Source organism: Aulonocara stuartgranti (genome assembly GCF_965226115.1).
Source record: "Aulonocara stuartgranti genome assembly, chromosome: 16".
Lineage (NCBI taxonomy): Eukaryota > Metazoa > Chordata > Actinopteri > Cichliformes > Cichlidae > Aulonocara > Aulonocara stuartgranti.
Genome location: NC_138952.1, coordinates 34,855,104 through 34,926,362, shown reverse-complemented (window position 1 = coordinate 34,926,362; position 71,259 = coordinate 34,855,104). Strand labels below are relative to the sequence as shown.

At 39.2% G+C, this 71,259-nt stretch overlaps 1 protein-coding gene and 5 long non-coding RNA genes across 6 annotated transcripts; all 6 read left to right on the top strand.

Moving 5' to 3' along the window:
- Window positions 1-2,887: 2,887 nt before the first annotated feature.
- LOC309691318 lies at window positions 2,888-3,674 on the top strand. The gene is made up of 2 exons (XR_014271954.1): window positions 2,888-3,023; window positions 3,153-3,674. It is a non-coding gene; the product is annotated as an uncharacterized lncRNA (long non-coding RNA).
- Window positions 3,675-4,273: 599 nt separating this feature from the next.
- LOC309690949 lies at window positions 4,274-6,352 on the top strand. Its single transcript, XR_014271835.1, has 3 exons — window positions 4,274-4,341; window positions 4,838-4,881; window positions 5,951-6,352. It is a non-coding gene; the product is annotated as an uncharacterized lncRNA (long non-coding RNA).
- A 15,025-nt stretch (window positions 6,353-21,377) lies between these two features.
- LOC309691057 lies at window positions 21,378-23,760 on the top strand. Its single transcript, XR_014271874.1, has 3 exons — window positions 21,378-21,445; window positions 21,942-21,985; window positions 23,055-23,760. It is a non-coding gene; the product is annotated as an uncharacterized lncRNA (long non-coding RNA).
- Window positions 23,761-41,809: 18,049 nt separating this feature from the next.
- LOC309691055 lies at window positions 41,810-42,596 on the top strand. Its single transcript, XR_014271873.1, has 2 exons — window positions 41,810-41,945; window positions 42,075-42,596. It is a non-coding gene; the product is annotated as an uncharacterized lncRNA (long non-coding RNA).
- A 599-nt stretch (window positions 42,597-43,195) lies between these two features.
- On the top strand, window positions 43,196-45,476 carry LOC309691316. Its single transcript, XR_014271952.1, has 3 exons — window positions 43,196-43,263; window positions 43,760-43,803; window positions 44,873-45,476. It is a non-coding gene; the product is annotated as an uncharacterized lncRNA (long non-coding RNA).
- A 16,900-nt stretch (window positions 45,477-62,376) lies between these two features.
- LOC309691168 (uncharacterized protein) lies at window positions 62,377-67,157 on the top strand. Its single transcript, XM_082508759.1, has 2 exons — window positions 62,377-62,427; window positions 62,936-67,157. Exon 2 carries the CDS (start codon window positions 63,510-63,512, stop codon window positions 66,381-66,383), a length of 2,874 nt encoding a protein of 957 aa, XP_082364885.1. The 5' UTR covers window positions 62,377-62,427; window positions 62,936-63,509; the 3' UTR covers window positions 66,384-67,157.
- The last annotated feature ends 4,102 nt before the right edge of the window (window positions 67,158-71,259 follow it).

Sequence of the window (71,259 nt, the reverse complement as noted above, 5' to 3'; positions counted from 1 at the left end):
AGTGTTGGAAAGACTCTTTCTTGCACTGAGGTCTGCTTATTGTAAATATCTTGTACTTGTTTTTACACCTTTTCATGTCAAAGTTGGCCTCTGTGCTTTTTCAGTGTTGGAAAGACTCTTTCTTGCACTGAGGTCTGCTTATTGTAAATATCTTGTACTTGTTTGAAGACCTTTTAATGTTAAAGTTGGCCTCTGTGCTTTTTCAGTGTTGGAAAGACTCTTTCTTGCACTGAGGTCTGCTTATTGTAAATATCTTGTACTTGTTTGAACACCTTTTAATGTCAAAGTTGGCCTCTGTGCTTATCAGTGTTGGAAAGACTCTTTCTTGCACTGAGGTCTGCTTGTTAAATAAAAAAGTGTAAAATTAAATTTCAATAAACTAACCATAATGCCAGCTCATATGCTCTTAACGCTGCATCTCTAACTCTTTTACAGGATTTGCAGTCTTCTGATTCCTGATGAGTTCCGTAAGTGACAAGCTTACTGACTGTGTTTACTCTTCTGTGTATTAGGTATTAGGAGTAGGTATGGGTGCAGGGGAAGGCTGTGTCCTGGCTGACTCTATTCATGAAAAATATAATCTGTGTTACAACAAGATTGAAATTGAGACTCAGCATTGTTTCCCAATTTTCCAAACCCATATGAACTGTAGCCTCAGCTTTCTGTGCTTAGCTGACAGGAGGGATAGCAGAACAGATGTGTTATAAAATTTTGAGCAATGTCCTTGTACAATATTTAAGCTGCTTGTAAAGTGAAGAAAGTAGACACTTTAATCAGCCCACTCCTACAACCTGAAATGTGTGAAAGTCTAAATATTTATCAGAGGGGCTCACTAAAGATGATTTCAACAGGACAAAACTGCTTAAACTACTTCAATCTCCCACTGTGACCACTGGTGCAGGGCAGGATGAGGGTTTGAAGGTCAGTTCCTGCTATTGCAGCATCACTGAGTGTCTATCTTAAGATAAACATCATTTATTTTTGAGGTCGGTTTTGATCAAGAACATAAGTATAGCCTGCATGAAACAACCAGAGCAGGAGGTTCAATCAAGAACACATATGACATATGACACATATCTGCTTGACACGAAAGCAGTGCACACTGAACTCAGGTAACATTTGTTATTAGAGGAGGTCAAAAAGTGTGTCAGTGAGAAATATCCATCAAAAGCATGATTTACACTAGCTGCAGCTCACAGTCAGCAACTCATCAGTTTTGTTGTTCAAACCAAACAAGAATTTTTCACATCATGTTGTCCTGCAGGAACTCACCAGATCACCTCTCCAGCACTTTGATCCCAAGACAGGAATACAATATGCAGAGTTAGTTTAATTGATTGGAATTCAGCTGTCATCTTCAGAGTGTTTCATTTGATAAAGTTAAGAACGAGAAATCAAGTGGTCAGAGCTATCATGGTGATATTCAGGGTCAGATTCTGTGCTAGTGCAAAACCTTCTTTTGGCCTGAAAAAGCTACTGTGGGGTTTACAACAGAGGAGCAATTGAAAGCCTGCAGGTCAAATTAGCGTCAGGATGCATTTGCAAAAATGTTTCGTGTGAGTAGAAAGTTCTCTGGGTGATCCAACCGTGCGTTAGTTGATATACAAACATGCAATGAGAACATTTCAGTAATTAGCTGTTAAGTGTCACCCAAACATGAGGAGGCCAGTGAAGGAGCCAGTGACGGTTTAACAAAAAGAATACAGTGTGAGTGCAGGTTTACATGTTTCTCTCTGAGAAAAAGAGACGTCGATGTGTTTCTATTAGTGTGAAATCCTTTTTAGAAATTAGGCACTGTGTGAGGTCATTTAGTAAGAGTCAGTGAATCTTTCACAGTTGTAAAACACATAAAAAGAAACAACATAAGTAACGTATGTTTTTTCCCGAGGGTGGTGGGGTAGGACTTCATGTGTGGGTGACTGAGAATGTCCATTTTATTAGATATGTTGTTGTAACTGTTTCAAAGTCAGTAATGCATGAATCTGCAATGATTTTTCTTCCTTAAAAGAGGACTGTGTACAGTGTCCATTTGTGTCTGTCTCCACGTTGGGTGATTGTGGAGTATGAATATGTGTGCATGAGGGTGGGAATGCCCGTTGGTGGCTGCGTGCGCCTGTTCGACTGTGTCTGTATGTCAGGTCGGTTACACTCCACGTCTCTGGGAACATCTCAGGCCCTCCAAGGTATGGAGGCCTATCTCGATTCACCACACTCCTTGCCGTTAGTTGATGCCCTCAGGCGTCGGTGTGTTGGTGGTTCTGGTGTCCGGGGCTGGGCGCTCAGGTATGTACCGGCTCACTCCCAGTGACTGCTTGGCGAGGTCTGGCACCCGTGGCTCCGTCAGGCCACTTCCGGGGGGTGGGGGGCTCTCAGTCCTCTGGCCTCTGGGCCTGTGGCTCAGGTCACTCTGCCACAGCTGTCTGCCGGCAGAGCCCACAGCCACATCACGGGCCCCCTGTGGCTTCTGCTCCGTGGCTGCTGGGTGACCTCTAATCTGGGGCTCTCCTCAGCGCTTCCCAGGAGGGTGGCATGGCTGCAACTCCGATGGTCCTCCTTGGGCTCTCACATTCTGGGGGCCTCTGGGTGTCTGGGGCCTGGATTTCCTCCATGCCTGCTACATGCACTGGGGGACAGACTATGGCTCCCTGTTAAAAGTAGAATGGGAGGCAGAGTCTTCAGTTTTATCTTTTGTCCTGTCTTCCTCTGCTCATCCCAACAGGTTGTGGCAGATGGCTGTCCCTTCCTCAGCCTGGTGCTACTGGAGGATTCTTTCTTTTAAAATGGAGTTTTTCCTTCCCACTGTTGTCAAAGCGCATGCTCATCAGAAATCATATGATTATTGGGTTTTTTCTGTATTTTTCAAAGATCCACATCAAAAAGAGCAGGTTAAAGTGGTTCTGGCATCTGACAAGGATTCCTCCTGGACGTCTCCCAGGTGAGGTGTACTGGACGAGCTCCCACCAGGAGGAGGCCCTGAATCAGACCCAAGACATGATGGAGTTCCCCTAGATAAGCTGGAGGAGGTGGGTGTGGAAAAGGAGGTCTGGAGTTCTCTGCTTAGGCTGCTGCCCCCACAACCCGGCCACAGATAAGTGAAATAAGTAGATCAAATATAACTTGGTGTTCTAAAGAATATTGTTGTTTCCTTGCAGGACACCAGGAGAGATGAGCCCTCCATCACAGATGGTGTGGTCACCTGCAGGTTCAAGGTCATTGCATCTTCAGCCCACATCTACTGCCACTGTACTTAAGGGAAGTTGGGACAATGTTAAAGACTTTCTTCAGACAATTGCATTTGGATGAGCTAAATTCATGACAGGCACTCAAGCAGTAATGCCTCGACTGACAAACGAACATACCAAGCTTCTGTGTTGTTTGAGCCAGAGACTGCACTTGTGGATGAACAATAAAAACATTTTATATTTATTATATTAGTAATGTAACTTGCAATAAAAAGTTATGGGAAGCTTAAACTTAGTTTCAGAATAATTAAATCTGAGACTTTGTTTCATTGAAAAGTTATTAAAGTTTTAAAGTGTGTGACAAATAAAATAATAAATTATTAAGTAACACCAGCTACAATATTGGAAATATGTGTGTTGTTCAGCAGAACAGTGTCCAGTATGTTGGCTGAAATGCTTTAAATTTGAAAATAAAAGTTGGGCTGATTTTAACGCATTACAAGGAGTGTTTTAATTATTATTTTCTAAATAAGCAGTGTTTATATTACGTGTAATGAAATAAGTTCAAGGATAATAAAAGGTAATGAGATTTAATTGCATTCAACTTATGTGCAGCAAAACTAAAAATAAGTTACGGAAGTGTTCAAATAATATGTGTGCTTTTAAAAATGCTCGTCTATTTAAAGACTACACAATCTGTGTTAATTCTAATTATACCACAATCCCTTGCCTGTTGTGTTAAATATACATAAACAGTATGTGTTATCAGATGAAAGTACAAAACTCTCAAGAACCCCCCTCCTAAATTTCAGGTGGCATTTTAAAAACATGCCATGACATAACACACAGCTGCTATAATCATTCAGTGAGGTCAAATGTCAATTATAGTTATAGGTTCTTGCTATATGTTATAACATAAACACAGCACAGTTGTAAGAATAATAGTTTCTAGGTTCTAAGGCTTTTTGTCAGTTTAATAGTGAGCTTTACGAGACTCATTTTCGTGCCAAAGGCTCGCACAGGCCTAAGTTCCCTTATGACAACTAGAGCTGGAAACAAGACCTCAAGCGATCCTAAGGCTAATTAATTAGCACGGCTAGCATTTAAAAAACATCTGTTAAATGTTGTCATTGCTAGCATATACCTGTATTACAGCATGGTAAGTAGCGAGAACGCAAAGTTTTTGTTACCTTTGAAAAGAAAAATGTGAAGCTATAATATTAGCATGAGCTATGCTAATGTTATTCACTGAAACAAACATCTCAGGTACTGACTTACTGCTTTCTAATATCTGTGTTTATTTCTGGATATACCTACATGGTTATTAGACATCCCACATAAAGGGTGACAAAGGCAGTAACTATAAATGACCATAACTTTACTGTAAATTACACTGATGGGCTCAGTTCATATAGTTATATCACGTGCACACGCATGTTAGCAACCGTAACCATGCAGGCTGTTGGTATATGAATGCTGCGCAAGGTTCCAGCTGTTCCTTTACACTTGCTCTTGGATTTGTCTTGACCTGCTCCAAGCTCAGCTTGTGGAAAGATAACTTTTGGAGAATATTTCTACAGAAAGCGGATTTTACTACAAAGCAACAACAACTACTGCATCTTTGGATCTTTTGTACTTGTGTTTCATCATAACAGCAAAGCTTGAAGATCGTGGACCCCGACTCGTCGACAGCCACCAGGTACATTTCAAAATTTCTTCAATTATTTCAAGAATCACTAGATGACTATAGTAATTTTACAGGTTCCAGTGTGAATATCACGTTTTAATGTGATCAAAATAAGTGTGTTCTAAGACTTTTCCTGGCAAATCGCTTTTATGCTTTAAATTTTCCAGGAGAGGTGTAGAATTTATTACCGACTGGTGTATGAATGTGAAAAAAGGTTTTACTTTGATTTGAAGCCTTCAAATTTGACACTTTTTTCCAATGAAATGGTTAAAATTAGCTTAAAATTCGTAAAATGCCCCCCTCCCCAAATATACATATGTATATGTGTATATCGGTTTCTATGGTAACAGCATCTCCTCACAATGTTAGGACATATAGGAGTAAACACACCAGGTCCCCTGTAGGTCCTGACATCATTTTCTTCTCAAAGGCTTCATTTGAATAAACTATAACTTTTTCCCAGCTACATATGCGATGATAAATAAAATAAAATGAAATAATATAAAAAAGAATATTAAAACATCAATCATAGTCAAAAATAATCATAAAGTCAAACTGTTACAAAAATGTGTTTTATTTTTAAAATTGTGTGTGGAGTTCTACTGCCTTTTTTGCATTAGCAATATTTAGGACATGGAATTGGTACATGGGGAGATTAAATGTTTCGTTATATTTTACATCGTTAATGAAAGAATTAAAAAATATATGAGAATGAGCTGCTAAATTATTTATGGATTTTCTGCAGTATGCTATTCATGTCCAGTTCTTTACAAATCAGTACCTATTATCCATGACCTAGTCCAACGTAGTGTTTGCATAAAGGTTTAAAAAGAACAAATAAACAAAATGAATGTATACAAAATACAATACTGTTACCTTAAAAGTGTAGTGTGCACAGAGTGAGCTGCCTTGGCAGAGATTTGGATGCTTCACTTAATGATTGTGGACATAGTTGAAATCTTGTTTTCTTCTCACATGAACAAGTAAAGTGTCATTCAGTCTGATATGAATGTAGCCTGTAGCTTTAGCACTGGGTGCTTACTACATTCCTACTGTTATTTTAAACTTTGTTTCCTTACAGGCTGTCTTGACTACATTGTTGAACGTCCCAAGAACGAGACCTTTCTGAAGTCATCAGGATCCTTGATGACAGTCTCCTGAGCGCCATCTCTTCTGATGAAGCGTGGGACACTGATACCGTGCGTGTCAGTAAAGGTGAGTACATCGCCCTCTCATCCTCCCCCTCTTCTCATGAAGAACTGGATGCTGATGCGTGTCAGTGAAGTGGAAGGTGAGTACCCCCTCCCCACCTTGCTTTCTTGCACTGAGGTCTGCTTATTGTAAATATCTTGTACTTGTTTTTACACCTTTTAATGTCAAAGTTGGCCTCTGTGCTTTTTCAGTGTTGGAAAGACTCTTTCTTGCACTGAGGTCTGCTTATTGTAAATATCTTGTACTTGTTTTTACACCTTTTAATGTCAAAGTTGGCCTCTGTGCTTTTTCAGTGTTGGAAAGACTCTTTCTTGCACTGAGGTCTGCTTATTGTAAATATCTTGTACTTGTATTTACACCTTTTAATGTCAAAGTTGGCCTCTGTGCTTATCAGTGTTGGAAAGACACTTTCTTGCACTGAGGTCTGCTTATTGTAAATATCTTGTACTTGTTTGAACACCTTTTCATGTCAAAGTTGGCCTTTGTGCTTTTTCAGTGTTGGAAAGACTCTTTCTTGCACTGAGGTCTGCTTATTGTAAATATCTTGTACTTGTTTGAACACCTTTTCATGTCAAAGTTGGCCTTTGTGCTTTTTCAGTGTTGGAAAGACTCTTTCTTGCACTGAGGTCTGCTTATTGTAAATATATTGTACTTGTTTGAAGACCTTTTAATGTCAAAGTTGGCCTCTGTGCTTTTTCAGTGTTGGAAAGACTCTTTCTTGCACTGAGGTCTGCTTATTGTAAATATCTTGTACTTGTTTTTACACCTTTTCATGTCAAAGTTGGCCTCTGTGCTTATCAGTGTTAGAAAGACTCTTTCTTGAACCGAGGTCTGCTTATTGCAAATATCTTGTACTTGTTTTTACACCTTTGAATTTCAAAGTTGGCCTTTGTGCTTTTTCATTGGTGGAAAGACTCTTTCTTGCACTGAGGTCTGCTTATTGTAAATATATTGTGTTAACTTGTTATTTTCTGTTTTATCGCGAGAGTACTGTTGCCCGCGAAGGGTTGTTGTTGTTGTCCGTATGAAAAATGGCGGAATGAATAAAGCGCTGTGAATGAGAGTACGACGTCGTGTCTTTTGAGTTAACATTGGTAGCAGAGGATGGTTTCCAATTACAAAGTACCACCAAAGCTTGATGAAGCCAGGCCATACGAATGCTGGAAGAATGAAGTCAACATCTGGAGACGAGTTACGGAGCTGGATAAAAAGAAACAGGCACTCGCGGTGGTGCTGGGCCTTGAGGGAAGAGCCAGAGAAACGGCCATGGAGATACCCGCAGAAGATTTGGACAAAGATTACGGTATGGAAATACTGCTTGCAAAACTTGACGCGGTGTTTCAGAGAGAAGAGAAAGACCGCGCTTATGAAGCCTACTCGTGTTTTGACTCCATTGCAAAGAACCACAGCGTGTCCATGGCAGACTACATTATAGACTTTGAACAGCGTTATAACCGGATGAAAAAGTGGAGGAGTGTAACATTACTTTGTACACTAAAGCCTCAATGACAGACGCTGAAATTTTCCTGACTGAGGCACTGGGGTCAACCATTATTGATACTGCATGTACACGTACAGTTTGTGGTCAGAAGTGGCTAGATAGTTACATGCGTGACCTCAGCCAAGGCCAAGTAAACAAGCTGTTGCAATCAGAAACCCCCAGCTCCAGACCATTTCGCTTTGGGGATGGTATTGTAGTGTATTCCAGCAGAAAAGTGAAACTTCCAGCCAAAATTGGACAAACAAAATGTGACATTGAAAGTGAAGTAGTTCCTGTTGACATTCCACTACTACTGAGCAAAACGTCTCTCAAGAAAGCAGGGACTGTTCTAGACATGGAGAATGACAGTGTTGTCATGTTCAAGCAGCCTGTTCCTCTAGAGCTCACTAGTTCGGGACACTATTGCGTGGACATTAGAGATGAAAATACTACAGAAAGTTGCAATGAAAATGAAGTTCTCATGGTAACTGCTGAAATGTCTATAAAAGAGAAACAGAAAGTCCTTGTGAAACTTCATAAGCAGTTTGGTCATGCATCTGCAGAGAGGTTATTGAGGCTCATCCAAAGCTCTGACAATACAGATAAACAATGTGCAGTTATTCTACAAGAGATAGTTCATGACTGTGACATTTGTCAGAAATATTGCAAAACCAAGCCGAGACCTGCTGTTGGTCTACCCCTGGCTTCTGAGTATAATGAGACAGTAGCGATGGATCTACATGAGCTGGAGCCCAATGTGTGGTACCTTCACATCATCGACCACTTCACACGCTTCAGTGCCGGCAGCATCGTAAAGACAAAGAAAGCTGCAGAGATCATCAACTCCTTCATTCACACCTGGATAAGCATTCACGGTGCCCCCAGACGGCTCTACACAGACAACGGCGGAGAGTTCAACAACACAGACATTCGGGACATGGCTGAAAACTTCAACATTGAGGTAAAAACAACGGCGGGGTATAGTCCCTGGAGCAACGGACTACTGGAGAGACATAACATGACACTTACAGAAATCCTCCTGAAGGTAAAAAAGGAACGTGGATGTGACTGGCACACTGCGCTAGACTGGGCCCTTATGGCCAAAAACAGTATGCTTAATGTACATGGTTATAGTCCACATCAACTTGTGTTTGGCCAAAACCCCAACCTTCCTTCTGTGTTGATGGATAAGCCACCTGCCTTAGAGGGCACAACTGTAAGTGCAAGAGTAGCTGAACATATCTCAGCATTACATGCTTCCAGGAAAGCATTTACTGAGGCAGAGTGTTCAGAAAGGATCAGGAGAGCACTACGCAAACAACTTAGGCCTACAGATGACAAATATGAGGCAGGAGATAAAGTATACTACAAACGAGTCGACTGTACAGAGTGGAAGGGTCCAGGTGTAGTTATTGGGCAGGATGGAACTGTTGTATTTGTAAGACATGGGGGGACTCTTGTAAGAGTACACCAGTCAAGATTGACTAAAGTGGATTCACAGACTGGAGATAAACAAATACCACACAGTACTACTGATGATGACAACAAAGACGCAGTTGAAAATGATGACACTGACACACCCGATGGTGAACAGAGTATTAGTGAGGAAGAAGACATCACTATTGACAGAGAAACCAACACTACAGAAAACATGTCTGTCACACAAACTGCAAATGAGCCCTCTACACCCACTGATCACGTCTCTGCAAATGTAAAATTAAGATCAGGACAGCTGATTGCTTTTACCAACAGAGACAACGGTGTTCAACACACAGCCAGAGTGCTAGGCAGAGCGGGAAAAGCAAAAGGGCAATACAAAAACTGGTACAATGTGCAATATCTTGAGCATGATGGTAGTGAAGGTGAAAACAGAGATGCAGATGTACTCATAACAAAAGATATTTCCTTTGATTCTGATAAGCAGCAGGAGATTGAGAGCTGGCAAAGTAATGGTGTGTTTGATGAAGTGAAAGACCTGGGTCAAAAATGTCTGTCTACTAGATGGGTCTGTACACTCAAAGAAACTACTAATGGTGTTGTCCCAAAGGCTCGACTTGTGGCACGGGGGTTTGAAGAGGTAAATACTAAAGAACTACAGAAAGACTCTCCAACATGTGCGTCTGAGTCCCTCAGACTGGTGCTAGCTGTGATATGTCAAAACAAGTGGAGAGTAAATTCAATGGACATTAAATCTGCCTTCTTGCAGGGAATGGAACTGTCAAGAGGCATCTATCTTCGTCCCCCACCTGAAGCTGGCAAGGACAATGTTCTATGGAAACTGAAAAAGTGTGTTTATGGACTTGCAGATGGTTCACTTTATTGGTACAATAAGGTCAAAGACATTATGCTCAAAACTGGTGGTAAAATATCACAGGTTGATCCTGCAGTGTTCTATTGGCAGAATGAACAATCTGAGGTTACAGGAGTGCTTGCATGTCACGTTGATGATTTCCTTTGGGCTGGTTCAAGTCACTTTGCAACTCATATCATTCCTGTACTGAAATCTACCTTCCTTGTGGGCCGTGAAGAACATGACAGCTTTTCTTATGTTGGTATGGACATTTGTACAGTTAATGATGTAATAGAGGTGCATCAACAACTTTACATTGACAACCTACAACCGGTTCAGTTACAAGCAGCACGGGCTGTACAGAGGGAGGCTTCCTTAAGTGAAACAGAACGTGAGCAACTCAGGTCAAAAATAGGACAGATTTTGTGGGTTGCCAAACAAACAAGGCCTGATGTTATGTTTGACACATGTAGCCTTGGATCTAATATCAAAGATGCAACTGTACAGTCTATTCATGAAGTGAACAAAGTAATCCGTAAACTTAAGGCAGAGAAAGTGACTCTTAAGTTTCAGCACTTGGGTAACAGTGAGGATCTGGCATATCAGTGATGCTTCATTTGGCAACCTTCCTGATGGCGGTACTCAAGGAGGGGCATTAATCGTCCTTATGGGTAAAGGAGGAAAGTTTTGTCCTCTCTTCTGGCAGTCTAAAAAAATCAGGCGCGTGGTCAGAAGTACACTGGCAGGAGAAACTCTTGCCATGTCAGATGGAATAGACAGTGCAGTCTTCCTGGCAACACTTTTTTCTGAGCTTACAACTGGTAACACTGGTCTAAACGCTCTTCCTTTGATCTGTGTGACTGATAATCATTCCTTGTTTGATGCACTCAAGTCTACTAAGCAGGTTACAGAGAAGAGACTGGGGCTAGAAATGAGCAGCATTAAAGAGCTCATACAAGGCAAGAAAATCAGACAGGTTTGTTGGTCAGATTCAAAATCTCAACTTGCTGATTGTCTGACAAAAAAGGGAGTTTCACCTTTAACCCTTCTAAAGGCGCTAGATGAAGGACTCTGGATACTGTAATCCTTTGTTTACAAAGTTGTCTTTGCATTCAAATGTACCATTGTTTATTGTGTGCAATGATAGTATGCTTTAAGTAAAGCAAAGCACTTTTGAAAATTTTTTTTTGTTTATATAAATATATACATATATGTATACAAATGTTTACAGGGGTGTGTTTATACTTTTATTTTATTTTATTTTAAGAAAGAGGGAGATTGTTAACTTGTTATTTTCTATTTTATCGCGAGAGTACTGTAGCCCGCGAAGGGTTGTTGTTGTTGTCCGTATGAAAAATGGCGGAACAAATAAAGCGCTGTGACTGAGAGTACGACGTCGTGTATTTTGAGTTAACACTTGTACTTGTTTTTACACCTTTTAATGTCAAAGTTGGTCTCTGTGATTTTTCAGTGTTAGAAAGACTCTTTCTTGCACTGAGGTCTGCTTATTGTAAATATCTTGTACTTGTTTGAACACCTTTTAATGTCAAAGTTGGCCTCTGTGCTTATCAGTGTTGGAAAGACTCTTTCTTGCACTGAGGTCTGCTTATTGTAAATATCTTGTACTTGTTTGAACACCTTTTCATGTCAAAGTTGGCCTCTGCGCTTGTCAGTGTTGGAAAGACTCTTTCTTGCACTGAGGTCTGCTTATTGTAAATATCTTGTACTTGTTTGAACACCTTTTAATGTCAAAGTTGGCCTCTGTGCTTTTTCAGTGTTGGAAAGACTCTTTCTTGCACTGAGGTCTGCTTATTGTAAATATCTTGTACTTGTTTGAACACCTTTTAATGTCAAAGTTGGCCTCTGTGCTTTTTCAGTGTTGGAAAGACTCTTTCTTGCACTGAGGTCTGCTTATTGTAAATATCTTGTACTTGTTTTTACACCTTTTAATGTCAAAGTTGGCCTCTGTGCTTTTTCAGTGTTGGAAAGACTCTTTCTTGCACTGAGGTCTGCTTATTGTAAATATCTTGTACTTGTTTGAACACCTTTTAATGTCAAAGTTGGCCTCTGTGCTTTTTCAGTGTTGGAAAGACTCTTTCTTGCACTGAGGTCTGCTTATTGTAAATATCTTGTACTTGTTTGAACACCTTTTCATGTCAAAGTTGGCCTCTGTGCTTATCAGTGTTGGAAAGACTCTTTCTTGCACTGAGGTCTGCTTATTGTAAATATCTTGTACTTGTTTTTACACCTTTTAATGTCAAAGTTGGCCTCTGCGCTTCCTCAGTGTTAGAAAGACTCTTTCTTGCACTGAGGTCTGCTTATTGTAAATATCTTGTACTTGTTTTTACACCTTTTAATGTCAAAGTTGGCCTCTGTGCTTATCAGTGTTGGAAAGGCTCTTTCTTGCACTGAGGTCTGCTTATTGTAAATATCTTGTACTTGTTTTTACACCTTTTAATGTCAAAGTTGGCCTCTGTGCTTATCAGTGTTGGAAAGGCTCTTTCTTGCACTGAGGTCTGCTTATTGTAAATATCTTGTACTTGTTTTTATACCTTTTCATGTCAAAGTTGGCCTCTGTGCTTATCAGTGTTGGAAAGGCTCTTTCTTGCACTGAGGTCTGCTTATTGTAAATATCTTGTACTTGTTTTTACACCTTTTAATGTCAAAGTTGGCCTCTGTGCTTTTTCAGTGTTGGAAAGACTCTTTCTTGCACTGAGGTCTGCTTATTGTAAATATCTTGTACTTGTTTGAACACCTTTTAATGTCAAAGTTGGCCTCTGTGCTTATCAGTGTTGGAAAGACTCTTTCTTGCACCGAGGTCTGCTTATTGTAAATATCTTGTACTTGTTTGAAGACCTTTTAATGTCAAAGTTGGCCTCTTTGCTTTTTCCGTGTTGGAAAGACTCTTTCTTGCACTGAGGTCTGCTTATTGTAAATATCTTGTACTTGATTTTACACCTTTTCATGTCAAAGTTGGCCTCTGTGCTTTTTCAGTGTTGGAAAGACTCTTTCTTGCACTGAGGTCTGCTTATTGTAAATATCTTGTACTTGTTTGAACACCTTTTAATGTCAAAGTTGGCCTCTGTGCTTATCAGTGTTGGAAAGGCTCTTTCTTGCACTGAGGTCTGCTTATTGTAAATATCTTGTACTTGTTTTTACACCTTTTAATGTCAAAGTTGGCCTCTGTGCTTATCAGTGTTGAAAAGACTCTTTCTTGCACTGAGGTCTGCTTATTGTTAATATCTTGTACTTGTTTTTACACCTTTTCATGTCAAAGTTGGCCTCTGTGCTTATCAGTGTTGAAAAGACTCTTTCTTGCACTGAGGTCTGCTTATTGTAAATATCTTGTACTTGTTTTTACACCTTTTCATGTCAAAGTTGGCCTCTGTGCTTATCAGTGTTGAAAAGGCTCTTTCTTGCACTGAGGTCTGCTTATTGTAAATATCTTGTACTTGTTTGAACACCTTTTCATGTCAAAGTTGGCCTCTGTGCTTATCAGTGTTGAAAAGGCTCTTTCTTGCACTGAGGTCTGCTTATTGTAAATATCTTGTACTTGTTTGAACACCTTTTAATGTCAAAGTTGGCCTCTGTGCTTTTTCAGTGTTGGAAAGACTCTTTCTTGCACTGAGGTCTGCTTATTGTAAATATCTTGTACTTGTTTTTACACCTTTTATGTCAAAGTTGGCCTCTGACCTTATCAGTGTTGGAAAGACTCTTTCTTGCACTGAGGTCTGCTTATTGTAAATATCTTGTACTTGATTTTACACCTTTTAATGTCAAAGTTGGCCTCTGTGCTTCTGCAGTGTTAGAAAGACTCTTTCTTGCACTGAGGTCTGCTTATTGTAAATATCTTGTACTTGTTTGAACACCTTTTCATGTCAAAGTTGGCCTCTGTGCTTGTCAGTGTTGGAAAGACACGTTTTTGCACTGAGGTCTGCTTATTGTAAATATCTTGTACTTGTTTGAACACCTTTTCATGTCAAAGTTGGCCTCTGAGCTTATCAGTGATGGAAAGACTCTTTCTTGCACTGAGGTCTGCTTATTGTAAATATCTTGTACTTGTTTTTACACCTTTTCATGTCAAAGTTGGCCTCTGAGCTTATCAGTGATGGAAAGACTCTTTCTTGCACTGAGGTCTGCTTATTGTAAATATCTTGTACTTGTTTGAACACCTTTTAATGTCAAAGTTGGCCTCTGTGCTTCTGCAGTGTTAGAAAGACTCTTTCTTGCACTGAGGTCTGCTTATTGTAAATATCTTGTACTTGTTTGAACACCTTTTCATGTCAAAGTTGGCCTCTGTGCTTGTCAGTGTTGGAAAGACACGTTTTTGCACTGAGGTCTGCTTATTGTAAATATCTTGTACTTGTTTGAACACCTTTTCATGTCAAAGTTGGCCTCTGAGCTTATCAGTGATGGAAAGACTCTTTCTTGCACTGAGGTCTGCTTATTGTAAATATCTTGTACTTGTTTTTACACCTTTTCATGTCAAAGTTGGCCTCTGAGCTTATCAGTGATGGAAAGACTCTTTCTTGCACTGAGGTCTGCTTATTGTTAATATCTTGTACTTGTTTTTACACCTTTTCATGTCAAAGTTGGCCTCTGTGCTTATCAGTGTTGGAAAGGCTCTTTCTTGCACTGAGGTCTGCTTATTGTAAATATCTTGTACTTGATTTTTACACCTTTTCATGTCAAAGTTGGCCTCTGTGCTTATCAGTGTTGGAAAGACTCTTTCTTGCACTGAGGTCTGCTTATTGTGAATATATTGTACTTGTTTTTATACCTTTTAATGTCAAAGTTGGCCTCTGTGCTTATCAGTGTTGGAAAGACTCTTTCTTGCACTGAGGGCTGCTTATTGTAAATATCTTGTACTTGTTTGAAGACCTTTTCATGTCAAAGTTGGCCTCTGTGCTTCTGCAGTGTTAGAAAGACTCTTTCTTGCACTGAGGTCTGCTTATTGTTAATATCTTGTACTTGTTTGAACACCTTTTAATGTCAAAGTTGGCCTCTGTGCTTCTGCAGTGTTAGAAAGACTCTTTCTTGCACTGAGGGCTGCTTATTGTAAATATCTTGTACTTGTTTGAAGACCTTTTAATGTTAAAGTTGGCCTCTTTGCTTTTTCCGTGTTGGAAAGACTCTTTCTTGCACTGAGGTCTGCTTATTGTTAATATCTTGTACTTGTTTTTACACCTTTTCATGTCAATGTTGGCCTCTGAGCTTATCAGTGATGGAAAGACTCTTTCTTGCACTGAGGTCTGCTTATTGTTAATATCTTGTACTTGTTTTTACACCTTTTCATGTCAAAGTTGGCCTCTGTGCTTATCAGTGTTGGAAAGACTCTTTCTTGCACTGAGGTCTGCTTATTGTAAATATCTTGTACTTGTTTGAACACCTTTTAATGTCAAAGTTGGCCTCTGTGCTTATCAGTGTTAGAAAGACTCTTTCTTGCACTGAGGTCTGCTTATTGTAAATATCTTGTACTTGATTTTTACACCTTTTCATGTCAAAGTTGGCCTCTGTGCTTATCAGTGTTGGAAAGACTCTTTCTTGCACTGAGGTCTGCTTATTGTAAATATCTTGTACTTGTTTGAACACCTTTTAATGTCAAAGTTGGCCTCTGTGCTTATCAGTGTTAGAAAGACTCTTTCTTGCACTGAGGTCTGCTTATTGTGAATATATTGTACTTGTTTTTATACCTTTTAATGTCAAAGTTGGCCTCTGTGCTTATCAGTGTTGGAAAGACTCTTTCTTGCACTGAGGTCTGCTTATTGTGAATATATTGTACTTGTTTGAACACCTTTTCATGTCAAAGTTGGCCTCTGTGCTTCTGCAGTGTTAGAAAGACTCTTTCTTGCACTGAGGTCTGCTTATTGTAAATATCTTGTACTTGTTTGAACACCTTTTCATGTCAAAGTTGGCCTCTGTGCTTCTGCAGTGTTAGAAAGACTCTTTCTTGCACTGAGGGCTGCTTATTGTAAATATCTTGTACTTGTTTGAACACCTTTTAATGTTAAAGTTGGCCTCTTTGCTTTTTCCGTGTTGGAAAGACTCTTTCTTGCACTGAGGTCTGCTTATTGTAAATATCTTGTACTTGTTTGAACACCTCTTCATGTCAAAGTTGGCCTCTGTGCTTTTTCAGTGTTAGAAAGACTCTTTCTTGCACTGAGGTCTGCTTATTGTAAATATCTTGTACTTGTTTTTACACCTTTTCATGTCAAAGTTGGCCTCTGTGCTTTTCAGTGTTGGAAAGACTCTTTCTTGCACTGAGGTCTGCTTATTGTAAATATCTTGTACTTGTTTGAACACCTTTTAATGTCAAAGTTGGCCTCTGTGCTTATCAGTGTTAGAAAGACTCTTTTTTGCACTGAGGTCTGCTTATTGTTAATATATTGTACTTGTTTTTATACCTTTTAATGTCAAAGTTGGCCTCTGTGCTTTTTCCGTGTTGGAAAGGCTCTTTCTTGCACTGAGGTCTGCTTATTGTAAATATCTTCTACTTGTTTGAACACCTTTTAATGTCAAAGTTGGCCTCTGTGCTTTTTCAGTGTTGGAAAGACTCTTTCTTGCACTGAGGTCTGCTTATTGTAAATATCTTATACTTGTTTGAACACCTTTTCATGTCAAAGTTGGCCTCTGTGCTTTTTCAGTGTTGGAAAGACTCTTTCTTGCACTGAGGTCTGCTTATTGTAAATATCTTATACTTGTTTGAACACCTTTTCATGTCAAAGTTGGCCTCTGTGCTTTTTCAGTGTTGGAAAGACTCTTTCTTGCACTGAGGTCTGCTTATTGTAAATATCTTATACTTGTTTGAACACCTTTTCATGTCAAAGTTGGCCTCTGTGCTTTTTCAGTGTTGGAAAGACTCTTTCTTGCACTGAGGTCTGCTTATTGTAAATATCTTATACTTGTTTGAACACCTTTTCATGTCAAAGTTGGCCTCTGTGCTTTTTCAGTGTTGGAAAGACTCTTTCTTGCACTGAGGTCTGCTTATTGTAAATATCTTATACTTGTTTGAACACCTTTTCATGTCAAAGTTGGCCTCTGTGCTTTTTCAGTGTTGGAAAGACTCTTTCTTGCACTGAGGTCTGCTTATTGTAAATATCTTGTACTTGTTTTTACACCTTTTCATGTCAAAGTTGGCCTCTGTGCTTGTCAGTGTTGGAAAGACACGTTTTTGCACTGAGGTCTGCTTATTGTAAATATCTTGTACTTGTTTGAACACCTTTTAATGTCAAAGTTGGCCTCTGTGCTTTTTCAGTGTTGGAAAGACTCTTTCTTGCACTGAGGTCTGCTTATTGTAAATATCTTGTACTTGTTTTTACACATTTTCATGTCAAAGTTGGCCTCTGTGCTTTTTCAGTGTTGGAAAGACTCTTTCTTGCACTGAGGGCTGCTTATTGTAAATATCTTGTACTTGTTTGAAGACCTTTTAATGTTAAAGTTGGCCTCTGTGCTTTTTCAGTGTTGGAAAGACTCTTTCTTGCACTGAGGTCTGCTTATTGTAAATATCTTGTACTTGTTTGAACACCTTTTAATGTCAAAGTTGGCCTCTGTGCTTATCAGTGTTGGAAAGACTCTTTCTTGCACTGAGGTCTGCTTGTTAAATAAAAAAGTGTAAAATTAAATTTCAATAAACTAACCATAATGCCAGCTCATATGCTCTTAACGCTGCATCTCTAACTCTTTTACAGGATTTGCAGTCTTCTGATTCCTGATGAGTTCCGTAAGTGACAAGCTTACTGACTGTGTTTACTCTTCTGTGTATTAGGTATTAGGAGTAGGTATGGGTGCAGGGGAAGGCTGTGTCCTGGCTGACTCTATTCATGAAAAATATAATCTGTGTTACAACAAGATTGAAATTGAGACTCAGCATTGTTTCCCAATTTTCCAAACCCATATGAACTGTAGCCTCAGCTTTCTGTGCTTAGCTGACAGGAGGGATAGCAGAACAGATGTGTTATAAAATTTTGAGCAATGTCCTTGTACAATATTTAAGCTGCTTGTAAAGTGAAGAAAGTAGACACTTTAATCAGCCCACTCCTACAACCTGAAATGTGTGAAAGTCTAAATATTTATCAGAGGGGCTCACTAAAGATGATTTCAACAGGACAAAACTGCTTAAACTACTTCAATCTCCCACTGTGACCACTGGTGCAGGGCAGGATGAGGGTTTGTAGGTCAGTTCCTGCTATTGCAGCATCACTGAGTGTCTATCTTAAGATAAACATCATTTATTTTTGAGGTCGGTTTTGATCAAGAACATAAGTATAGCCTGCATGAAACAACCAGAGCAGGAGGTTCAATCAAGAACACATATGACATATGACACATATCTGCTTGACACGAAAGCAGTGCACACTGAACTCAGGTAACATTTGTTATTAGAGGAGGTCAAAAAGTGTGTCAGTGAGAAATATCCATCAAAAGCATGATTTACACTAGCTGCAGCTCACAGTCAGCAACTCATCAGTTTTGTTGTTCAAACCAAACAAGAATTTTTCACATCATGTTGTCCTGCAGGAACTCACCAGATCACCTCTCCAGCACTTTGATCCCAAGACAGGAATACAATATGCAGAGTTAGTTTAATTGATTGGAATTCAGCTGTCATCTTCAGAGTGTTTCATTTGATAAAGTTAAGAACGAGAAATCAAGTGGTCAGAGCTATCATGGTGATATTCAGGGTCAGATTCTGTGCTAGTGCAAAACCTTCTTTTGGCCTGAAAAAGCTACTGTGGGGTTTACAACAGAGGAGCAATTGAAAGCCTGCAGGTCAAATTAGCGTCAGGATGCATTTGCAAAAATGTTTCGTGTGAGTAGAAAGTTCTCTGGGTGATCCAACCGTGCGTTAGTTGATATACAAACATGCAATGAGAACATTTCAGTAATTAGCTGTTAAGTGTCACCCAAACATGAGGAGGCCAGTGAAGGAGCCAGTGACGGTTTAACAAAAAGAATACAGTGTGAGTGCAGGTTTACATGTTTCTCTCTGAGAAAAAGAGACGTCGATGTGTTTCTATTAGTGTGAAATCCTTTTTAGAAATTAGGCACTGTGTGAGGTCATTTAGTAAGAGTCAGTGAATCTTTCACAGTTGTAAAACACATAAAAAGAAACAACATAAGTAACGTATGTTTTTTCCCGAGGGTGGTGGGGTAGGACTTCATGTGTGGGTGACTGAGAATGTCCATTTTATTAGATATGTTGTTGTAACTGTTTCAAAGTCAGTAATGCATGAATCTGCAATGATTTTTCTTCCTTAAAAGAGGACTGTGTACAGTGTCCATTTGTGTCTGTCTCCACGTTGGGTGATTGTGGAGTATGAATATGTGTGCATGAGGGTGGGAATGCCCGTTGGTGGCTGCGTGCGCCTGTTCGACTGTGTCTGTATGTCAGGTCGGTTACACTCCACGTCTCTGGGAACATCTCAGGCCCTCCAAGGTATGGAGGCCTATCTCGATTCACCACACTCCTTGCCGTTAGTTGATGCCCTCAGGCGTCGGTGTGTTGGTGGTTCTGGTGTCTGGGGCTGGGCGCTCAGGTATGTACCGGCTCACTCCCAGTGACTGCTTGGCGAGGTCTGGCACCCGTGGCTCCGTCAGGCCACTTCCGGGGGGTGGGGGGCTCTCAGTCCTCTGGCCTCTGGGCCTGTGGCTCAGGTCACTCTGCCACAGCTGTCTGCCGGCAGAGCCCACAGCCACATCACGGGCCCCCTGTGGCTTCTGCTCCGTGGCTGCTGGGTGACCTCTAATCTGGGGCTCTCCTCAGCGCTTCCCAGGAGGGTGGCATGGCTGCAACTCCGATGGTCCTCCTTGGGCTCTCACATTCTGGGGGCCTCTGGGTGTCTGGGGCCTGGATTTCCTCCATGCCTGCTACATGCACTGGGGGACAGACTATGGCTCCCTGTTAAAAGTAGAATGGGAGGCAGAGTCTTCAGTTTTATCTTTTGTCCTGTCTTCCTCTGCTCATCCCAACAGGTTGTGGCAGATGGCTGTCCCTTCCTCAGCCTGGTGCTACTGGAGGATTCTTTCTTTTAAAATGGAGTTTTTCCTTCCCACTGTTGTCAAAGCGCATGCTCATCAGAAATCATATGATTATTGGGTTTTTTCTGTATTTTTCAAAGATCCACATCAAAAGGAGCAGGTTAAAGTGGTTCTGGCATCTGACAAGGATTCCTCCTGGACGTCTCCCAGGTGAGGTGTACTGGACGAGCTCCCACCAGGAGGAGGCCCTGAATCAGACCCAAGACATGATGGAGTTCCCCTAGATAAGCTGGAGGAGGTGGGTGTGGAAAAGGAGGTCTGGAGTTCTCTGCTTAGGCTGCTGCCCCCACAACCCGGCCACAGATAAGTGAAATAAGTAGATCAAATATAACTTGGTGTTCTAAAGAATATTGTTGTTTCCTTGCAGGACACCAGGAGAGATGAGCCCTCCATCACAGATGGTGTGGTCACCTGCAGGTTCAAGGTCATTGTATCTCCAGCCCACATCTACTGCCACTGTACTTAAGGGAAGTTGGGACAATGTTAAAGACTTTCTTCAGACAATTGCATTTGGATGAGCTAAATTCATGACAGGCACTCAAGCAGTAATGCCTCGACTGACAAACGAACATACCAAGCTTCTGTGTTGTTTGAGCCAGAGACTGCACTTGTGGATGAACAATAAAAACATTTTATATTTATTATATTAGTAATGTAACTTGCAATAAAAAGTTATGGGAAGCTTAAACTTAGTTTCAGAATAATTAAATCTGAGACTTTGTTTCATTGAAAAGTTATTAAAGTTTTAAAGTGTGTGACAAATAAAATAATAAATTATTAAGTAACACCAGCTACAATATTGGAAATATGTGTGTTGTTCAGCAGAACAGTGTCCAGTATGTTGGCTGAAATGCTTTAAATTTGAAAATAAAAGTTGGGCTGATTTTAACGCATTACAAGGAGTGTTTTAATTATTATTTTCTAAATAAGCAGTGTTTATATTACGTGTAATGAAATAAGTTCAAGGATAATAAAAGGTAATGAGATTTAATTGCATTCAACTTATGTGCAGCAAAACTAAAAATAAGTTACGGAAGTGTTCAAATAATATGTGTGCTTTTAAAAATGCTCGTCTATTTAAAGACTACACAATCTGTGTTAATTCTAATTATACCACAATCCCTTGCCTGTTGTGTTAAATATACATAAACAGTATGTGTTATCAGATGAAAGTACAAAACTCTCAAGAACCCCCCTCCTAAATTTCAGGTGGCATTTTAAAAACATGCCATGACATAACACACAGCTGCTATAATCATTCAGTGAGGTCAAATGTCAATTATAGTTATAGGTTCTTGCTATATGTTATAACATAAACACAGCACAGTTGTAAGAATAATAGTTTCTAGGTTCTAAGGCTTTTTGTCAGTTTAATAGTGAGCTTTACGAGACTCATTTTCGTGCCAAAGGCTCGCACAGGCCTAAGTTCCCTTATGACAACTAGAGCTGGAAACAAGACCTCAAGCGATCCTAAGGCTAATTAATTAGCACGGCTAGCATTTAAAAAACATCTGTTAAATGTTGTCATTGCTAGCATATACCTGTATTACAGCATGGTAAGTAGCGAGAACGCAAAGTTTTTGTTACCTTTGAAAAGAAAAATGTGAAGCTATAATATTAGCATGAGCTATGCTAATGTTATTCACTGAAACAAACATCTCAGGTACTGACTTACTGCTTTCTAATATCTGTGTTTATTTCTGGATATACCTACATGGTTATTAGACATCCCACATAAAGGGTGACAAAGGCAGTAACTATAAATGACCATAACTTTACTGTAAATTACACTGATGGGCTCAGTTCATATAGTTATATCACGTGCACACGCATGTTAGCAACCGTAACCATGCAGGCTGTTGGTATATGAATGCTGCGCAAGGTTCCAGCTGTTCCTTTACACTTGCTCTTGGATTTGTCTTGACCTGCTCCAAGCTCAGCTTGTGGAAAGATAACTTTTGGAGAATATTTCTACAGAAAGCGGATTTTACTACAAAGCAACAACAACTACTGCATCTTTGGATCTTTTGTACTTGTGTTTCATCATAACAGCAAAGCTTGAAGATCGTGGACCCCGACTCGTCGACAGCCACCAGGTACATTTCAAAATTTCTTCAATTATTTCAAGAATCACTAGATGACTATAGTAATTTTACAGGTTCCAGTGTGAATATCACGTTTTAATGTGATCAAAATAAGTGTGTTCTAAGACTTTTCCTGGCAAATCGCTTTTATGCTTTAAATTTTCCAGGAGAGGTGTAGAATTTATTACCGACTGGTGTATGAATGTGAAAAAAGGTTTTACTTTGATTTGAAGCCTTCAAATTTGACACTTTTTTCCAATGAAATGGTTAAAATTAGCTTAAAATTCGTAAAATGCCCCCCTCCCCAAATATACATATGTATATGTGTATATCGGTTTCTATGGTAACAGCATCTCCTCACAATGTTAGGACATATAGGAGTAAACACACCAGGTCCCCTGTAGGTCCTGACATCATTTTCTTCTCAAAGGCTTCATTTGAATAAACTATAACTTTTTCCCAGCTACATATGCGATGATAAATAAAATAAAATGAAATAATATAAAAAAGAATATTAAAACATCAATCATAGTCAAAAATAATCATAAAGTCAAACTGTTACAAAAATGTGTTTTATTTTTAAAATTGTGTGTGGAGTTCTACTGCCTTTTTTGCATTAGCAATATTTAGGACATGGAATTGGTACATGGGGAGATTAAATGTTTCGTTATATTTTACATCGTTAATGAAAGAATTAAAAAAAATATGAGAATGAGCTGCTAAATTATTTATGGATTTTCTGCAGTATGCTATTCATGTCCAGTTCTTTACAAATCAGTACCTATTATCCATGACCTAGTCCAACGTAGTGTTTGCATAAAGGTTTAAAAAGAACAAATAAACAAAATGAATGTATACAAAATACAATACTGTTACCTTAAAAGTGTAGTGTGCACAGAGTGAGCTGCCTTGGCAGAGATTTGGATGCTTCACTTAATGATTGTGGACATAGTTGAAATCTTGTTTTCTTCTCACATGAACAAGTAAAGTGTCATTCAGTCTGATATGAATGTAGCCTGTAGCTTTAGCACTGGGTGCTTACTACATTCCTACTGTTATTTTAAACTTTGTTTCCTTACAGGCTGTCTTGACTACATTGTTGAACGTCCCAAGAACGAGACCTTTCTGAAGTCATCAGGATCCTTGATGACAGTCTCCTGAGCGCCATCTCTTCTGATGAAGCGTGGGACACTGATACCGTGCGTGTCAGTAAAGGTGAGTACATCGCCCTCTCATCCTCCCCCTCTTCTCATGAAGAACTGGATGCTGATGCGTGTCAGTGAAGTGGAAGGTGAGTACCCCCTCCCCACCTTGCTTTCTTGCACTGAGGTCTGCTTATTGTAAATATCTTGTACTTGTTTTTACACCTTTTAATGTCAAAGTTGGCCTCTGTGCTTTTTCAGTGTTGGAAAGACTCTTTCTTGCACTGAGGTCTGCTTATTGTAAATATCTTGTACTTGTTTTTACACCTTTTAATGTCAAAGTTGGCCTCTGTGCTTTTTCAGTGTTGGAAAGACTCTTTCTTGCACTGAGGTCTGCTTATTGTAAATATCTTGTACTTGTATTTACACCTTTTAATGTCAAAGTTGGCCTCTGTGCTTATCAGTGTTGGAAAGACACTTTCTTGCACTGAGGTCTGCTTATTGTAAATATCTTGTACTTGTTTGAACACCTTTTCATGTCAAAGTTGGCCTTTGTGCTTTTTCAGTGTTGGAAAGACTCTTTCTTGCACTGAGGTCTGCTTATTGTAAATATCTTGTACTTGTTTGAACACCTTTTCATGTCAAAGTTGGCCTTTGTGCTTTTTCAGTGTTGGAAAGACTCTTTCTTGCACTGAGGTCTGCTTATTGTAAATATATTGTACTTGTTTGAAGACCTTTTAATGTCAAAGTTGGCCTCTGTGCTTTTTCAGTGTTGGAAAGACTCTTTCTTGCACTGAGGTCTGCTTATTGTAAATATCTTGTACTTGTTTTTACACCTTTTCATGTCAAAGTTGGCCTCTGTGCTTATCAGTGTTGGAAAGACTCTTTCTTGCACTGAGGGCTGCTTATTGTAAATATCTTGTACTTGTTTGAACACCTTTTCATGTCAAAGTTGGCATCTGTGCTTTTTCCGTGTTGGAAAGACTCTTTCTTGCACTGAGGTCTGCTTATTGTAAATATCTTGTACTTGTTTGAAGAGCTTTTAATGTTAAAGTTGGCCTCTGTGCTTTTTCAGTGTTGGAAAGACTCTTTCTTGCACTGAGGTCTGCTTATTGTAAATATCTTGTACTTGATTTTTACCGCTTTTCATGTCAAAGTTGGCCTCTGTGCTTATCAGTGTTGGAAAGACTCTTTCTTGCACTGAGGTCTGCTTATTGTAAATATCTTGTACTTGTTTGAACACCTTTTAATGTCAAAGTTGGCCTCTGTGCTTTTTCAGTGTTGGAAAGACTCTTTCTTGCACTGAGGTCTGCTTATTGTAAATATCTTGTACTTGTTTTTACACCTTTTCATGTCAAAGTTGGCCTCTGTGCTTTTTCCGTGTTGGAAAGACTCTTTCTTGCACTGAGGTCTGCTTATTGTAAATATCTTGTACTTGTTTGAACACCTTTTCATGTCAAAGTTGGCCTCTGTGCTTATCAGTGTTGGAAAGACTCTTTCTTGCACTGAGGTCTGCTTATTGTAAATATCTTGTACTTGTTTTTACACCTTTTCATGTCAAAGTTGGCCTCTGTGCTTATCAGTGTTGGAAAGGCTCTTTCTTGCACTGAGGTCTGCTTATTGTTAATATCTTGTACTTGTTTTTACACCTTTTCATGTCAAAGTTGGCCTCTGTGCTTATCAGTGTTGGAAAGGCTCTTTCTTGCACTGAGGTCTGCTTATTGTGAATATCTTGTACTTGTTTTTACACCTTTTCATGTCAAAGTTGGCCTCTGTGCTTTTTCAGTGTTGGAAAGACTCTTTCTTGCAATGAGGTCTGCTTATTGTAAATATCTTGTACTTGTTTGAACACCTTTTAATGTCAAAGTTGGCCTCTGTGCTTTTCAGTGTTGGAAAGACTCTTTCTTGCACTGAGGTCTGCTTATTGTAAATATCTTGTACTTGTTTGAACACCTTTTCATGTCAAAGTTGGCCTCTGTGCTTGTCAGTGTTGGAAAGACACGTTTTTGCACTGAGATCTGCTTATTGTAAATATCTTGTACTTGTTTGAACACCTTTTAATGTCAAAGTTGGCCTCTGTGCTTTTTCAGTGTTGGAAAGCCTCTTTCTTGCACTGAGGTCTGCTTATTGTAAATATCTTGTACTTGTTTGAACACCTTTTAATGTCAAAGTTGGCCTCTGTGCTTTTTCAGTGTTGGAAAGACTCTTTCTTGCACTGAGGTCTGCTTATTGTAAATATCTTGTACTTGTTTTTACACCTTTTCATGTCAAAGTTGGCCTCTGTGCTTTTTCAGTGTTGGAAAGACTCTTTCTTGCACTGAGGGCTGCTTATTGTAAATATCTTGTACTTGTTTGAAGACCTTTTAATGTTAAAGTTGGCCTCTGTGCTTTTTCAGTGTTGGAAAGACTCTTTCTTGCAATGAGGTCTGCTTATTGTAAATATCTTGTACTTGTTTGAACACCTTTTAATGTCAAAGTTGGCCTCTGTGCTTTTCAGTGTTGGAAAGACTCTTTCTTGCACTGAGGTCTGCTTATTGTAAATATCTTGTACTTGTTTGAACACCTTTTCATGTCAAAGTTGGCCTCTGTGCTTATCAGTGTTAGAAAGACTCTTTCTTGCACTGAGGTCTGCTTATTGTTAATATATTGTACTTGTTTTTATACCTTTTAATGTCAAAGTTGGCCTCTGTGCTTTTTCCGTGTTGGAAAGACTCTTTCTTGCACTGAGGTCTGCTTATTGTAAATATCTTGTACTTGTTTTTACACCTTTTCATGTCAAAGTTGGCCTCTGTGCTTATCAGTGTTGGAAAGACTCTTTCTTGCACTGAGGTCTGCTTATTGTTAATATCTTGTACTTGTTTTTACACCTTTTCATGTCAAAGTTGGCCTCTGTGCTTTTCAGTGTTGGAAAGACTCTTTCTTGCACCGAGGTCTGCTTATTGTAAATATCTTGTACTTGTTTGAACACCGTTTAATGTCAAAGTTGGCCTCTGTGCTTTTTCAGTGTTGGAAAGACTCTTTCTTGCACCGAGGTCTGCTTATTGTAAATATCTTGTACTTGTTTTTACACCTTTTCATGTCAAAGTTGGCCTCTGTGCTTTTTCAGTGTTAGAAAGACTCTTTCTTGCACTGAGGGCTGCTTATTGTAAATATCTTGTACTTGTTTGAAGACCTTTTAATGTTAAAGTTGGCCTCTTTGCTTTTTCCGTGTTGGAAAGACTCTTTCTTGCACTGAGGGCTGCTTATTGTAAATATCTTGTACTTGTTTGAACACCTTTTAATGTCAAAGTTGGCCTCTGTGCTTTTTCAGTGTTAGAAAGACTCTTTCTTGCACTGAGGGCTGCTTATTGTAAATATCTTGTACTTGTTTGAACACCTTTTAATGTCAAAGTTGGCCTCTGTGCTTTTTCAGTGTTGGAAAGACTCTTTCTTGCACTGAGATCTGCTTATTGTAAATATCTTGTACTTGTTTGAACACCTTTTAATGTCAAAGTTGGCCTCTGTGCTTTTGCAGTGTTAGAAAGACTCTTTCTTGCACTGAGGGCTGCTTATTGTAAATATCTTGTACTTGTTTGAACACCTTTTAATGTCAAAGTTGGCCTCTGTGCTTTTTCCGTGTTGGAAAGACTCTTTCTTGCACTGAGGTCTGCTTATTGTAAATATCTTGTACTTGATTTTACACCTTTTCATGTCAAAGTTGGCCTCTGTGCTTTTTCCGTGTTGGAAAGACTCTTTCTTGCACTGAGGGCTGCTTATTGTGAATATCTTGTACTTGTTTGAACACCTTTTAATGTCAAAGTTGGCCTCTGTGCTTATCAATGTTAGAAAGACTCTTTCTTGCACTGAGGTCTGCTTATTGTAAATATCTTGTACTTGTTTGAACACCTTTTAATGTCAAAGTTGGCCTCTGTGCTTTTTCAGTGTTGGAAAGACTCTTTCTTGCAATGAGGTCTGCTTATTGTAAATATCTTGTACTTGTTTGAACACCTTTTAATGTCAAAGTTGGCCTCTGTGCTTATCAGTGTTGGAAAGGCTCTTTCTTGCACTGAGGTCTGCTTATTGTAAATATCTTGTACTTGTTTTTACACCTTTTCATGTCAAAGTTGGCCTCTGTGCTTTTTCAGTGTTGGAAAGACTCTTTCTTGCACTGAGGTCTGCTTATTGTAAATATCTTGTACTTGTTTGAACACCTTTTCATGTCAAAGTTGGCCTCTGTGCTTATCAGTGTTGGAAAGACTCTTTCTTGATTTGAGGTCTGCTTATTGTAAATATCTTGTACTTGTTTGAACACCTTTTAATGTCAAAGTTGGCCTCTGTGCTTTTTCAGTGTTGGAAAGACTCTTTCTTGCACCGAGGTCTGCTTATTGTAAATATCTTGTACTTGTTTGAACACCTTTTAATGTCAAAGTTGGCCTCTGTGCTTTTTCAGTGTTGGAAAGACTCTTTCTTGCACCGAGGTCTGCTTATTGTAAATATCTTGTACTTGTTTGAACACCTTTTAATGTCAAAGTTGGCCTCTGTGCTTTTTCAGTGTTGGAAAGACTCTTTCTTGCACTGAGGTCTGCTTATTGTAAATATCTTGTACTTGTTTGAACACCTTTTAATGTCAAAGTTGGCCTCTGTGCTTATCAGTGTTGGAAAGACTCTTTCTTGCACTGAGGTCTGCTTATTGTAAATATCTTGTACTTGTATTTACACCTTTTCATGTCAAAGTTGGCCTCTGTGCTTTTTCAGTGTTGGAAAGACTCTTTCTTGCACTGAGGTCTGCTTATTGTAAATATCTTGTACTTGTTTGAACACCTTTTAATGTCAAAGTTGGCCTCTGTGCTTATCAGTGTTGGAAAGGCTCTTTCTTGCACTGAGGTCTGCTTATTGTAAATATCTTGTACTTGTTTGAACACCTTTTAATGTCAAAGTTGGCCTCTGTGCTTATCAGTGTTGGAAAGGCTCTTTCTTGCACTGAGGTCTGCTTTTTGTAAATATCTTGTACTTGTTTTTACACCTTTTAATGTCAAAGTTGGCCTCTGTGCTTTTCAGTGTTGGAAAGACTCTTTCTTGCACCGAGGTCTGCTTATTGTAAATATCTTGTACTTGTTTTTACACCTTTTAATGTCAAAGTTGGCCTCTGTGCTTTTTCAGTGTTAGAAAGACTCTTTCTTGCACCGAGGTCTGCTTATTGTAAATATCTTGTACTTGTTTTTACACCTTTTAATGTCAAAGTTGGCCTCTGTGCTTTTTCAGTGTTAGAAAGACTCTTTCTTGCACTGAGGGCTGCTTATTGTAAATATCTTGTACTTGTTTGAAGACCTTTTAATGTTAAAGTTGGCCTCTTTGCTTTTTCCGTGTTGGAAAGACTCTTTCTTGCACTGAGATCTGCTTATTGTAAATATCTTGTACTTGTTTGAACACCTTTTAATGTCAAAGTTGGCCTCTGTGCTTTTGCAGTGTTAGAAAGACTCTTTCTTGCACTGAGGGCTGCTTATTGTAAATATCTTGTACTTGTTTGAACACCTTTTAATGTCAAAGTTGGCCTCTGTGCTTTTTCAGTGTTAGAAAGACTCTTTCTTGCACTGAGGTCTGCTTATTGTAAATATCTTGTACTTGTTTGAACACCTTTTAATGTTAAAGTTGGCCTCTTTGCTTTTTCCGTGTTGGAAAGACTCTTTCTTGCACCGAGGTCTGCTTATTGTAAATATCTTGTACTTGATTTTTACACCTTTTCATGTCAAAGTTGGCCTCTGTGCTTTTTCCGTGTTGGAAAGACTCTTTCTTGCACTGAGGTCTGCTTATTGTGAATATCTTGTACTTGATTTTTACACCTTTTCATGTCAAAGTTGGCCTCTGTGCTTTTTCCGTGTTGGAAAGACTCTTTCTTGCACTGAGGTCTGCTTATTGTGAATATCTTGTACTTGTTTGAACACCTTTTAATGTCAAAGTTGGCCTCTGTGCTTATCAATGTTAGAAAGACTCTTTCTTGCACTGAGGTCTGCTTATTGTAAATATCTTGTACTTGTTTGAACACCTTTTAATGTCAAAGTTGGCCTCTGTGCTTATCAGTGTTGGAAAGACTCTTTCTTGCACTGAGGTCTGCTTATTGTAAATATCTTGTACTTGTTTGAACACCTTTTAATGTCAAAGTTGGCCTCTGTGCTTTTTCAGTGTTGGAAAGACTCTTTCTTGCAATGAGGTCTGCTTATTGTAAATATCTTGTACTTGTTTGAACACCTTTTAATGTCAAAGTTGGCCTCTGTGCTTTTTCAGTGTTGGAAAGACTCTTTCTTGCACCGAGGTCTGCTTATTGTAAATATCTTGTACTTGATTTTTACACCTTTTCATGTCAAAGTTGGCCTCTGTGCTTTTTCCGTGTTGGAAAGACTCTTTCTTGCACTGAGGTCTGCTTATTGTGAATATCTTGTACTTGTTTGAACACCTTTTAATGTCAAAGTTGGCCTCTGTGCTTATCAATGTTAGAAAGACTCTTTCTTGCACTGAGGTCTGCTTATTGTAAATATCTTGTACTTGTTTGAACACCTTTTAATGTCAAAGTTGGCCTCTGTGCTTATCAGTGTTGGAAAGACTCTTTCTTGCACTGAGGTCTGCTTATTGTAAATATCTTGTACTTGTTTGAACACCTTTTAATGTCAAAGTTGGCCTCTGTGCTTTTTCAGTGTTGGAAAGACTCTTTCTTGCAATGAGGTCTGCTTATTGTAAATATCTTGTACTTGTTTGAACACCTTTTAATGTCAAAGTTGGCCTCTGTGCTTATCAGTGTTGGAAAGACTCTTTCTTGCACTGAGGTCTGCTTATTGTAAATATCTTGTACTTGTTTGAACACCTTTTCATGTCAAAGTTGGCCTCTGTGCTTTTTCCGTGTTGGAAAGACTCTTTCTTGCACTGAGGTCTGCTTATTGTAAATATCTTGTACTTGTTTGAACACCTTTTCATGTCAAAGTTGGCCTCTGTGCTTTTTCAGTGTTGGAAAGACTCTTTCTTGCACTGAGGTCTGCTTATTGTAAATATCTTGTACTTGTTTGAACACCTTTTCATGTCAAAGTTGGCCTCTGTGATTTTTCAGTGTTGGAAAGACTCTTTCTTGCACTGAGGTCTGCTTATTGTGAATATCTTGTACTTGTTTGAACACCTTTTAATGTCAAAGTTGGCCTCTGTGCTTATCAGTGTTGGAAAGACTCTTTCTTGATTTGAGGTCTGCTTATTGTAAATATCTTGTACTTGTTTTTACACCTTTTCATGTCAAAGTTGGCCTCTGTGCTTATCAGTGTTGGAAAGACTCTTTCTTGCACTGAGGTCTGCTTATTGTAAATATCTTGTACTTGTTTTTACACCTTTTCATGTCAAAGTTGGCCTCTTTGCTTTTTCAGTGTTGGAAAGACTCTTTCTTGCAATGAGGTCTGCTTATTGTAAATATCTTGTACTTGTTTGAACACCTTTTAATGTCAAAGTTGGTCTCTGTGCTTTTTCAGTGTTGGAAAGACTCTTTCTTGCACTGAGGTCTGCTTATTGTAAATATCTTATACTTGTTTTTACACCTTTTCATGTCAAAGTTGGCCTCTGTGCTTATCAGTGTTAGAAAGACTCTTTCTTGCACTGAGGTCTGCTTATTGTTAATATATTGTACTTGTTTGAACACCTTTTAATGTCAAAGTTGGCCTCTGTGCTTTTTCCGTGTTGGAAAGACTCTTTCTTGCACTGAGGTCTGCTTATTGTAAATATCTTGTACTTGATTTTTACACCTTTTCATGTCAAAGTTGGCCTCTGTGCTTATCAGTGTTGGAAAGACTCTTTCTTGCACTGAGGTCTGCTTATTGTAAATATCTTGTACTTGTTTGAACACCTTTTAATGTCAAAGTTGGCCTCTGTGCTTATCAGTGTTAGAAAGACTCTTTCTTGCACTGAGGTCTGCTTATTGTTAATACATTGTACTTGTTTGAACACCTTTTAATGTTAAAGTTGGCCTCTGTGCTTTTTCAGTGTTGAAAAGACTCTTTCTTGCACTGAGGTCTGCTTATTGTAAATATCTTGTACTTGTTTGAAGAGCTTTTAATGTCAAAGTTGGCCTCTGTGCTTTTTCAGTGTTGGAAAGACTCTTTTTTGCACTGAGGTCTGCTTATTGTAAATATCTTGTACTTGTTTGAACACCTTTTAATGTCAAAATTGGCCTCTGTGCTTTTTCAGTGTTGGAAAGACTCTTTTTTGCACTGAGGTCTGCTTATTGTAAATATCTTGTACTTGTTTGAACACCTTTTCATGTCAAAGTTGGCCTCTGTGCTTTTTCAGTGTTAGAAAGACTCTTTCTTGCACTGAGGTCTGCTTATTGTTAATATATTGTACTTGTTTTTATACCTTTTAATGTCAAAGTTGGCCTCTGTGCTTTTTCCGTGTTGGAAAGGCTCTTTCTTGCACTGAGGTCTGCTTATTGTAAATATCTTGTACTTGTTTGAACACCTTTTCATGTCAAAGTTGGCCTCTGAGCTTATCAGTGTTGGAAAGACTCTTTCTTGCACTGAGGTCTGCTTATTGTAAATATCTTGTACTTGTTTGAACACCTTTTCATGTCAAAGTTGGCCTCTGAGCTTATCAGTGTTGGACAGACTCTTTCTTGCACTGAGGTCTGTTTATTGTAAATATCTTGTACTTGTTTTTACACCTTTTCATGTCAAAGTTGGCCTCTGAGCTTATCAGTGTTGGACAGACTCTTTCTTGCACTGAGGTCTGTTTATTGTAAATATCTTGTACTTGTTTTTACACCTTTTCATGTCAAAGTTGGCCTCTGAGCTTATCAGTGTTGGACAGACTCTTTCTTGCACTGAGGTCTGTTTATTGTAAATATCTTGTACTTGTTTTTACACCTTTTCATGTCAAAGTTGGCCTCTGTGCTTGTCAGTGTTGGAACGACTCTTTCTTGCACTGAGGTCTGCTTATTGTAAATATCTTGTACTTGTTTGAACACCTTTTCATGTCAAAGTTGGCCTCTGAGCTTATCAGTGTTGGAACGACTCTTTCTTGCACTGAGGTCTGCTTATTGTAAATATCTTGTACTTGTTTTTACACCTTTTCATGTCAAAGTTGGCATCTGTGCTTTTTCCGTGTTGGAAAGACTCTTTCTTGCACTGAGGGCTGCTTATTGTAAATATCTTGTACTTGTTTGAACACCTTTTCATGTCAAAGTTGGCATCTGTGCTTTTTCCGTGTTGGAAAGACTCTTTCTTGCACTGAGGGCTGCTTATTGTAAATATCTTGTACTTGTTTGAAGACCTTTTAATGTTAAAGTTGGCCTCTGTGCTTTTTCAGTGTTGAAAAGACTCTTTCTTGCACTGAGGTCTGCTTATTGTAAATATCTTGTACTTGTTTTTACACCTTTTCATGTCAAAGTTGGCGTCTGTGCTTTTTCAGTGTTAGAAAGACTCTTTCTTGCACTGAGGTCTGCTTATTGTTAATATCTTGTACTTGTTTTTATACCTTTTAATGTCAAAGTTGGCCTCTGTGCTTTTTCCGTGTTAGAAAGGCTCTTTCTTGCACTGAGGTCTGCTTATTGTAAATATCTTGTACTTGTTTTTACACCTTTTCATGTCAAAGTTGGCCTCTGTGCTTATCAGTGTTGGAACGACTCTTTCTTGCACTGAGGTCTGCTTATTGTAAATATCTTATACTTGTTTGAACACCTTTTCATGTCAAAGTTGGCCTCTGAGCTTATCAGTGTTGGAAAGACTCTTTCTTGCACTGAGGTCTGCTTATTGTAAATATCTTGTACTTGTTTTTACACCTTTTCATGTCAAAGTTGGCCTCTGTGCTTTTTCAGTGTTGGAAAGACTCTTTCTTGCACTGAGGTCTGCTTATTGTAAATATCTTGTACTTGATTTTACACCTTTTAATGTCAAAGTTGGCCTCTGTGCTTATCAGTGTTAGAAAGACTCTTTCTTGCACTGAGGTCTGCTTATTGTAAATATCTTGTACTTGATTTTTACACCTTTTCATGTCAAAGTTGGCCTCTGTGCTTTTTCAGTGTTGAAAAGACTCTTTCTTGCACTGAGCTCTGCTTATTGTAAATATCTTGTACTTGTTTTTACACCTTTTAATGTCAAAGTTGGCCTCTGTGCTTATCAGTGTTGGAAAGACTCTTTCTTGCACTGAGGTCTGCTTATTGTTAATACATTGTACTTGTTTGAACACCTTTTAATGTTAAAGTTGGCCTCTGTGCTTTTTCAGTGTTGGAAAGACTCTTTCTTGCACTGAGGTCTGCTTATTGTTAATACATTGTACTTGTTTGAACACCTTTTAATGTTAAAGTTGGCCTCTGTGCTTTTTCAGTGTTGGAAAGACTCTTTCTTGCACTGAGGGCTGCTTATTGTAAATATCTTGTACTTGTTTGAACACCTTTTAATGTCAAAGTTGGCCTCTGTGCTTATCAGTGTTAGAAAGACTCTTTCTTGCACTGAGGTCTGCTTATTGTTAATACATTGTACTTGTTTGAACACCTTTTAATGTTAAAGTTGGCCTCTGTGCTTTTTCAGTGTTGGAAAGGCTCTTTCTTGCACTGAGGTCTGCTTATTGTAAATATCTTGTACTTGTTTGAACACCTTTTAATGTCAAAGTTGGCCTCTGTGCTTTTTCAGTTTTAGAAAGACTCTTTCTTGCACTGAGGGCTGCTTATTGTTAATATATTGTACTTGTTTTTATACCTTTTAATGTCAAAGTTGGCCTCTGTGTTTTTTCCGTGTTGGAAAGGCTCTTTCTTGCACTGAGGTCTGCTTATTGTAAATATCTTATACTTGTTTGAACACCTTTTCATGTCAAAGTTGGACTCAGTGCTTGTCAGTGTTGGAAAGACACGTTTTTGCACTGAGGTCTGCTTATTGTTAATACATTGTACTTGTTTGAACACCTTTTAATGTCAAAGTTGGCCTCTGTGCTTATCAGTGATGGAAAGACTCTTTCTTGCACTGAGGTCTGCTTATTGTAAATATCTTGTACTTGTTTTTACACCTTTTCATGTCAAAGTTGGCCTCTGTGCTTTTTCAGTGTTGGAAAGACTCTTTCTTGCACTGAGGTCTGCTTATTGTAAATATCTTGTACTTGTTTGAACACCTTTTAATGTCAAAGTTGGCCTCTGTGCTTATCAGTGTTGGAACGACTCTTTCTTGCACTGAGGTCTGCTTATTGTAAATATCTTGTACTTGTTTGAACACCTTTTCATGTCAAAGTTGGCGTCTGTGCTTTTTCAGTGTTAGAAAGACTCTTTCTTGCACTGAGGTCTGCTTATTGTAAATATCTTGTACTTGTTTTTATACCTTTTAATGTCAAAGTTGGCCTCTGTGCTTTTTCAGTGTTAGAAAGACTCTTTCTTGCACTGAGGTCTGCTTATTGTTAATATATTGTACTTGTTTTTATACCTTTTAATGTCAAAGTTGGCCTCTGTGCTTTTTCAGTGTTGGAAAGACTCTTTCTTGCACTGAGGTCTGCTTATTGTAAATATCTTGTACTTGTTTTTACACCTTTTCATGTCAAAGTTGGCCTCTGTGCTTATCAGTGTTGGAAAGACTCTTTCTTGCACTGAGGTCTGCTTATTGTAAATATCTTGTACTTGTTTTTACACCTTTTCATGTCAAAGTTGGCCTCTGTGCTTATCAGTGTTGGAAAGACTCTTTCTTGCACTGAGGTCTGCTTATTGTAAATATCTTGTACTTGTTTGAACACCTTTTAATGTCAAAGTTGGCCTCTGTGCTTTTCAGTGTTGGAAAGACTCTTTCTTGCACTGAGGTCTGCTTATTGTAAATATCTTGTACTTGTTTTTACACCTTTTCATGTCAAAGTTGGCCTCTGTGCTTTTCAGTGTTGGAAAGACTCTTTCTTGCACTGAGGTCTGCTTATTGTAAATATCTTGTACTTGTTTGAACACCTTTTAATGTCAAAGTTGGCCTCTGTGCTTATCAGTGTTAGAAAGACTCTTTTTTGCACTGAGGTCTGCTTATTGTTAATATATTGTACTTGTTTTTACACCTTTTAATGTCAAAGTTGGCCTCTGTGCTTTTTCCGTGTTGGAAAGGCTCTTTCTTGCACTGAGGTCTGCTTATTGTAAATATCTTGTACTTGTTTGAATACCTTTTCATGTCAAAGTTGGCCTCTGTGCTTATCAGTGTTAGAAAGACTCTTTCTTGCACTGAGGTCTGCTTATTGTTAATACATTGTACTTGTTTGAACACCTTTTAATGTTAAAGTTGGCCTCTGTGCTTTTTCAGTGTTGGAAAGACTCTTTTTTGCACTGAGGTCTGCTTATTGTTAATATATTGTACTTGTTTTTATACCTTTTAATGTCAAAGTTGGCCTCTGTGCTTTTTCCGTGTTGGAAAGGCTCTTTCTTGCACTGAGGTCTGCTTATTGTAAATATCTTGTACTTGTTTGAAGAGCTTTTAATGTCAAAGTTGGCCTCTGTGCTTTTTCAGTGTTAGAAAGACTCTTTCTTGCACTGAGGTCTGCTTATTGTTAATATATTGTACTTGTTTTTATACCTTTTAATGTCAAAGTTGGCCTCTGTGTTTTTTCCGTGTTGGAAAGGCTCTTTCTTGCACTGAGGTCTGCTTATTGTAAATATCTTATACTTGTTTGAACACCTTTTCATGTCAAAGTTGGACTCAGTGCTTGTCAGTGTTGGAAAGACACGTTTTTGCACTGAGGTCTGCTTATTGTGAATATCTTCTACTTGTTTGAACACCTTTTAATGTCAAAGTTGGCCTCTGTGCTTATCAGTGATGGAAAGACTCTTTCTTGCACTGAGGTCTGCTTATTGTAAATATCTTGTACTTGTTTTTACACCTTTTCATGTCAAAGTTGGCCTCTGTGCTTTTTCAGTGTTGGAAAGACTCTTTCTTGCACTGAGGTCTGCTTATTGTAAATATCTTGTACTTGTTTTTATACCTTTTAATGTCAAAGTTGGCCTCTGTGCTTTTTCAGTGTTAGAAAGACTCTTTCTTGCACTGAGGTCTGCTTATTGTTAATATATTGTACTTGTTTTTATACCTTTTAATGTCAAAGTTGGCCTCTGTGCTTTTTCAGTGTTGGAAAGACTCTTTCTTGCACTGAGGTCTGCTTATTGTAAATATCTTGTACTTGTTTTTACACCTTTTAATGTCAAAGTTGGCCTCTGTGCTTTTTCAGTGTTGGAAAGACTCTTTCTTGCACTGAGGTCTGCTTATTGTAAATATCTTGTACTTGTTTTTACACCTTTTCATGTCAAAGTTGGCCTCTGTGCTTATCAGTGTTGGAAAGACTCTTTCTTGCACTGAGGTCTGCTTATTGTAAATATCTTGTACTTGTTTGAACACCTTTTAATGTCAAAGTTGGCCTCTGTGCTTTTCAGTGTTGGAAAGACTCTTTCTTGCACTGAGGTCTGCTTATTGTAAATATCTTGTACTTGTATTTACACCTTTTCATGTCAAAGTTGGCCTCTGTGCTTTTTCAGTGTTAGAAAGACTCTTTCTTGCACTGAGGTCTGCTTATTGTAAATATCTTGTACTTGTTTTTACACCTTTTCATGTCAAAGTTGGCCTCTGTGCTTTTCAGTGTTGGAAAGACTCTTTCTTGCACTGAGGTCTGCTTATTGTAAATATCTTGTACTTGTTTGAACACCTTTTAATGTCAAAGTTGGCCTCTGTGCTTATCAGTGTTAGAAAGACTCTTTTTTGCACTGAGGTCTGCTTATTGTTAATATATTGTACTTGTTTTTATACCTTTTAATGTCAAAGTTGGCCTCTGTGCTTTTTCCGTGTTGGAAAGGCTCTTTCTTGCACTGAGGTCTGCTTATTGTAAATATCTTATACTTGTTTGAATACCTTTTCATGTCAAAGTTGGCCTCTGTGCTTTTTCAGTGTTGGAAAGACTCTTTCTTGCACTGAGGTCTGCTTATTGTAAATATCTTGTACTTGTTTGAACACCTTTTAATGTCAAAGTTGGCCTCTGTGCTTATCAGTGTTAGAAAGACTCTTTCTTGCACTGAGGTCTGCTTATTGTAAATATCTTGTACTTGTTTTTATACCTTTTAATGTCAAAGTTGGCCTCTGTGCTTTTTCCGTGTTGGAAAGGCTCTTTCTTGCACTGAGGTCTGCTTATTGTAAATATCTTCTACTTGTTTGAACACCTTTTAATGTCAAAGTTGGCCTCTGTGCTTGTCAGTGTTGGAAAGACACGTTTTTGCACTGAGGTCTGCTTATTGTAAATATCTTGTACTTGTTTGAACACCTTTTAATGTCAAAGTTGGCCTCTGTGCTTTTTCAGTGTTGGAAAGACTCTTTCTTGCACTGAGGTCTGCTTATTGTAAATATCTTGTACTTGTTTTTACACCTTTTCATGTCAAAGTTGGCCTCTGTGCTTTTTCAGTGTTGGAAAGACTCTTTCTTGCACTGAGGGCTGCTTATTGTAAATATCTTGTACTTGTTTGAACACCTTTTAATGTCAAAGTTGGCCTCTGTGCTTATCAGTGTTGGAAAGACTCTTTCTTGCACTGAGGTCTGCTTATTGTAAATATCTTGTACTTGTTTGAACACCTTTTAATGTCAAAGTTGGCCTCTGTGCTTTTTCAGTGTTGGAAAGACTCTTTCTTGCACTGAGGTCTGCTTATTGTTAATATCTTGTACTTGTTTTTACACCTTTTCATGTCAATGTTGGCCTCTGAGCTTATCAGTGATGGAAAGACTCTTTCTTGCACTGAGGTCTGCTTATTGTTAATATCTTGTACTTGTTTTTACACCTTTTCATGTCAATGTTGGCCTCTGAGCTTATCAGTGATGGAAAGACTCTTTCTTGCACTGAGGTCTGCTTATTGTAAATATCTTGTACTTGTTTGAACACCTTTTCATGTCAAAGTTGGCCTCTGTGCTTCTGCAGTGTTAGAAAGACTCTTTCTTGCACTGAGGTCTGCTTATTGTAAATATCTTGTACTTGTTTTTACACCTTTTCATGTCAAAGTTGGCCTCTGTGCTTTTCAGTGTTGGAAAGACTCTTTCTTGCACTGAGGTCTGCTTATTGTAAATATCTTGTACTTGTTTGAACACCTTTTAATGTCAAAGTTGGCCTCTGTGCTTATCAGTGTTAGAAAGACTCTTTTTTGCACTGAGGTCTGCTTATTGTTAATATATTGTACTTGTTTTTATACCTTTTAATGTCAAAGTTGGCCTCTGTGCTTTTTCCGTGTTGGAAAGGCTCTTTCTTGCACTGAGGTCTGCTTATTGTAAATATCTTATACTTGTTTGAACACCTTTTCATGTCAAAGTTGGCCTCTGTGCTTTTTCAGTGTTGGAAAGACTCTTTCTTGCACTGAGGTCTGCTTATTGTAAATATCTTATACTTGTTTGAACACCTTTTCATGTCAAAGTTGGCCTCTGTGCTTTTTCAGTGTTGGAAAGACTCTTTCTTGCACTGAGGTCTGCTTATTGTAAATATCTTCTACTTGTTTGAACACCTTTTAATGTCAAAGTTGGCCTCTGTGCTTGTCAGTGTTGGAAAGACACGTTTTTGCACTGAGGGCTGCTTATTGTAAATATCTTGTACTTGTTTGAACACCTTTTAATGTCAAAGTTGGCCTCTGTGCTTTTTCAGTGTTGGAAAGACTCTTTCTTGCACTGAGGTCTGCTTATTGTAAATATCTTGTACTTGTTTTTACACCTTTTCATGTCAAAGTTGGCCTCTGTGCTTGTCAGTGTTGGAAAGACACGTTTTTGCACTGAGGTCTGCTTATTGTAAATATCTTGTACTTGTTTGAACACCTTTTAATGTCAAAGTTGGCCTCTGTGCTTTTTCAGTGTTGGAAAGACTCTTTCTTGCACTGAGGTCTGCTTATTGTAAATATCTTGTACTTGTTTTTACACCTTTTCATGTCAAAGTTGGCCTCTGTGCTTTTTCAGTGTTGGAAAGACTCTTTCTTGCACTGAGGTCTGCTTATTGTAAATATCTTGTACTTGTTTGAAGACCTTTTAATGTTAAAGTTGGCCTCTGTGCTTTTTCAGTGTTGGAAAGACTCTTTCTTGCACTGAGGTCTGCTTATTGTAAATATCTTGTACTTGTTTGAACACCTTTTAATGTCAAAGTTGGCCTCTGTGCTTATCAGTGTTGGAAAGACTCTTTCTTGCACTGAGGTCTGCTTGTTAAATAAAAAAGTGTAAAATTAAATTTCAATAAACTAACCATAATGCCAGCTCATATGCTCTTAACGCTGCATCTCTAACTCTTTTACAGGATTTGCAGTCTTCTGATTCCTGATGAGTTCCGTAAGTGACAAGCTTACTGACTGTGTTTACTCTTCTGTGTATTAGGTATTAGGAGTAGGTATGGGTGCAGGGGAAGGCTGTGTCCTGGCTGACTCTATTCATGAAAAATATAATCTGTGTTACAACAAGATTGAAATTGAGACTCAGCATTGTTTCCCAATTTTCCAAACCCATATGAACTGTAGCCTCAGCTTTCTGTGCTTAGCTGACAGGAGGGATAGCAGAACAGATGTGTTATAAAATTTTGAGCAATGTCCTTGTACAATATTTAAGCTGCTTGTAAAGTGAAGAAAGTAGACACTTTAATCAGCCCACTCCTACAACCTGAAATGTGTGAAAGTCTAAATATTTATCAGAGGGGCTCACTAAAGATGATTTCAACAGGACAAAACTGCTTAAACTACTTCAATCTCCCACTGTGACCACTGGTGCAGGGCAGGATGAGGGTTTGAAGGTCAGTTCCTGCTATTGCAGCATCACTGAGTGTCTATCTTAAGATAAACATCATTTATTTTTGAGGTCGGTTTTGATCAAGAACATAAGTATAGCCTGCATGAAACAACCAGAGCAGGAGGTTCAATCAAGAACACATATGACATATGACACATATCTGCTTGACACGAAAGCAGTGCACACTGAACTCAGGTAACATTTGTTATTAGAGGAGGTCAAAAAGTGTGTCAGTGAGAAATATCCATCAAAAGCATGATTTACACTAGCTGCAGCTCACAGTCAGCAACTCATCAGTTTTGTTGTTCAAACCAAACAAGAATTTTTCACATCATGTTGTCCTGCAGGAACTCACCAGATCACCTCTCCAGCACTTTGATCCCAAGACAGGAATACAATATGCAGAGTTAGTTTAATTGATTGGAATTCAGCTGTCATCTTCAGAGTGTTTCATTTGATAAAGTTAAGAACGAGAAATCAAGTGGTCAGAGCTATCATGGTGATATTCAGGGTCAGATTCTGTGCTAGTGCAAAACCTTCTTTTGGCCTGAAAAAGCTACTGTGGGGTTTACAACAGAGGAGCAATTGAAAGCCTGCAGGTCAAATTAGCGTCAGGATGCATTTGCAAAAATGTTTCGTGTGAGTAGAAAGTTCTCTGGGTGATCCAACCGTGCGTTAGTTGATATACAAACATGCAATGAGAACATTTCAGTAATTAGCTGTTAAGTGTCACCCAAACATGAGGAGGCCAGTGAAGGAGCCAGTGACGGTTTAACAAAAAGAATACAGTGTGAGTGCAGGTTTACATGTTTCTCTCTGAGAAAAAGAGACGTCGATGTGTTTCTATTAGTGTGAAATCCTTTTTAGAAATTAGGCACTGTGTGAGGTCATTTAGTAAGAGTCAGTGAATCTTTCACAGTTGTAAAACACATAAAAAGAAACAACATAAGTAACGTATGTTTTTTCCCGAGGGTGGTGGGGTAGGACTTCATGTGTGGGTGACTGAGAATGTCCATTTTATTAGATATGTTGTTGTAACTGTTTCAAAGTCAGTAATGCATGAATCTGCAATGATTTTTCTTCCTTAAAAGAGGACTGTGTACAGTGTCCATTTGTGTCTGTCTCCACGTTGGGTGATTGTGGAGTATGAATATGTGTGCATGAGGGTGGGAATGCCCGTTGGTGGCTGCGTGCGCCTGTTCGACTGTGTCTGTATGTCAGGTCGGTTACACTCCACGTCTCTGGGAACATCTCAGGCCCTCCAAGGTATGGAGGCCTATCTCGATTCACCACACTCCTTGCCGTTAGTTGATGCCCTCAGGCGTCGGTGTGTTGGTGGTTCTGGTGTCCGGGGCTGGGCGCTCAGGTATGTACCGGCTCACTCCCAGTGACTGCTTGGCGAGGTCTGGCACCCGTGGCTCCGTCAGGCCACTTCCGGGGGGTGGGGGGCTCTCAGTCCTCTGGCCTCTGGGCCTGTGGCTCAGGTCACTCTGCCACAGCTGTCTGCCGGCAGAGCCCACAGCCACATCACGGGCCCCCTGTGGCTTCTGCTCCGTGGCTGCTGGGTGACCTCTAATCTGGGGCTCTCCTCAGCGCTTCCCAGGAGGGTGGCATGGCTGCAACTCCGATGGTCCTCCTTGGGCTCTCACATTCTGGGGGCCTCTGGGTGTCTGGGGCCTGGATTTCCTCCATGCCTGCTACATGCACTGGGGGACAGACTATGGCTCCCTGTTAAAAGTAGAATGGGAGGCAGAGTCTTCAGTTTTATCTTTTGTCCTGTCTTCCTCTGCTCATCCCAACAGGTTGTGGCAGATGGCTGTCCCTTCCTCAGCCTGGTGCTACTGGAGGATTCTTTCTTTTAAAATGGAGTTTTTCCTTCCCACTGTTGTCAAAGCGCATGCTCATCAGAAATCATATGATTATTGGGTTTTTTCTGTATTTTTCAAAGATCCACATCAAAAAGAGCAGGTTAAAGTGGTTCTGGCATCTGACAAGGATTCCTCCTGGACGTCTCCCAGGTGAGGTGTACTGGACGAGCTCCCACCAGGAGGAGGCCCTGAATCAGACCCAAGACATGATGGAGTTCCCCTAGATAAGCTGGAGGAGGTGGGTGTGGAAAAGGAGGTCTGGAGTTCTCTGCTTAGGCTGCTGCCCCCACAACCCGGCCACAGATAAGTGAAATAAGTAGATCAAATATAACTTGGTGTTCTAAAGAATATTGTTGTTTCCTTGCAGGACACCAGGAGAGATGAGCCCTCCATCACAGATGGTGTGGTCACCTGCAGGTTCAAGGTCATTGCATCTTCAGCCCACATCTACTGCCACTGTACTTAAGGGAAGTTGGGACAATGTTAAAGACTTTCTTCAGACAATTGCATTTGGATGAGCTAAATTCATGACAGGCACTCAAGCAGTAATGCCTCGACTGACAAACGAACATACCAAGCTTCTGTGTTGTTTGAGCCAGAGACTGCACTTGTGGATGAACAATAAAAACATTTTATATTTATTATATTAGTAATGTAACTTGCAATAAAAAGTTATGGGAAGCTTAAACTTAGTTTCAGAATAATTAAATCTGAGACTTTGTTTCATTGAAAAGTTATTAAAGTTTTAAAGTGTGTGACAAATAAAATAATAAATTATTAAGTAACACCAGCTACAATATTGGAAATATGTGTGTTGTTCAGCAGAACAGTGTCCAGTATGTTGGCTGAAATGCTTTAAATTTGAAAATAAAAGTTGGGCTGATTTTAACGCATTACAAGGAGTGTTTTAATTATTATTTTCTAAATAAGCAGTGTTTATATTACGTGTAATGAAATAAGTTCAAGGATAATAAAAGGTAATGAGATTTAATTGCATTCAACTTATGTGCAGCAAAACTAAAAATAAGTTACGGAAGTGTTCAAATAATATGTGTGCTTTTAAAAATGCTCGTCTATTTAAAGACTACACAATCTGTGTTAATTCTAATTATACCACAATCCCTTGCCTGTTGTGTTAAATATACATAAACAGTATGTGTTATCAGATGAAAGTACAAAACTCTCAAGAACCCCCCTCCTAAATTTCAGGTGGCATTTTAAAAACATGCCATGACATAACACACAGCTGCTATAATCATTCAGTGAGGTCAAATGTCAATTATAGTTATAGGTTCTTGCTATATGTTATAACATAAACACAGCACAGTTGTAAGAATAATAGTTTCTAGGTTCTAAGGCTTTTTGTCAGTTTAATAGTGAGCTTTACGAGACTCATTTTCGTGCCAAAGGCTCGCACAGGCCTAAGTTCCCTTATGACAACTAGAGCTGGAAACAAGACCTCAAGCGATCCTAAGGCTAATTAATTAGCACGGCTAGCATTTAAAAAACATCTGTTAAATGTTGTCATTGCTAGCATATACCTGTATTACAGCATGGTAAGTAGCGAGAACGCAAAGTTTTTGTTACCTTTGAAAAGAAAAATGTGAAGCTATAATATTAGCATGAGCTATGCTAATGTTATTCACTGAAACAAACATCTCAGGTACTGACTTACTGCTTTCTAATATCTGTGTTTATTTCTGGATATACCTACATGGTTATTAGACATCCCACATAAAGGGTGACAAAGGCAGTAACTATAAATGACCATAACTTTACTGTAAATTACACTGATGGGCTCAGTTCATATAGTTATATCACGTGCACACGCATGTTAGCAACCGTAACCATGCAGGCTGTTGGTATATGAATGCTGCGCAAGGTTCCAGCTGTTCCTTTACACTTGCTCTTGGATTTGTCTTGACCTGCTCCAAGCTCAGCTTGTGGAAAGATAACTTTTGGAGAATATTTCTACAGAAAGCGGATTTTACTACAAAGCAACAACAACTACTGCATCTTTGGATCTTTTGTACTTGTGTTTCATCATAACAGCAAAGCTTGAAGATCGTGGACCCCGACTCGTCGACAGCCACCAGGTACATTTCAAAATTTCTTCAATTATTTCAAGAATCACTAGATGACTATAGTAATTTTACAGGTTCCAGTGTGAATATCACGTTTTAATGTGATCAAAATAAGTGTGTTCTAAGACTTTTCCTGGCAAATCGCTTTTATGCTTTAAATTTTCCAGGAGAGGTGTAGAATTTATTACCGACTGGTGTATGAATGTGAAAAAAGGTTTTACTTTGATTTGAAGCCTTCAAATTTGACACTTTTTTCCAATGAAATGGTTAAAATTAGCTTAAAATTCGTAAAATGCCCCCCTCCCCAAATATACATATGTATATGTGTATATCGGTTTCTATGGTAACAGCATCTCCTCACAATGTTAGGACATATAGGAGTAAACACACCAGGTCCCCTGTAGGTCCTGACATCATTTTCTTCTCAAAGGCTTCATTTGAATAAACTATAACTTTTTCCCAGCTACATATGCGATGATAAATAAAATAAAATGAAATAATATAAAAAAGAATATTAAAACATCAATCATAGTCAAAAATAATCATAAAGTCAAACTGTTACAAAAATGTGTTTTATTTTTAAAATTGTGTGTGGAGTTCTACTGCCTTTTTTGCATTAGCAATATTTAGGACATGGAATTGGTACATGGGGAGATTAAATGTTTCGTTATATTTTACATCGTTAATGAAAGAATTAAAAAATATATGAGAATGAGCTGCTAAATTATTTATGGATTTTCTGCAGTATGCTATTCATGTCCAGTTCTTTACAAATCAGTACCTATTATCCATGACCTAGTCCAACGTAGTGTTTGCATAAAGGTTTAAAAAGAACAAATAAACAAAATGAATGTATACAAAATACAATACTGTTACCTTAAAAGTGTAGTGTGCACAGAGTGAGCTGCCTTGGCAGAGATTTGGATGCTTCACTTAATGATTGTGGACATAGTTGAAATCTTGTTTTCTTCTCACATGAACAAGTAAAGTGTCATTCAGTCTGATATGAATGTAGCCTGTAGCTTTAGCACTGGGTGCTTACTACATTCCTACTGTTATTTTAAACTTTGTTTCCTTACAGGCTGTCTTGACTACATTGTTGAACGTCCCAAGAACGAGACCTTTCTGAAGTCATCAGGATCCTTGATGACAGTCTCCTGAGCGCCATCTCTTCTGATGAAGCGTGGGACACTGATACCGTGCGTGTCAGTAAAGGTGAGTACATCGCCCTCTCATCCTCCCCCTCTTCTCATGAAGAACTGGATGCTGATGCGTGTCAGTGAAGTGGAAGGTGAGTACCCCCTCCCCACCTTGCTTTCTTGCACTGAGGTCTGCTTATTGTAAATATCTTGTACTTGTTTTTACACCTTTTAATGTCAAAGTTGGCCTCTGTGCTTTTTCAGTGTTGGAAAGACTCTTTCTTGCACTGAGGTCTGCTTATTGTAAATATCTTGTACTTGTATTTACACCTTTTAATGTCAAAGTTGGCCTCTGTGCTTATCAGTGTTGGAAAGACACTTTCTTGCACTGAGGTCTGCTTATTGTAAATATCTTGTACTTGTTTGAACACCTTTTCATGTCAAAGTTGGCCTTTGTGCTTTTTCAGTGTTGGAAAGACTCTTTCTTGCACTGAGGTCTGCTTATTGTAAATATCTTGTACTTGTTTGAACACCTTTTCATGTCAAAGTTGGCCTTTGTGCTTTTTCAGTGTTGGAAAGACTCTTTCTTGCACTGAGGTCTGCTTATTGTAAATATATTGTACTTGTTTGAAGACCTTTTAATGTCAAAGTTGGCCTCTGTGCTTTTTCAGTGTTGGAAAGACTCTTTCTTGCACTGAGGTCTGCTTATTGTAAATATCTTGTACTTGTTTTTACACCTTTTAATGTCAAAGTTGGCCTCTGTGCTTTTTCAGTGTTGGAAAGACTCTTTCTTGCACTGAGGTCTGCTTATTGTAAATATCTTGTACTTGTTTTTACACCTTTTCATGTCAAAGTTGGCCTCTGTGCTTATCAGTGTTAGAAAGACTCTTTCTTGAACCGAGGTCTGCTTATTGCAAATATCTTGTACTTGTTTTTACACCTTTGAATTTCAAAGTTGGCCTTTGTGCTTTTTCATTGGTGGAAAGACTCTTTCTTGCACTGAGGTCTGCTTATTGTAAATATATTGTGTTAACTTGTTATTTTCTGTTTTATCGCGAGAGTACTGTTGCCCGCGAAGGGTTGTTGTTGTTGTCCGTATGAAAAATGGCGGAATGAATAAAGCGCTGTGAATGAGAGTACGACGTCGTGTCTTTTGAGTTAACATTGGTAGCAGAGGATGGTTTCCAATTACAAAGTACCACCAAAGCTTGATGAAGCCAGGCCATACGAATGCTGGAAGAATGAAGTCAACATCTGGAGACGAGTTACGGAGCTGGATAAAAAGAAACAGGCACTCGCGGTGGTGCTGGGCCTTGAGGGAAGAGCCAGAGAAACGGCCATGGAGATACCCGCAGAAGATTTGGACAAAGATTACGGTATGGAAATACTGCTTGCAAAACTTGACGCGGTGTTTCAGAGAGAAGAGAAAGACCGCGCTTATGAAGCCTACTCGTGTTTTGACTCCATTGCAAAGAACCACAGCGTGTCCATGGCAGACTACATTATAGACTTTGAACAGCGTTATAACCGGATGAAAAAGTGGAGGAGTGTAACATTACTTTGTACACTAAAGCCTCAATGACAGACGCTGAAATTTTCCTGACTGAGGCACTGGGGTCAACCATTATTGATACTGCATGTACACGTACAGTTTGTGGTCAGAAGTGGCTAGATAGTTACATGCGTGACCTCAGCCAAGGCCAAGTAAACAAGCTGTTGCAATCAGAAACCCCCAGCTCCAGACCATTTCGCTTTGGGGATGGTATTGTAGTGTATTCCAGCAGAAAAGTGAAACTTCCAGCCAAAATTGGACAAACAAAATGTGACATTGAAAGTGAAGTAGTTCCTGTTGACATTCCACTACTACTGAGCAAAACGTCTCTCAAGAAAGCAGGGACTGTTCTAGACATGGAGAATGACAGTGTTGTCATGTTCAAGCAGCCTGTTCCTCTAGAGCTCACTAGTTCGGGACACTATTGCGTGGACATTAGAGATGAAAATACTACAGAAAGTTGCAATGAAAATGAAGTTCTCATGGTAACTGCTGAAATGTCTATAAAAGAGAAACAGAAAGTCCTTGTGAAACTTCATAAGCAGTTTGGTCATGCATCTGCAGAGAGGTTATTGAGGCTCATCCAAAGCTCTGACAATACAGATAAACAATGTGCAGTTATTCTACAAGAGATAGTTCATGACTGTGACATTTGTCAGAAATATTGCAAAACCAAGCCGAGACCTGCTGTTGGTCTACCCCTGGCTTCTGAGTATAATGAGACAGTAGCGATGGATCTACATGAGCTGGAGCCCAATGTGTGGTACCTTCACATCATCGACCACTTCACACGCTTCAGTGCCGGCAGCATCGTAAAGACAAAGAAAGCTGCAGAGATCATCAACTCCTTCATTCACACCTGGATAAGCATTCACGGTGCCCCCAGACGGCTCTACACAGACAACGGCGGAGAGTTCAACAACACAGACATTCGGGACATGGCTGAAAACTTCAACATTGAGGTAAAAACAACGGCGGGGTATAGTCCCTGGAGCAACGGACTACTGGAGAGACATAACATGACACTTACAGAAATCCTCCTGAAGGTAAAAAAGGAACGTGGATGTGACTGGCACACTGCGCTAGACTGGGCCCTTATGGCCAAAAACAGTATGCTTAATGTACATGGTTATAGTCCACATCAACTTGTGTTTGGCCAAAACCCCAACCTTCCTTCTGTGTTGATGGATAAGCCACCTGCCTTAGAGGGCACAACTGTAAGTGCAAGAGTAGCTGAACATATCTCAGCATTACATGCTTCCAGGAAAGCATTTACTGAGGCAGAGTGTTCAGAAAGGATCAGGAGAGCACTACGCAAACAACTTAGGCCTACAGATGACAAATATGAGGCAGGAGATAAAGTATACTACAAACGAGTCGACTGTACAGAGTGGAAGGGTCCAGGTGTAGTTATTGGGCAGGATGGAACTGTTGTATTTGTAAGACATGGGGGGACTCTTGTAAGAGTACACCAGTCAAGATTGACTAAAGTGGATTCACAGACTGGAGATAAACAAATACCACACAGTACTACTGATGATGACAACAAAGACGCAGTTGAAAATGATGACACTGACACACCCGATGGTGAACAGAGTATTAGTGAGGAAGAAGACATCACTATTGACAGAGAAACCAACACTACAGAAAACATGTCTGTCACACAAACTGCAAATGAGCCCTCTACACCCACTGATCACGTCTCTGCAAATGTAAAATTAAGATCAGGACAGCTGATTGCTTTTACCAACAGAGACAACGGTGTTCAACACACAGCCAGAGTGCTAGGCAGAGCGGGAAAAGCAAAAGGGCAATACAAAAACTGGTACAATGTGCAATATCTTGAGCATGATGGTAGTGAAGGTGAAAACAGAGATGCAGATGTACTCATAACAAAAGATATTTCCTTTGATTCTGATAAGCAGCAGGAGATTGAGAGCTGGCAAAGTAATGGTGTGTTTGATGAAGTGAAAGACCTGGGTCAAAAATGTCTGTCTACTAGATGGGTCTGTACACTCAAAGAAACTACTAATGGTGTTGTCCCAAAGGCTCGACTTGTGGCACGGGGGTTTGAAGAGGTAAATACTAAAGAACTACAGAAAGACTCTCCAACATGTGCGTCTGAGTCCCTCAGACTGGTGCTAGCTGTGATATGTCAAAACAAGTGGAGAGTAAATTCAATGGACATTAAATCTGCCTTCTTGCAGGGAATGGAACTGTCAAGAGGCATCTATCTTCGTCCCCCACCTGAAGCTGGCAAGGACAATGTTCTATGGAAACTGAAAAAGTGTGTTTATGGACTTGCAGATGGTTCACTTTATTGGTACAATAAGGTCAAAGACATTATGCTCAAAACTGGTGGTAAAATATCACAGGTTGATCCTGCAGTGTTCTATTGGCAGAATGAACAATCTGAGGTTACAGGAGTGCTTGCATGTCACGTTGATGATTTCCTTTGGGCTGGTTCAAGTCACTTTGCAACTCATATCATTCCTGTACTGAAATCTACCTTCCTTGTGGGCCGTGAAGAACATGACAGCTTTTCTTATGTTGGTATGGACATTTGTACAGTTAATGATGTAATAGAGGTGCATCAACAACTTTACATTGACAACCTACAACCGGTTCAGTTACAAGCAGCACGGGCTGTACAGAGGGAGGCTTCCTTAAGTGAAACAGAACGTGAGCAACTCAGGTCAAAAATAGGACAGATTTTGTGGGTTGCCAAACAAACAAGGCCTGATGTTATGTTTGACACATGTAGCCTTGGATCTAATATCAAAGATGCAACTGTACAGTCTATTCATGAAGTGAACAAAGTAATCCGTAAACTTAAGGCAGAGAAAGTGACTCTTAAGTTTCAGCACTTGGGTAACAGTGAGGATCTGGCATATCAGTGATGCTTCATTTGGCAACCTTCCTGATGGCGGTACTCAAGGAGGGGCATTAATCGTCCTTATGGGTAAAGGAGGAAAGTTTTGTCCTCTCTTCTGGCAGTCTAAAAAAATCAGGCGCGTGGTCAGAAGTACACTGGCAGGAGAAACTCTTGCCATGTCAGATGGAATAGACAGTGCAGTCTTCCTGGCAACACTTTTTTCTGAGCTTACAACTGGTAACACTGGTCTAAACGCTCTTCCTTTGATCTGTGTGACTGATAATCATTCCTTGTTTGATGCACTCAAGTCTACTAAGCAGGTTACAGAGAAGAGACTGGGGCTAGAAATGAGCAGCATTAAAGAGCTCATACAAGGCAAGAAAATCAGACAGGTTTGTTGGTCAGATTCAAAATCTCAACTTGCTGATTGTCTGACAAAAAAGGGAGTTTCACCTTTAACCCTTCTAAAGGCGCTAGATGAAGGACTCTGGATACTGTAATCCTTTGTTTACAAAGTTGTCTTTGCATTCAAATGTACCATTGTTTATTGTGTGCAATGATAGTATGCTTTAAGTAAAGCAAAGCACTTTTGAAAATTTTTTTTTGTTTATATAAATATATACATATATGTATACAAATGTTTACAGGGGTGTGTTTATACTTTTATTTTATTTTATTTTAAGAAAGAGGGAGATTGTTAACTTGTTATTTTCTATTTTATCGCGAGAGTACTGTAGCCCGCGAAGGGTTGTTGTTGTTGTCCGTATGAAAAATGGCGGAACAAATAAAGCGCTGTGACTGAGAGTACGACGTCGTGTATTTTGAGTTAACACTTGTACTTGTTTTTACACCTTTTAATGTCAAAGTTGGTCTCTGTGATTTTTCAGTGTTAGAAAGACTCTTTCTTGCACTGAGGTCTGCTTATTGTAAATATCTTGTACTTGTTTGAACACCTTTTAATGTCAAAGTTGGCCTCTGTGCTTATCAGTGTTGGAAAGACTCTTTCTTGCACTGAGGTCTGCTTATTGTAAATATCTTGTACTTGTTTGAACACCTTTTAATGTCAAAGTTGGCCTCTGTGCTTATCAGTGTTGGAAAGACTCTTTCTTGCACTGAGGTCTGCTTATTGTAAATATCTTGTACTTGTTTGAACACCTTTTCATGTCAAAGTTGGCCTCTGCGCTTGTCAGTGTTGGAAAGACTCTTTCTTGCACTGAGGTCTGCTTATTGTAAATATCTTGTACTTGTTTGAACACCTTTTAATGTCAAAGTTGGCCTCTGTGCTTTTTCAGTGTTGGAAAGACTCTTTCTTGCACTGAGGTCTGCTTATTGTAAATATCTTGTACTTGTTTGAACACCTTTTAATGTCAAAGTTGGCCTCTGTGCTTTTTCAGTGTTGGAAAGACTCTTTCTTGCACTGAGGTCTGCTTATTGTAAATATCTTGTACTTGTTTTTACACCTTTTAATGTCAAAGTTGGCCTCTGTGCTTTTTCAGTGTTGGAAAGACTCTTTCTTGCACTGAGGTCTGCTTATTGTAAATATCTTGTACTTGTTTGAACACCTTTTAATGTCAAAGTTGGCCTCTGTGCTTTTTCAGTGTTGGAAAGACTCTTTCTTGCACTGAGGTCTGCTTATTGTAAATATCTTGTACTTGTTTGAACACCTTTTCATGTCAAAGTTGGCCTCTGTGCTTATCAGTGTTGGAAAGACTCTTTCTTGCACTGAGGTCTGCTTATTGTAAATATCTTGTACTTGTTTTTACACCTTTTAATGTCAAAGTTGGCCTCTGCGCTTCCTCAGTGTTAGAAAGACTCTTTCTTGCACTGAGGTCTGCTTATTGTAAATATCTTGTACTTGTTTTTACACCTTTTAATGTCAAAGTTGGCCTCTGTGCTTATCAGTGTTGGAAAGGCTCTTTCTTGCACTGAGGTCTGCTTATTGTAAATATCTTGTACTTGTTTTTACACCTTTTAATGTCAAAGTTGGCCTCTGTGCTTATCAGTGTTGGAAAGGCTCTTTCTTGCACTGAGGTCTGCTTATTGTAAATATCTTGTACTTGTTTTTATACCTTTTCATGTCAAAGTTGGCCTCTGTGCTTATCAGTGTTGGAAAGGCTCTTTCTTGCACTGAGGTCTGCTTATTGTAAATATCTTGTACTTGTTTTTACACCTTTTAATGTCAAAGTTGGCCTCTGTGCTTTTTCAGTGTTGGAAAGACTCTTTCTTGCACTGAGGTCTGCTTATTGTAAATATCTTGTACTTGTTTGAACACCTTTTAATGTCAAAGTTGGCCTCTGTGCTTATCAGTGTTGGAAAGACTCTTTCTTGCACCGAGGTCTGCTTATTGTAAATATCTTGTACTTGTTTGAAGACCTTTTAATGTCAAAGTTGGCCTCTTTGCTTTTTCCGTGTTGGAAAGACTCTTTCTTGCACTGAGGTCTGCTTATTGTAAATATCTTGTACTTGATTTTACACCTTTTCATGTCAAAGTTGGCCTCTGTGCTTTTTCAGTGTTGGAAAGACTCTTTCTTGCACTGAGGTCTGCTTATTGTAAATATCTTGTACTTGTTTGAACACCTTTTAATGTCAAAGTTGGCCTCTGTGCTTATCAGTGTTGGAAAGGCTCTTTCTTGCACTGAGGTCTGCTTATTGTAAATATCTTGTACTTGTTTTTACACCTTTTAATGTCAAAGTTGGCCTCTGTGCTTATCAGTGTTGAAAAGACTCTTTCTTGCACTGAGGTCTGCTTATTGTTAATATCTTGTACTTGTTTTTACACCTTTTCATGTCAAAGTTGGCCTCTGTGCTTATCAGTGTTGAAAAGACTCTTTCTTGCACTGAGGTCTGCTTATTGTAAATATCTTGTACTTGTTTTTACACCTTTTCATGTCAAAGTTGGCCTCTGTGCTTATCAGTGTTGAAAAGGCTCTTTCTTGCACTGAGGTCTGCTTATTGTAAATATCTTGTACTTGTTTGAACACCTTTTCATGTCAAAGTTGGCCTCTGTGCTTATCAGTGTTGAAAAGGCTCTTTCTTGCACTGAGGTCTGCTTATTGTAAATATCTTGTACTTGTTTGAACACCTTTTAATGTCAAAGTTGGCCTCTGTGCTTTTTCAGTGTTGGAAAGACTCTTTCTTGCACTGAGGTCTGCTTATTGTAAATATCTTGTACTTGTTTTTACACCTTTTATGTCAAAGTTGGCCTCTGACCTTATCAGTGTTGGAAAGACTCTTTCTTGCACTGAGGTCTGCTTATTGTAAATATCTTGTACTTGATTTTACACCTTTTAATGTCAAAGTTGGCCTCTGTGCTTCTGCAGTGTTAGAAAGACTCTTTCTTGCACTGAGGTCTGCTTATTGTAAATATCTTGTACTTGTTTGAACACCTTTTCATGTCAAAGTTGGCCTCTGTGCTTGTCAGTGTTGGAAAGACACGTTTTTGCACTGAGGTCTGCTTATTGTAAATATCTTGTACTTGTTTGAACACCTTTTCATGTCAAAGTTGGCCTCTGAGCTTATCAGTGATGGAAAGACTCTTTCTTGCACTGAGGTCTGCTTATTGTAAATATCTTGTACTTGTTTTTACACCTTTTCATGTCAAAGTTGGCCTCTGAGCTTATCAGTGATGGAAAGACTCTTTCTTGCACTGAGGTCTGCTTATTGTAAATATCTTGTACTTGTTTGAACACCTTTTAATGTCAAAGTTGGCCTCTGTGCTTCTGCAGTGTTAGAAAGACTCTTTCTTGCACTGAGGTCTGCTTATTGTAAATATCTTGTACTTGTTTGAACACCTTTTCATGTCAAAGTTGGCCTCTGTGCTTGTCAGTGTTGGAAAGACACGTTTTTGCACTGAGGTCTGCTTATTGTAAATATCTTGTACTTGTTTGAACACCTTTTCATGTCAAAGTTGGCCTCTGAGCTTATCAGTGATGGAAAGACTCTTTCTTGCACTGAGGTCTGCTTATTGTAAATATCTTGTACTTGTTTTTACACCTTTTCATGTCAAAGTTGGCCTCTGAGCTTATCAGTGATGGAAAGACTCTTTCTTGCACTGAGGTCTGCTTATTGTTAATATCTTGTACTTGTTTTTACACCTTTTCATGTCAAAGTTGGCCTCTGTGCTTATCAGTGTTGGAAAGGCTCTTTCTTGCACTGAGGTCTGCTTATTGTAAATATCTTGTACTTGATTTTTACACCTTTTCATGTCAAAGTTGGCCTCTGTGCTTATCAGTGTTGGAAAGACTCTTTCTTGCACTGAGGTCTGCTTATTGTGAATATATTGTACTTGTTTTTATACCTTTTAATGTCAAAGTTGGCCTCTGTGCTTATCAGTGTTGGAAAGACTCTTTCTTGCACTGAGGTCTGCTTATTGTAAATATCTTGTACTTGATTTTACACCTTTTCATGTCAAAGTTGGCCTCTGTGCTTCTGCAGTGTTAGAAAGACTCTTTCTTGCACTGAGGTCTGCTTATTGTTAATATCTTGTACTTGTTTGAACACCTTTTAATGTCAAAGTTGGCCTCTGTGCTTCTGCAGTGTTAGAAAGACTCTTTCTTGCACTGAGGGCTGCTTATTGTAAATATCTTGTACTTGTTTGAAGACCTTTTAATGTTAAAGTTGGCCTCTTTGCTTTTTCCGTGTTGGAAAGACTCTTTCTTGCACTGAGGTCTGCTTATTGTTAATATCTTGTACTTGTTTTTACACCTTTTCATGTCAATGTTGGCCTCTGAGCTTATCAGTGATGGAAAGACTCTTTCTTGCACTGAGGTCTGCTTATTGTTAATATCTTGTACTTGTTTTTACACCTTTTCATGTCAAAGTTGGCCTCTGTGCTTATCAGTGTTGGAAAGACTCTTTCTTGCACTGAGGTCTGCTTATTGTAAATATCTTGTACTTGTTTGAACACCTTTTAATGTCAAAGTTGGCCTCTGTGCTTATCAGTGTTAGAAAGACTCTTTCTTGCACTGAGGTCTGCTTATTGTGAATATATTGTACTTGTTTTTATACCTTTTAATGTCAAAGTTGGCCTCTGTGCTTATCAGTGTTGGAAAGACTCTTTCTTGCACTGAGGTCTGCTTATTGTGAATATATTGTACTTGTTTGAACACCTTTTCATGTCAAAGTTGGCCTCTGTGCTTCTGCAGTGTTAGAAAGACTCTTTCTTGCACTGAGGTCTGCTTATTGTAAATATCTTGTACTTGTTTGAACACCTTTTCATGTCAAAGTTGGCCTCTGTGCTTCTGCAGTGTTAGAAAGACTCTTTCTTGCACTGAGGGCTGCTTATTGTAAATATCTTGTACTTGTTTGAACACCTTTTAATGTTAAAGTTGGCCTCTTTGCTTTTTCCGTGTTGGAAAGACTCTTTCTTGCACTGAGGTCTGCTTATTGTAAATATCTTGTACTTGTTTGAACACCTCTTCATGTCAAAGTTGGCCTCTGTGCTTTTTCAGTGTTAGAAAGACTCTTTCTTGCACTGAGGTCTGCTTATTGTAAATATCTTGTACTTGTTTTTACACCTTTTCATGTCAAAGTTGGCCTCTGTGCTTTTCAGTGTTGGAAAGACTCTTTCTTGCACTGAGGTCTGCTTATTGTAAATATCTTGTACTTGTTTGAACACCTTTTAATGTCAAAGTTGGCCTCTGTGCTTATCAGTGTTAGAAAGACTCTTTTTTGCACTGAGGTCTGCTTATTGTTAATATATTGTACTTGTTTTTATACCTTTTAATGTCAAAGTTGGCCTCTGTGCTTTTTCCGTGTTGGAAAGGCTCTTTCTTGCACTGAGGTCTGCTTATTGTAAATATCTTCTACTTGTTTGAACACCTTTTAATGTCAAAGTTGGCCTCTGTGCTTTTTCAGTGTTGGAAAGACTCTTTCTTGCACTGAGGTCTGCTTATTGTAAATATCTTATACTTGTTTGAACACCTTTTCATGTCAAAGTTGGCCTCTGTGCTTTTTCAGTGTTGGAAAGACTCTTTCTTGCACTGAGGTCTGCTTATTGTAAATATCTTATACTTGTTTGAACACCTTTTCATGTCAAAGTTGGCCTCTGTGCTTTTTCAGTGTTGGAAAGACTCTTTCTTGCACTGAGGTCTGCTTATTGTAAATATCTTATACTTGTTTGAACACCTTTTCATGTCAAAGTTGGCCTCTGTGCTTTTTCAGTGTTGGAAAGACTCTTTCTTGCACTGAGGTCTGCTTATTGTAAATATCTTATACTTGTTTGAACACCTTTTCATGTCAAAGTTGGCCTCTGTGCTTTTTCAGTGTTGGAAAGACTCTTTCTTGCACTGAGGTCTGCTTATTGTAAATATCTTATACTTGTTTGAACACCTTTTCATGTCAAAGTTGGCCTCTGTGCTTTTTCAGTGTTGGAAAGACTCTTTCTTGCACTGAGGTCTGCTTATTGTAAATATCTTGTACTTGTTTTTACACCTTTTCATGTCAAAGTTGGCCTCTGTGCTTGTCAGTGTTGGAAAGACACGTTTTTGCACTGAGGTCTGCTTATTGTAAATATCTTGTACTTGTTTGAACACCTTTTAATGTCAAAGTTGGCCTCTGTGCTTTTTCAGTGTTGGAAAGACTCTTTCTTGCACTGAGGTCTGCTTATTGTAAATATCTTGTACTTGTTTTTACACATTTTCATGTCAAAGTTGGCCTCTGTGCTTTTTCAGTGTTGGAAAGACTCTTTCTTGCACTGAGGGCTGCTTATTGTAAATATCTTGTACTTGTTTGAAGACCTTTTAATGTTAAAGTTGGCCTCTGTGCTTTTTCAGTGTTGGAAAGACTCTTTCTTGCACTGAGGTCTGCTTATTGTAAATATCTTGTACTTGTTTGAACACCTTTTAATGTCAAAGTTGGCCTCTGTGCTTATCAGTGTTGGAAAGACTCTTTCTTGCACTGAGGTCTGCTTGTTAAATAAAAAAGTGTAAAATTAAATTTCAATAAACTAACCATAATGCCAGCTCATATGCTCTTAACGCTGCATCTCTAACTCTTTTACAGGATTTGCAGTCTTCTGATTCCTGATGAGTTCCGTAAGTGACAAGCTTACTGACTGTGTTTACTCTTCTGTGTATTAGGTATTAGGAGTAGGTATGGGCGCAGGGGAAGGCTGTGTCCTGGCTGACTCTATTCATGAAAAATATAATCTGTGTTACAACAAGATTGAAATTGAGACTCAGCATTGTTTCCCAATTTTCCAAACCCATATGAACTGTAGCCTCAGCTTTCTGTGCTTAGCTGACAGGAGGGATAGCAGAACAGATGTGTTATAAAATTTTGAGCAATGTCCTTGTACAATATTTAAGCTGCTTGTAAAGTGAAGAAAGTAGACACTTTAATCAGCCCACTCCTACAACCTGAAATGTGTGAAAGTCTAAATATTTATCAGAGGGGCTCACTAAAGATGATTTCAACAGGACAAAACTGCTTAAACTACTTCAATCTCCCACTGTGACCACTGGTGCAGGGCAGGATGAGGGTTTGTAGGTCAGTTCCTGCTATTGCAGCATCACTGAGTGTCTATCTTAAGATAAACATCATTTATTTTTGAGGTCGGTTTTGATCAAGAACATAAGTATAGCCTGCATGAAACAACCAGAGCAGGAGGTTCAATCAAGAACACATATGACATATGACACATATCTGCTTGACACGAAAGCAGTGCACACTGAACTCAGGTAACATTTGTTATTAGAGGAGGTCAAAAAGTGTGTCAGTGAGAAATATCCATCAAAAGCATGATTTACACTAGCTGCAGCTCACAGTCAGCAACTCATCAGTTTTGTTGTTCAAACCAAACAAGAATTTTTCACATCATGTTGTCCTGCAGGAACTCACCAGATCACCTCTCCAGCACTTTGATCCCAAGACAGGAATACAATATGCAGAGTTAGTTTAATTGATTGGAATTCAGCTGTCATCTTCAGAGTGTTTCATTTGATAAAGTTAAGAACGAGAAATCAAGTGGTCAGAGCTATCATGGTGATATTCAGGGTCAGATTCTGTGCTAGTGCAAAACCTTCTTTTGGCCTGAAAAAGCTACTGTGGGGTTTACAACAGAGGAGCAATTGAAAGCCTGCAGGTCAAATTAGCGTCAGGATGCATTTGCAAAAATGTTTCGTGTGAGTAGAAAGTTCTCTGGGTGATCCAACCGTGCGTTAGTTGATATACAAACATGCAATGAGAACATTTCAGTAATTAGCTGTTAAGTGTCACCCAAACATGAGGAGGCCAGTGAAGGAGCCAGTGACGGTTTAACAAAAAGAATACAGTGTGAGTGCAGGTTTACATGTTTCTCTCTGAGAAAAAGAGACGTCGATGTGTTTCTATTAGTGTGAAATCCTTTTTAGAAATTAGGCACTGTGTGAGGTCATTTAGTAAGAGTCAGTGAATCTTTCACAGTTGTAAAACACATAAAAAGAAACAACATAAGTAACGTATGTTTTTTCCCGAGGGTGGTGGGGTAGGACTTCATGTGTGGGTGACTGAGAATGTCCATTTTATTAGATATGTTGTTGTAACTGTTTCAAAGTCAGTAATGCATGAATCTGCAATGATTTTTCTTCCTTAAAAGAGGACTGTGTACAGTGTCCATTTGTGTCTGTCTCCACGTTGGGTGATTGTGGAGTATGAATATGTGTGCATGAGGGTGGGAATGCCCGTTGGTGGCTGCGTGCGCCTGTTCGACTGTGTCTGTATGTCAGGTCGGTTACACTCCACGTCTCTGGGAACATCTCAGGCCCTCCAAGGTATGGAGGCCTATCTCGATTCACCACACTCCTTGCCGTTAGTTGATGCCCTCAGGCGTCGGTGTGTTGGTGGTTCTGGTGTCTGGGGCTGGGCGCTCAGGTATGTACCGGCTCACTCCCAGTGACTGCTTGGCGAGGTCTGGCACCCGTGGCTCCGTCAGGCCACTTCCGGGGGGTGGGGGGCTCTCAGTCCTCTGGCCTCTGGGCCTGTGGCTCAGGTCACTCTGCCACAGCTGTCTGCCGGCAGAGCCCACAGCCACATCACGGGCCCCCTGTGGCTTCTGCTCCGTGGCTGCTGGGTGACCTCTAATCTGGGGCTCTCCTCAGCGCTTCCCAGGAGGGTGGCATGGCTGCAACTCCGATGGTCCTCCTTGGGCTCTCACATTCTGGGGGCCTCTGGGTGTCTGGGGCCTGGATTTCCTCCATGCCTGCTACATGCACTGGGGGACAGACTATGGCTCCCTGTTAAAAGTAGAATGGGAGGCAGAGTCTTCAGTTTTATCTTTTGTCCTGTCTTCCTCTGCTCATCCCAACAGGTTGTGGCAGATGGCTGTCCCTTCCTCAGCCTGGTGCTACTGGAGGATTCTTTCTTTTAAAATGGAGTTTTTCCTTCCCACTGTTGTCAAAGCGCATGCTCATCAGAAATCATATGATTATTGGGTTTTTTCTGTATTTTTCAAAGATCCACATCAAAAGGAGCAGGTTAAAGTGGTTCTGGCATCTGACAAGGATTCCTCCTGGACGTCTCCCAGGTGAGGTGTACTGGACGAGCTCCCACCAGGAGGAGGCCCTGAATCAGACCCAAGACATGATGGAGTTCCCCTAGATAAGCTGGAGGAGGTGGGTGTGGAAAAGGAGGTCTGGAGTTCTCTGCTTAGGCTGCTGCCCCCACAACCCGGCCACAGATAAGTGAAATAAGTAGATCAAATATAACTTGGTGTTCTAAAGAATATTGTTGTTTCCTTGCAGGACACCAGGAGAGATGAGCCCTCCATCACAGATGGTGTGGTCACCTGCAGGTTCAAGGTCATTGTATCTCCAGCCCACATCTACTGCCACTGTACTTAAGGGAAGTTGGGACAATGTTAAAGACTTTCTTCAGACAATTGCATTTGGATGAGCTAAATTCATGACAGGCACTCAAGCAGTAATGCCTCGACTGACAAACGAACATACCAAGCTTCTGTGTTGTTTGAGCCAGAGACTGCACTTGTGGATGAACAATAAAAACATTTTATATTTATTATATTAGTAATGTAACTTGCAATAAAAAGTTATGGGAAGCTTAAACTTAGTTTCAGAATAATTAAATCTGAGACTTTGTTTCATTGAAAAGTTATTAAAGTTTTAAAGTGTGTGACAAATAAAATAATAAATTATTAAGTAACACCAGCTACAATATTGGAAATATGTGTGTTGTTCAGCAGAACAGTGTCCAGTATGTTGGCTGAAATGCTTTAAATTTGAAAATAAAAGTTGGGCTGATTTTAACGCATTACAAGGAGTGTTTTAATTATTATTTTCTAAATAAGCAGTGTTTATATTACGTGTAATGAAATAAGTTCAAGGATAATAAAAGGTAATGAGATTTAATTGCATTCAACTTATGTGCAGCAAAACTAAAAATAAGTTACGGAAGTGTTCAAATAATATGTGTGCTTTTAAAAATGCTCGTCTATTTAAAGACTACACAATCTGTGTTAATTCTAATTATACCACAATCCCTTGCCTGTTGTGTTAAATATACATAAACAGTATGTGTTATCAGATGAAAGTACAAAACTCTCAAGAACCCCCCTCCTAAATTTCAGGTGGCATTTTAAAAACATGCCATGACATAACACACAGCTGCTATAATCATTCAGTGAGGTCAAATGTCAATTATAGTTATAGGTTCTTGCTATATGTTATAACATAAACACAGCACAGTTGTAAGAATAATAGTTTCTAGGTTCTAAGGCTTTTTGTCAGTTTAATAGTGAGCTTTACGAGACTCATTTTCGTGCCAAAGGCTCGCACAGGCCTAAGTTCCCTTATGACAACTAGAGCTGGAAACAAGACCTCAAGCGATCCTAAGGCTAATTAATTAGCACGGCTAGCATTTAAAAAACATCTGTTAAATGTTGTCATTGCTAGCATATACCTGTATTACAGCATGGTAAGTAGCGAGAACGCAAAGTTTTTGTTACCTTTGAAAAGAAAAATGTGAAGCTATAATATTAGCATGAGCTATGCTAATGTTATTCACTGAAACAAACATCTCAGGTACTGACTTACTGCTTTCTAATATCTGTGTTTATTTCTGGATATACCTACATGGTTATTAGACATCCCACATAAAGGGTGACAAAGGCAGTAACTATAAATGACCATAACTTTACTGTAAATTACACTGATGGGCTCAGTTCATATAGTTATATCACGTGCACACGCATGTTAGCAACCGTAACCATGCAGGCTGTTGGTATATGAATGCTGCGCAAGGTTCCAGCTGTTCCTTTACACTTGCTCTTGGATTTGTCTTGACCTGCTCCAAGCTCAGCTTGTGGAAAGATAACTTTTGGAGAATATTTCTACAGAAAGCGGATTTTACTACAAAGCAACAACAACTACTGCATCTTTGGATCTTTTGTACTTGTGTTTCATCATAACAGCAAAGCTTGAAGATCGTGGACCCCGACTCGTCGACAGCCACCAGGTACATTTCAAAATTTCTTCAATTATTTCAAGAATCACTAGATGACTATAGTAATTTTACAGGTTCCAGTGTGAATATCACGTTTTAATGTGATCAAAATAAGTGTGTTCTAAGACTTTTCCTGGCAAATCGCTTTTATGCTTTAAATTTTCCAGGAGAGGTGTAGAATTTATTACCGACTGGTGTATGAATGTGAAAAAAGGTTTTACTTTGATTTGAAGCCTTCAAATTTGACACTTTTTTCCAATGAAATGGTTAAAATTAGCTTAAAATTCGTAAAATGCCCCCCTCCCCAAATATACATATGTATATGTGTATATCGGTTTCTATGGTAACAGCATCTCCTCACAATGTTAGGACATATAGGAGTAAACACACCAGGTCCCCTGTAGGTCCTGACATCATTTTCTTCTCAAAGGCTTCATTTGAATAAACTATAACTTTTTCCCAGCTACATATGCGATGATAAATAAAATAAAATGAAATAATATAAAAAAGAATATTAAAACATCAATCATAGTCAAAAATAATCATAAAGTCAAACTGTTACAAAAATGTGTTTTATTTTTAAAATTGTGTGTGGAGTTCTACTGCCTTTTTTGCATTAGCAATATTTAGGACATGGAATTGGTACATGGGGAGATTAAATGTTTCGTTATATTTTACATCGTTAATGAAAGAATTAAAAAAAATATGAGAATGAGCTGCTAAATTATTTATGGATTTTCTGCAGTATGCTATTCATGTCCAGTTCTTTACAAATCAGTACCTATTATCCATGACCTAGTCCAACGTAGTGTTTGCATAAAGGTTTAAAAAGAACAAATAAACAAAATGAATGTATACAAAATACAATACTGTTACCTTAAAAGTGTAGTGTGCACAGAGTGAGCTGCCTTGGCAGAGATTTGGATGCTTCACTTAATGATTGTGGACATAGTTGAAATCTTGTTTTCTTCTCACATGAACAAGTAAAGTGTCATTCAGTCTGATATGAATGTAGCCTGTAGCTTTAGCACTGGGTGCTTACTACATTCCTACTGTTATTTTAAACTTTGTTTCCTTACAGGCTGTCTTGACTACATTGTTGAACGTCCCAAGAACGAGACCTTTCTGAAGTCATCAGGATCCTTGATGACAGTCTCCTGAGCGCCATCTCTTCTGATGAAGCGTGGGACACTGATACCGTGCGTGTCAGTAAAGGTGAGTACATCGCCCTCTCATCCTCCCCCTCTTCTCATGAAGAACTGGATGCTGATGCGTGTCAGTGAAGTGGAAGGTGAGTACCCCCTCCCCACCTTGCTTTCTTGCACTGAGGTCTGCTTATTGTAAATATCTTGTACTTGTTTTTACACCTTTTAATGTCAAAGTTGGCCTCTGTGCTTTTTCAGTGTTGGAAAGACTCTTTCTTGCACTGAGGTCTGCTTATTGTAAATATCTTGTACTTGTATTTACACCTTTTAATGTCAAAGTTGGCCTCTGTGCTTATCAGTGTTGGAAAGACACTTTCTTGCACTGAGGTCTGCTTATTGTAAATATCTTGTACTTGTTTGAACACCTTTTCATGTCAAAGTTGGCCTTTGTGCTTTTTCAGTGTTGGAAAGACTCTTTCTTGCACTGAGGTCTGCTTATTGTAAATATATTGTACTTGTTTGAAGACCTTTTAATGTCAAAGTTGGCCTCTGTGCTTTTTCAGTGTTGGAAAGACTCTTTCTTGCACTGAGGTCTGCTTATTGTAAATATCTTGTACTTGTTTTTACACCTTTTAATGTCAAAGTTGGCCTCTGTGCTTTTTCAGTGTTGGAAAGACTCTTTCTTGCACTGAGGTCTGCTTATTGTAAATATCTTGTACTTGTTTTTACACCTTTTCATGTCAAAGTTGGCCTCTGTGCTTATCAGTGTTAGAAAGACTCTTTCTTGAACCGAGGTCTGCTTATTGTAAATATCTTGTACTTGTTTTTACACCTTTTCATGTCAAAGTTGGCCTCTGTGCTTATCAGTGTTAGAAAGACTCTTTCTTGAACCGAGGTCTGCTTATTGCAAATATCTTGTACTTGTTTTTACACCTTTGAATTTCAAAGTTGGCCTTTGTGCTTTTTCATTGGTGGAAAGACTCTTTCTTGCACTGAGGTCTGCTTATTGTAAATATATTGTGTTAACTTGTTATTTTCTGTTTTATCGCGAGAGTACTGTTGCCCGCGAAGGGTTGTTGTTGTTGTCCGTATGAAAAATGGCGGAATGAATAAAGCGCTGTGAATGAGAGTACGACGTCGTGTCTTTTGAGTTAACATTGGTAGCAGAGGATGGTTTCCAATTACAAAGTACCACCAAAGCTTGATGAAGCCAGGCCATACGAATGCTGGAAGAATGAAGTCAACATCTGGAGACGAGTTACGGAGCTGGATAAAAAGAAACAGGCACTCGCGGTGGTGCTGGGCCTTGAGGGAAGAGCCAGAGAAACGGCCATGGAGATACCCGCAGAAGATTTGGACAAAGATTACGGTATGGAAATACTGCTTGCAAAACTTGACGCGGTGTTTCAGAGAGAAGAGAAAGACCGCGCTTATGAAGCCTACTCGTGTTTTGACTCCATTGCAAAGAACCACAGCGTGTCCATGGCAGACTACATTATAGACTTTGAACAGCGTTATAACCGGATGAAAAAGTGGAGGAGTGTAACATTACTTTGTACACTAAAGCCTCAATGACAGACGCTGAAATTTTCCTGACTGAGGCACTGGGGTCAACCATTATTGATACTGCATGTACACGTACAGTTTGTGGTCAGAAGTGGCTAGATAGTTACATGCGTGACCTCAGCCAAGGCCAAGTAAACAAGCTGTTGCAATCAGAAACCCCCAGCTCCAGACCATTTCGCTTTGGGGATGGTATTGTAGTGTATTCCAGCAGAAAAGTGAAACTTCCAGCCAAAATTGGACAAACAAAATGTGACATTGAAAGTGAAGTAGTTCCTGTTGACATTCCACTACTACTGAGCAAAACGTCTCTCAAGAAAGCAGGGACTGTTCTAGACATGGAGAATGACAGTGTTGTCATGTTCAAGCAGCCTGTTCCTCTAGAGCTCACTAGTTCGGGACACTATTGCGTGGACATTAGAGATGAAAATACTACAGAAAGTTGCAATGAAAATGAAGTTCTCATGGTAACTGCTGAAATGTCTACAAAAGAGAAACAGAAAGTCCTTGTGAAACTTCATAAGCAGTTTGGTCATGCATCTGCAGAGAGGTTATTGAGGCTCATCCAAAGCTCTGGCAATACAGATAAACAATGTGCAGTTATTCTACAAGAGATAGTTCATGACTGTGACATTTGTCAGAAATATTGCAAAACCAAGCCGAGACCTGCTGTTGGTCTACCCCTGGCTTCTGAGTATAATGAGACAGTAGCGATGGATCTACATGAGCTGGAGCCCAATGTGTGGTACCTTCACATCATCGACCACTTCACACGCTTCAGTGCCGGCAGCATCGTAAAGACAAAGAAAGCTGCAGAGATCATCAACTCCTTCATTCACACCTGGATAAGCATTCACGGTGCCCCCAGACGGCTCTACACAGACAACGGCGGAGAGTTCAACAACACAGACATTCGGGACATGGCTGAAAACTTCAACATTGAGGTAAAAACAACGGCGGGGTATAGTCCCTGGAGCAACGGACTACTGGAGAGACATAACATGACACTTACAGAAATCCTCCTGAAGGTAAAAAAGGAACGTGGATGTGACTGGCACACTGCGCTAGACTGGGCCCTTATGGCCAAAAACAGTATGCTTAATGTACATGGTTATAGTCCACATCAACTTGTGTTTGGCCAAAACCCCAACCTTCCTTCTGTGTTGATGGATAAGCCACCTGCCTTAGAGGGCACAACTGTAAGTGCAAGAGTAGCTGAACATATCTCAGCATTACATGCTTCCAGGAAAGCATTTACTGAGGCAGAGTGTTCAGAAAGGATCAGGAGAGCACTACGCAAACAACTTAGGCCTACAGATGACAAATATGAGGCAGGAGATAAAGTATACTACAAACGAGTCGACTGTACAGAGTGGAAGGGTCCAGGTGTAGTTATTGGGCAGGATGGAACTGTTGTATTTGTAAGACATGGGGGGACTCTTGTAAGAGTACACCAGTCAAGATTGACTAAAGTGGATTCACAGACTGGAGATAAACAAATACCACACAGTACTACTGATGATGACAACAAAGACGCAGTTGAAAATGATGACACTGACACACCCGATGGTGAACAGAGTATTAGTGAGGAAGAAGACATCACTATTGACAGAGAAACCAACACTACAGAAAACATGTCTGTCACACAAACTGCAAATGAGCCCTCTACACCCACTGATCACGTCTCTGCAAATGTAAAATTAAGATCAGGACAGCTGATTGCTTTTACCAACAGAGACAACGGTGTTCAACACACAGCCAGAGTGCTAGGCAGAGCGGGAAAAGCAAAAGGGCAATACAAAAACTGGTACAATGTGCAATATCTTGAGCATGATGGTAGTGAAGGTGAAAACAGAGATGCAGATGTACTCATAACAAAAGATATTTCCTTTGATTCTGATAAGCAGCAGGAGATTGAGAGCTGGCAAAGTAATGGTGTGTTTGATGAAGTGAAAGACCTGGGTCAAAAATGTCTGTCTACTAGATGGGTCTGTACACTCAAAGAAACTACTAATGGTGTTGTCCCAAAGGCTCGACTTGTGGCACGGGGGTTTGAAGAGGTAAATACTAAAGAACTACAGAAAGACTCTCCAACATGTGCGTCTGAGTCCCTCAGACTGGTGCTAGCTGTGATATGTCAAAACAAGTGGAGAGTAAATTCAATGGACATTAAATCTGCCTTCTTGCAGGGAATGGAACTGTCAAGAGGCATCTATCTTCGTCCCCCACCTGAAGCTGGCAAGGACAATGTTCTATGGAAACTGAAAAAGTGTGTTTATGGACTTGCAGATGGTTCACTTTATTGGTACAATAAGGTCAAAGACATTATGCTCAAAACTGGTGGTAAAATATCACAGGTTGATCCTGCAGTGTTCTATTGGCAGAATGAACAATCTGAGGTTACAGGAGTGCTTGCATGTCACGTTGATGATTTCCTTTGGGCTGGTTCAAGTCACTTTGCAACTCATATCATTCCTGTACTGAAATCTACCTTCCTTGTGGGCCGTGAAGAACATGACAGCTTTTCTTATGTTGGTATGGACATTTGTACAGTTAATGATGTAATAGAGGTGCATCAACAACTTTACATTGACAACCTACAACCGGTTCAGTTACAAGCAGCACGGGCTGTACAGAGGGAGGCTTCCTTAAGTGAAACAGAACGTGAGCAACTCAGGTCAAAAATAGGACAGATTTTGTGGGTTGCCAAACAAACAAGGCCTGATGTTATGTTTGACACATGTAGCCTTGGATCTAATATCAAAGATGCAACTGTACAGTCTATTCATGAAGTGAACAAAGTAATCCGTAAACTTAAGGCAGAGAAAGTGACTCTTAAGTTTCAGCACTTGGGTAACAGTGAGGATCTGGCATATCAGTGATGCTTCATTTGGCAACCTTCCTGATGGCGGTACTCAAGGAGGGGCATTAATCGTCCTTATGGGTAAAGGAGGAAAGTTTTGTCCTCTCTTCTGGCAGTCTAAAAAAATCAGGCGCGTGGTCAGAAGTACACTGGCAGGAGAAACTCTTGCCATGTCAGATGGAATAGACAGTGCAGTCTTCCTGGCAACACTTTTTTCTGAGCTTACAACTGGTAACACTGGTCTAAACGCTCTTCCTTTGATCTGTGTGACTGATAATCATTCCTTGTTTGATGCACTCAAGTCTACTAAGCAGGTTACAGAGAAGAGACTGGGGCTAGAAATGAGCAGCATTAAAGAGCTCATACAAGGCAAGAAAATCAGACAGGTTTGTTGGTCAGATTCAAAATCTCAACTTGCTGATTGTCTGACAAAAAAGGGAGTTTCACCTTTAACCCTTCTAAAGGCGCTAGATGAAGGACTCTGGATACTGTAATCCTTTGTTTACAAAGTTGTCTTTGCATTCAAATGTACCATTGTTTATTGTGTGCAATGATAGTATGCTTTAAGTAAAGCAAAGCACTTTTGAAAATTTTTTTTTGTTTATATAAATATATACATATATGTATACAAATGTTTACAGGGGTGTGTTTATACTTTTATTTTATTTTATTTTAAGAAAGAGGGAGATTGTTAACTTGTTATTTTCTATTTTATCGCGAGAGTACTGTAGCCCGCGAAGGGTTGTTGTTGTTGTCCGTATGAAAAATGGCGGAACAAATAAAGCGCTGTGACTGAGAGTACGACGTTGTGTATTTTGAGTTAACACTTGTACTTGTTTTTACACCTTTTAATGTCAAAGTTGGTCTCTGTGATTTTTCAGTGTTGGAAAGACTCTTTCTTGCACTGAGGTCTGCTTATTGTAAATATCTTGTACTTGTTTGAACACCTTTTAATGTCAAAGTTGGCCTCTGTGCTTATCAGTGTTGGAAAGACTCTTTCTTGCACTGAGGTCTGCTTATTGTAAATATCTTGTACTTGTTTGAACACCTTTTAATGTCAAAGTTGGCCTCTGTGCTTATCAGTGTTGGAAAGACTCTTTCTTGCACTGAGGTCTGCTTATTGTAAATATCTTGTACTTGTTTGAACACCTTTTAATGTCAAAGTTGGCCTCTGTGCTTATCAGTGTTGGAAAGACTCTTTCTTGCACTGAGGTCTGCTTATTGTAAATATCTTGTACTTGTTTGAACACCTTTTAATGTCAAAGTTGGCCTCTGTGCTTATCAGTGTTGGAAAGACTCTTTCTTGCACTGAGGTCTGCTTATTGTAAATATCTTGTACTTGTTTGAACACCTTTTAATGTCAAAGTTGGCCTCTGTGCTTGTCAGTGTTGGAAAGACTCTTTCTTGCACTGAGGTCTGCTTATTGTAAATATCTTGTACTTGTTTGAACACCTTTTCATGTCAAAGTTGGCCTCTGCGCTTGTCAGTGTTGGAAAGACTCTTTCTTGCACTGAGGTCTGCTTATTGTAAATATCTTGTACTTGTTTTTGCACCTTTTAATGTCAAAGTTGGCCTCTGTGCTTTTTCAGTGTTGGAAAGACTCTTTCTTGCACTGAGGTCTGCTTATTGTAAATATCTTGTACTTGTTTGAACACCTTTTAATGTCAAAGTTGGCCTCTGTGCTTTTTCAGTGTTGGAAAGACTCTTTCTTGCACTGAGGTCTGCTTATTGTAAATATCTTGTACTTGTTTGAACACCTTTTCATGTCAAAGTTGGCCTCTGTGCTTATCAGTGTTGGAAAGACTCTTTCTTGCACTGAGGTCTGCTTATTGTAAATATCTTGTACTTGTTTTTACACCTTTTAATGTCAAAGTTGGCCTCTGCGCTTCCTCAGTGTTAGAAAGACTCTTTCTTGCACTGAGGTCTGCTTATTGTAAATATCTTGTACTTGTTTTTACACCTTTTAATGTCAAAGTTGGCCTCTGTGCTTGTCAGTGTTGGAAAGACTCTTTCTTGCACTGAGGTCTGCTTATTGTAAATATCTTGTACTTGTTTTTACACCTTTTAATGTTAAAGTTGGCCTCTGTGCTTATCAGTGTTGGAAAGACTCTTTCTTGCACTGAGGTCTGCTTATTGTAAATATCTTGTACTTATTTGAACACCTTTTAATGTCAAAGTTGGCCTCTGTGCTTATCAGTGTTGGAAAGACTCTTTCTTGCACTAAGGTCTGCTTATTGTAAATATCTTGTACTTGTTTTTACACCTTTTAATGTCAAAGTTGGCCTCTGTGCTTATCAGTGTTGGAAAGACTCTTTCTTGCACTGAGGGCTGCTTATTGTAAATATCTTGTACTTGTTTTTATACCTTTTAATGTCAAAGTTGGCCTCTGTGCTTTTTCAGTGTTGGAAAGACTCTTTCTTGCACTGAGGTCTGCTTATTGTAAATATCTTGTACTTGTTTTTATACCTTTTAATGTCAAAGTTGGCCTCTGTGCTTTTTCAGTGTTGGAAAGACTCTTTCTTGCACTGAGGTCTGCTTATTGTAAATATCTTGTACTTGTTTGAACACCTTTTAATGTCAAAGTTGGCCTCTGTGCTTTTTCCGTGTTGGAAAGACTCTTTCTTGCACCGAGGTCTGCTTATTGTAAATATCTTGTACTTGATTTTACACCTTTTAATGTCAAAGTTGGCCTCTGTGCTTATCAGTGTTGGAAAGACTCTTTATTGCACCGAAGTCTGCTTATTGTAAATATCTTGTACTTGTTTGAACACCTTTTCATGTCAAAGTTGGCCTCTGTGCTTTTTCATTGTTGGAAAGACTCTTTCTTGCACCGAGGTCTGCTTATTGTAAATATCTTGTACTTGTTTGAAGACCTTTTAATGTCAAAGTTGGCCTCTTTGCTTTTTCCGTGTTGGAAAGACTCTTTCTTGCACCGAGGTCTGCTTATTGTAAATATCTTGTACTTGATTTTACACCTTTTAATGTCAAAGTTGGCCTCTGTGCTTATCAGTGTTGGAAAGACTCTTTCTTGCACTGAGGTCTTCTTATTGTTAATATATTGTACTTGTTTTTATACCTTTTAATGTCAAAGTTGGCCTCTGTGCTTTTTCAGTGTTGGAAAGACTCTTTCTTGCACTGAGGTCTGCTTATTGTAAATATCTTGTACTTATTTGAACACCTTTTAATGTCAAAGTTGGCCTCTGTGCTTATCAGTGTTGGAAAGACACGTTTTTGCACTGAGGTCTGCTTATTGTAAATATCTTGTACTTGTTTGAAGACCTTTTAATGTCAAAGTTGGCCTCTGTGCTTTTTCAGTGTTGGAAAGACTCTTTCTTGCACTGAGGTCTGCTTATTGTAAATATCTTGTACTTGTTTGAACACCTTTTAATGTCAAAGTTGGCCTCTGTGCTTTTTCAGTGTTGGAAAGACTCTTTCTTGCACTGAGGGCTGCTTATTGTAAATATCTTGTACTTGTTTGAACACCTTTTAATGTCAAAGTTGGCCTCTGTGCTTATCAGTGTTGGAAAGACTCTTTCTTGCACTGAGGTCTGCTTATTGTAAATATCTTGTACTTGTTTGAACACCTTTTAATGTCAAAGTTGGCCTCTGTGCTTATCAGTGTTGGAAAGACACGTTTTTGCACTGAGGTCTGCTTATTGTAAATATCTTGTACTTGTTTGAAGACCTTTTAATGTCAAAGTTGGCCTCTTTGCTTTTTCCGTGTTGGAAAGACTCTTTCTTGCACTGAGGTCTGCTTATTTTAAATATCTTGTACTTGATTTTACACCTTTTCATGTCAAAGTTGGCCTCTGTGCTTATCAGTGTTGGAAAGACTCTTTCTTGCACTGAGGTCTGCTTATTGTTAATATATTGTACTTGTTTTTATACCTTTTCATGTCAAAGTTGGCCTCTGTGCTTATCAGTGTTGGAAAGGCTCTTTCTTGCACTGAGGTCTGCTTATTGTAAATATCTTGTACTTGTTTTTACACCTTTTATGTTAAAGTTGGCCTCTGACCTTATCAGTGTTGGAAAGACTCTTTCTTGCACTGAGGTCTGCTTATTGTAAATATCTTGTACTTGTTTGAACACCTTTTAATGTCAAAGTTGGCCTCTGTGCTTATCAGTGTTGGAAAGACTCTTTCTTGCACTGAGGTCTGCTTATTGTAAATATCTTGTACTTGTTTGAACACCTTTTAATGTCAAAGTTGGCCTCTGTGCTTTTTCAGTGTTGAAAAGACTCTTTCTTGCACTGAGGTCTGCTTATTGTAAATATCTTGTACTTGTTTTTACACCTTTTCATGTCAAAGTTGGCCTCTGTGCTTTTTCAGTGTTGGAAAGACTCTTTCTTGCACTGAGGTCTGCTTATTGTAAATATCTTGTACTTGATTTTACACCTTTTAATGTCAAAGTTGGCCTCTGTGCTTTTTCAGTGTTGGAAAGACTCTTTCTTGCACTGAGGTCTGCTTATTGTAAATATCTTGTACTTATTTGAACACCTTTTAATGTCAAAGTTGGCCTCTGTGCTTATCAGTGTTGGAAAGACTCTTTCTTGCACTGAGGTCTGCTTATTGTAAATATCTTGTACTTGTTTGAAGACCTTTTAATGTCAAAGTTGGCCTCTTTGCTTTTTCAGTGTTGGAAAGACTCTTTCTTGCACTGAGGTCTGCTTATTGTAAATATCTTGTACTTGTTTGAACACCTTTTAATGTCAAAGTTGGCCTCTGTGCTTATCAGTGTTGGAAAGACTCTTTCTTGCACTGAGGGCTGCTTATTGTAAATATCTTGTACTTGTTTGAAGACCTTTTAATGTCAAAGTTGGCCTCTGTGCTTTTTCCGTGTTGGAAAGACTCTTTCTTGCACTGAGGTCTGCTTATTGTAAATATCTTGTACTTGAT

What these genes read in the sequence shown, in the direction of transcription:
- LOC309691168 (XM_082508759.1), top strand. Translation starts at nt 63,510, where the DNA reads ATGACAGACGCTGAAATTTTCCTGACTGAGGCACTGGGGTCAACCATT.